Source organism: Giraffa tippelskirchi, chromosome 9, assembly GCF_054371585.1.
Source record: "Giraffa tippelskirchi isolate mGirTip1 chromosome 9, T2T-mGirTip1v1.2.pri, whole genome shotgun sequence".
NCBI lineage: Eukaryota > Metazoa > Chordata > Mammalia > Artiodactyla > Giraffidae > Giraffa > Giraffa tippelskirchi.
The window spans coordinates 153,635,802-153,696,749 of record NC_137283.1 but is presented as its reverse complement, the minus strand read 5'-3'; the positions used below and the strand labels follow the sequence as shown (position 1 = coordinate 153,696,749).

The window sequence follows — 60,948 nt, the reverse complement described above, 5'->3', positions numbered from 1 at the left end:
TATGACCTGTAGTGACAATTTTAGATCCAGCAAGAGTTATCACATGACAGTCCTCTGAACAGCCAGAGAAACTATGGGGACACCACATGCCAAGAACTTGGGAACTTTGGAAACTCTTTACAGGGTCAACCTCAACTGCTGTGTGCAATTTGACAGAGTCCAAAATGAAGTGGCTCAAATCCATGTGGGGGATAACGCTTGTTACTTTTGTAATACATTCTTGGTTCCACGTTACATTTTTTCCTTTGAAGAAGAAAGCAGTCAATTTGCATCTAGGTTGTTTTCTCCTAATAATTGATGTTCCTCAAAAGTGTGTTAGCAGAAAGGGTTTCTGATTTCCATTAATTTGGCACAGTGTTAATTCCACGTCATAGGAATCTTCCCCATCTAGACAGCTTGGGGAAAGCACGCAGGGCTTAAAGCAGGGAATGTCAATACTGTACTGTCCTGTGTTCCACGTACATGGGTATTGTATGTAGGATATTACCACTTCAAGTGATTCCGTTTCAGTCAGAGATCTGGACACTGATTTACATATTACAAGGGAGACAGGGATAGCAAAGAAGAGGAGGAATTCTAGATGCATCTGAAGAGTTCATCTATTGCTATGGAAACAGATACATCCTAGCAACAGCTGCTGTGTACGTAGCTGACATGCAGAGCTTAAACCCTTAAACAAGAGCAAAATGAACCATGAAGAAACCTCTAGCATCTATAGCATTTATGCTTTTAAAGGTTTGAAAGGGATAGTGGAAAATTCATACATAAATATGTCAAAAAATGTAAAATTACAGAAATCCAACTTTATTTCCCTTCCGTCATAGAATCCAGAATATTACTTAACACATTGTAATAGATACAATTATCCTGACTGCAAGACAGAATGCCACCTGTCAGATAACCAGTACTACTTGAACATCTTTTGGTAAGTTTGGAAGATTATATTCAACCATACTTTAATATGCATTCTTTATTCTCAACAATTCTTAGAATCTTATCAGTGTAAAATATTTTGAAACATCCCTCTGTAAAAGAAAATTCAGAAAATGACTTAGGGTTTTATTAAAGCTTGAAAAACATTATTGTATCTCTCTTATTTTAGTAACAGAATAGTTTTTTTTATGCTTTAAGCTTTCTGGGTAAGTGCTTCAATTGTTCATTTTACCTGTTTAAATAAACTTTTATGTGTATAAAATGAATAACCAAATATATTTCATATCACCTTGTAAAAGCAGTGTGTTTGTCTATGTGTATGTGTCTATAGTTAATAGTTTTTAGTAGAGAATATTTTTGTGTAACTTTGAATCATGATGTAAAAGGTAATGAAATTAGCATTAATTAAGGGATTTTTAAAGCTGTACTATCAAATTTGCTGGATCACAAGTTACATCTAGAGTAGATCAAATCCTTATTCTGAAGGAAATCAGTACTCAGGAGGGGAGTGGTGAACATGTTTAGTGCATAGCTGACACTTTCTGCTGTATTTTTTCTTTTCCAAAGAAAATATAATATTTTCTCCCTTCCTAGATGTTGGACTGTACTTTCAAAGATTTTTACGTCAAATTCTCATCAAGCGTAATTATAAAGCAAAGAATCTCCTTAGGATTAATCACTTGTTAAAGTCAACACCTCAAAAAGAGTGGGAGAAAGATACTTTACACATAAACTATAAGAAAAAGGAAGCTTTGAGGTCTTCCCATTAAGATAAGTTTATAGCTTTTAAGATAATTAAGGGTAACATAACTGGGATCATGAGTCATTTTAGGTATCTGGTCATGAGTTGTGAAGGTTTGTAAATGTCTTTGATTTGCATTGTGTCATTTAATCAAGAATATTTTCTGTTCTTTGTACTGTCTGTAACAGGGAACCAGAGAAGGTGTCAAATACTTTTTGCTCTCCGCAAAAATTCTCTTCCACATGATAAATACCAATGGAGAGAAATCGGAGCTTATTGCAGTGTTTATATTACATATGCCTCTAAGGAAAAAAAGAATATCAATTAGTTCACTAAACTAACTTTAAAGCTTCAGATTAATCCACAACTTTGAACTGCACTGACCCTCAGGGAGTGGATGCAGCTAACTCTGTCGGCCTCATCCCTTCAGGCTTGCAGTCATGAGCGTTGTGGTTGTGCACAGGCCGTGACACCTTGGTTGGAAACTGCCTGACAAGAGTGCCAGCTCTCTGCCTCCTTGGCTTTAATGAATTGAGGTAAATGGGATTCTTGAACTTGAAGACCTTCCCTGGTGACCAATGACAAAAGCAAATGTTAGCTGGGTTTTAAGTTCTCTCAGTTACCACCAGTTCCTAACACCACTGCAAATGAACATCTGTTCAAATACAAGCATCACACTTTATACCTGACTGCAACTTCCAGATATGTCCTCCTCTGGACTTCCTCTTCGCTGGTTTCTGGGGCCATCAATTTTAGAGACCCCCCTGGAGAATCAACCCCATTGCTACAGACTTTTTCAGAAACTTATGCTGCTTTACTGTCTCACTTATCTCTTGTAACTTCCAGAATCATAATTTTAATATTTAAAATATACTTTCATACTAATCTCAAAGGAACAGACCAGAAGGCAGCTATTTAAAACCTATCTTTTACAGGGAGCAACTCAGAAAATTATAGTAAATGGATGAAAAATTTTTAATACAAAAGAACCTAAACTTTTTTTTGTATGTCTTTGCTAGATGATTGGGAAGCAAATATTCTTTTTTTTCTAATTTATTTTTAATTGGAGGATAATTGCTTTACAATGTTGTTGATTTCTGCTCTAAGTATACATTTATTCACTCCCCGTTGAGTCTCCCTCCCTCCCACTGCATCTCACTCCTCTAGGTCATCACAGAGCACTGAGCTGAGTCTCCTGTGTTACACAGCAGCTTCCTGCTAGCTAGCTATTTTACACATGGAAGTGTATATATGTCAGTGCAAATCTCTAAATTCCCCCCCCCTTCTTCCCCTGCTGTGTCCACAAGTCTGTTCCCTTCATCGGCCTCTCTAGGGAAGCAAATATTCTTTAGCTGTACTGTGAAAATTGCCAGACTGTGGCTCAGAACACTTAAATGTCTATTTACCATTATGTAAAGGATCATTTGCATGATTCAAAGAACTGTGTTACGTACCTGTCAGTTTTCATATTCAGTGGACACTTGTGTCAGAATTGCCTCTTAGCTGTGATTTGCAGCTCTTACGTTGTAATACCCAGGCAACTCATTAGCTCAAGATACACTGAAAGTCTCCAGAACCCTGAAAAATTAGTTCTATTTTATTTTAATTTAATGATATCCACATCCATTACAGGTCACAAAACCAAATCTCTAGGACTCATCGTAGACATTTTATTTTTGATCTCTTATATCCAGTGACTAAGTCCTGTCAATTTTATCTCCATTAAAACATGTTTTCTCCTGAAGTCTTCTAATAACCTTCTCTGCTACTGTCTGCTCCCCCTTCATCACTTGTCACAGGTGCTACCTGCAGTTTCTAAATCCAATTCCAGGGATGCTCTATCTTGCTTAAAAATTCTTAATGGTCCCTTACGCCCCTCACCATACAGCACATAAGATAGAAAATACCTGACTTCTGCCTACCATTCCAACCTCCAATCTTATATTTCCTCTGCTTTTTAAATTCTAAGCATTCTTACAGATGAAGTCTGTTTCCTGAATGGTACTTGCTTACACCTCTACCGTTTGTTATTCTAGCTGAAATCCTCTTCTTAATCTCTAATTTGTTTCATTTGTACTTCAAATGCACCAGTCATATTGTTCTAACTTTTTTTTTAGGGGAGAATTGTAAACATATATAAAACTGGACAAAAGAGTACAATGAAATTCCATGTAACAATTACTCATGTTCAACTCTTAATTCATGGCCAATATTTTTCAGATATACTTTATCCTCCCTTCATTATTTTGAAGCAATTTAATTAGTCATATTATGTCTTCTATAAATGTTTAAGTATACAACTCTTAAAAATAACTCTTTTCAACCAGGTCACTACCTCATCATCTAGAATAGCTACTAATAATTCTTTAATATTACAAAATATCCAGTAAGAGTTCAGTTTCCAACTTTGCATGTGTTACCAGTTTTAGAAAATTTCTAATTTTTGTATGTTCTGTGGTTTGCTCTTTGGATCTGGACTGAAATAAGATTCAAACAGTGCAAATGTCTTATGTATCAATTATCTACAGATTGTCTCTCCAACCTTTTTCCTTTTACAACTTATTTGTGGAAGTAATTATACTATTTGTCCAGGCAAGTTTCCAACTGTCAGGGTTTTGGTGATTATATCAGTATTCTCCAATGTTCTGAAATCTCTTTTGTCTGTGTTGATAGTTGGATCTAGAAACTTAATCTTATTTAAGTTCAAATTTTTTGACAAGACTGCTTTAGAAGTTGTATGATTTTTATTCCATCAGAGCACTTACTGTTCCGATACCTCTTTTATGATGCAAGGCCCTGTTTACAATCTTGAGTCCTTAATCCATTAGGGTCTGCCAAATGGTGCTATCACAACTTTATCAATGCTTCCTTTTTAATAGATTACTTTGATAAATAGAAGTATCTCTTCATCTACAGTTTGGCTATCAGTGAGATACAGCTTATGTACCTTTACGACAAGTTTCAATTATTTACCATTTTTCAAAAAATAACTGAGCTTCCCTGATGGCTCAGTGATTAAAGAATCCCCCTGCAGTGCAGGAGACACAGGTTTGATCCCTGAGTCAGGAAGATCCCCTGAAGAAGGAAATGGCAACCCACTCCAGTACTCTTGCTTGAAAAATATATGGACTGAGGAGCCTGTTAGGCTACAGCCCTGGTGTTGCAAAGAGTCAGACATAACTGAGCGACTAAACACAAAGCAATAATTGACCAACAATTTAAAAACATTTTTGCTTGGAATCTTCATGAACTAATGACTGGACACATAGTTTATGCTTTTCAATCCACTTTAGTTATTTTTCTTATTGATGTTCACATTGGTCAATGGGCATTTCCTTAAGTTGGGTTATAAGCTCTTTTGATTAACATGCGAGTCTTTTCTCTTCTTTATATCTGGTATAACAAAATGTTTCAGGCTCAGCTTCATTCATTACCTGCCCAGAGCTGCTTAATGAGCTATTTTATTTCTCTGAATAAAAGATAAAGAGTATCATTTGCCATATTTATATCCCAAATCAAATTTATGACCACAGAGATTGTATTTAGTTTCTTCTCTCTGTACGTTATTATTCCTGCACTGACAATCCTGGTTCCAAAGGATATGACTATATTAGAATAACTGCTATTTATTTATCTCATAATATAGATGCAATTGTATTAGAATTACAATATAAACACTGCTACAAGCAATGTGATTTCTTGAAATAGCTTAGTTTATTTTTCTAGTTCTTTTATTTTTGTCCTTAGGGTACATGTATTGATGGTAAATTTCTAATATATTTTAAAGCCTCTTAGTTCAGTTTCTTTCTGTGTGACTATATCACCACCAACTGCATATATAGTTAGGGTTTATTTATTTCATTTTCTTAAGTTTTCTTAAGATATTTTGAGAATTCAAATTTTTAAAATTATAAAATGTTTTCACAATTTAATAATCAAAGCAAAATATATTTTAAAAATCTATCGTCCACCACTATGTGTTCATTTTCTTTCAGTTTTTACTATTAAACATGCACAAGCATATATAATTACACTAGTTTTTTTTCAAGATAAATTGTAGCATATTATGCCAACTTTTTTTCCCCTGGCTTTTTTCATTGAAAAATATTTCCCTGAAATCTATTCCTAGTATATGTATTTCACATTAATTTTTATAGCTTCATGGTAATCCATTGAGTGGTGGTATCATGCATTTCAGTCAGATCCCCAGTGATGTACACGTAGATTTCTCTACAGATACTCCTGCAATGCATCGTCTAATACAGAAGACTTTTTTTGTTTTTGCAGTATATCTATCTGTAAGACAGATTCAAGCAAGTGAGCAAGTGAGATATTGCTGGGTCAAAAGATAATTGCTATGTAATTTTGCCAGATATTTCCCCATTATTTTCCATAGAGATTGTTCCATGTTGCATTCTCTCTGAAGAGAAATGAAAGTGCCTCTTTTTCTACAGTCTTGCTAACAGTGTATGTATTTTGATTTTGAACTGAAGGAATAAGTGAAAAATGCTCTTTTGGTGTAGTTTTAACTTGCATATTTTCTTATTCTGAGCAAGATTGAATACTTATTCACATGGGTGAAGCCATTTGAATTTCTTATTTTTGTGAATTGACTGCTAATTTCTACAGCCCATTTTATAGGCTCATTGTCCATCTTTTCTTTTAGAAGCACATAATACATGAGTGATACTAATTATTTCTCTATGGTTTAAGTTGAAAACTAGTAACATTACTTTGCTTATGGTGTTTTTAACCATTCAAAAATTTTAAAATATCTGACCAAATTTTTGTGTACTTTTTCTTATCTCTAAATTTTGAATCTTAAAACTCACCCTGGTGGCTCAGATGGTGAAGAAACTGCCTGCAATGCTGGAGACTCAAGTTTGATCGCTGGATCAGGAAGAGCCTTTGGAGAAGGAAGTGGCAACCCACTCCAGTATTCTTGCCTGGAGAATTCCATGGTCGGAAGAGCCTGGAGGGCTACAGTCCATACGGTCGCAGAGTTGGACACAACCTCAGGAGTAACATTTTCTAACACTTTGAATCTTAAATGGGTAGGTTATTTTCATTGCAAATTATTGAGTACTTCATCCAATTTTCTTCTAATACTCGTATGATTTCACTTTTAATTTAAATCTCTGATCCATTTGAAACTTATCTTATTGTATGGTGTGAGTAATGGAAATTTTTACTTATATACTATCCAGCTATCCCAATATCACATATTAAAAAAGCAACATCCCCAAATCTAAAATAGTTGTTGTATCATATTCTATTTAGGTATATATTTCAGAGTATTTATCTTTTTTAATGGTTCTGTCTGAAAACGCATGAATCGCACAGAGTTTTAAAATAGGTGCTTTATAGATTGAATCATTTTAATATCTGGTGAGGTTAGTCCTTTCCCTCCCTCTTCTTAAGTTCTTCAGGCTTCTCTTGGGTTTTACAGTTCACCGGTGGTTGTCTTTAACCTGACTGGCTAGACAGGCATCAGTCATTAACTTTCTGCCAGTTCTAAACACGGAGCTATGACGATGCCAATCTATCTTGAAATTCTGAGTCTTTTTGTTTTATTTTTTAATTAAATTCTGAAAAATAAATTTGTAAATCAAGAATTCTGCTAATTTCTAATTTCATTAATTGACCATTGAAGTAGAGGGCATGTTCTTGCAAATTTCTTATTTCCTGGATCGTTAACCTGATACAGAGAAATAGGCTTTATCTTTATCATTTTACATTATTAAAACATATCTACAATTTATTTTTGTTCTTAATACATTTTTATAGTGATCAAGTATATTTCTGCTTAGAATTTATGCCATTGCTTAACATGAGAATTTTTTTGCTGTCAGCTTTCAAATATACATCTAGATATCAGAACCTTGACTGATAAAATATAACATATGGGTATTTCATGGAAGCAGTCGTCAAGTTCTTTAATAGACAATGACAGACCATATTCCAGATAGATAATTTGGATAATCAGAATTCCTCCAGATTAAAAAAAAAATTCTGGAAAAGCACTAATAATCAGAAAAGTGTTAAAAAAAATTAAATTCTTAAAATTTTCAAAAGTCATTGTGCAGACATTATCTCTACCATCAGTTCAGTTCAGTTCAGTCACTCAGTCGTGTCTGACTGCGACCCCATGGACTGCAGCACACCAGTCTTCCCTGTTTATCACCAACTCTCAGAGCCTGCTCAAACTCATGTCCATAGAGTTGATGATGCCATTAAACATTCTCATCCTCTGTCATCCCGTTTTATACCTGCCTTCAATCTTTCTCAGCATCAGGATCTTTTCCAGTAAGTCAGTTCTTTGCATCAGGTGGCCAAAGGATTAGAGCTTCAGCTTCAGCATCAGTCCTTCCAATGAATATTCAGGACCAATTTCCTTTAGGACTGACTGGTTTGATCTGCTTGCAGTCTAAGGGACTCTCAAGAGTCTTCTCCAACACCACAGTTCAAAAGCATCAATTGTTTGGTGCTCAGCTTTCCTTATGGTCCAATTCCAACATCCATACATGACTACTGGAAAAACCATAGCTTTGACTAGATGGACCTTTTTTGGCAAAGTAATTTCTCTCTTTTTAATATGCTGTCTAGATTGGTCATAGCTTTTCTTCCAAGGAGAAATGTCTTTGAATTTCATGGCTGCAATCACCATCTGCAGTGATTTTGGAGCCCAAGAAAATAAAGTCTGTCACTGTTTCCATTGTTTCCCCATCTATTTGCCATGAAGTGATGGGACGAGATGCCATGATCTTAGTTTTCTGAATGTTGAGTTTTAAGCCTACTTTTTCACTCTCCTCTTTCACTTTCATCAAGAGACCCTTTAGTTCTTCTTCACTTTCTGCCATAAGGGTGCTGTCATCTGCATATCTGAGGTAATTGATATTTCTCCTGGCAGTTTTGATTCCAGCTTGTGGCTTCATCCAGCCCAGCGTTTCTTATGATGTATTCTGCATATAAGTTAAATAAGCAGGGTGACAATATACAGCCTTGATGATTATTTAACTTAGAAATTATTTGATAACTATTTGGAATGTCTGTATACCAACTCAACTTATGTTAGCATAGCTCTGACTTTGCATTTTATAGCTATAGAAAAAGTAAATATCATGGCTATATCCAGTTGACTAACCTTTTTTGAAGCTAAAACAACAATGCAAAAAGATAAACTTTTATAATATAGATTGAACAATTCTACAATCTTTTCTAGCCCCCAAATATTTTCCTTTACCACCTGAAATGGGGGTAAATGGTTTCAGAAGACATAGTTCTTTACATGAGACCATAAAAGACTTAGTTAAAGTTTCATAGCTTTTTAAATGGCAAAATATAGTGATTCATTATATTGAATAATAACAGCTTAGCTTGGAAATCAAGCTATCCTATGCAGTCAGATCCTGAAGATAAAGATATTGAGATAAGCAAGATATAATCAGTCAGAAAAGCAATCAAAATGAAGTACCTGTCTTTAAAATGTTTAGTCATGGTTTACCCACACAAGAGAAAAGAAAAAAGAAGAGGAGTATGGAGAAAGGCGAAAAATAGAAAGATGGGGAGAAAGAAGTTGAAAAAGACTGAACGTGATGTTGGACAAAATTAAAATGAACGTCTGAAACACACAAAATGAAACCTTGATGCAATTATTTCCATAACTGCGTATTTACTGAAGCCCTGCAAAGTGAATATACTTAAAATATCCCAATGATTGAGGATATTTTCTAGGGATATAAAAACAAAACATATTGCAAGGTTTCACCTTGTACTGAATGCAGCCTAGCCCCCAACTCATTGAATTGGTTCTTAGTTAAAACTTTCCACTTTGTTAGGTTATCAACTAATTAGCTGGGCTTTGGATACTCTAAGATTAGACAGTGTGGCAGCAAGCCATTGCCAGGTTCTTCAGCAGATATGGGGATAAAAATACAGCCCAGAACGCATTAGACAGCACTGCTGGACTTAAGAATGACATCGAAATTTTTTCTGGCTTGCAGTTCCAGATCATGACCAGAGATGGCGCTGAGTGTACAGGGAACGAAAGGCCAACCCCAATCGGAAATTGGAAACGCGACTGAAGTCCGTGAGCAGGAATCCTTATTTAACCTAGACAGCACATCCAAGATAGTGACTCTGCAGGAAGGCACAGAAAAGCATGAAGAACAAATAAAGAACTTGTGTTAGGGGAGTCACATCTTAGAAAGGAGCTAGGAATGAAAATCCTGACAGGTTAATGTGGGAAGAACCTTACGATGCGGGAATACAGATCAAAACACTCAGAGAGCTGAGATATGAGCTCTATTTTCTTAGGTTGAATAACCCGTTAGATAAGTTTTTCTAAAGTTTAATAAATTTTTATTTGGTAGAAAGACTATAGAAGTGTTCACGCTTTTATATTCTAAGGGCATGTGGACAGGTTGTACTTTTTCTGTTTTTAACAAAGGAATTCAAAAGCAGTTTGATGTAGTCATAAAGTCATCCCCCAGAGTCTAGCTTAATGTATTTTAAATTTCCTTCTGGTTAACAAATATTTGGTAAACAAAGATATCCATCTTAAGTGAGAAAGGCTTAAACTACTTACTTTCAGCACCAGGGTGAATTGCTCTTTATGTCCCTTCACTTGTATTTGAAAAAATAGAATTAAAGATTCCAAATAAGGTGAAGAGAAAAAGTTACTCAGGGGTCTACCAATAAGTGCAGCAACCTTCTAAAGCTGTTTTTGTTTTTAAGTTTTTGTATTGCTTTGTTGTTGTTCAATCACTAAATTGTGTCCAACTCTTCATGACCCCGTGGACTGAAGCATGCCAGCTTACCTGTCCTTCACTATCCCCCAGAGTTTGTTCAAACTCATGTCCATTGAGTTGATGATGCCTTCCAACCATCTCATCCATTGTCACCTCCTTCTCCTCCTGCCCTCAATCTTTCCCAGCATCAGAGTCTTTGCTAATCAGTCGGCTCTTCACATCAGGTGGCCAAAGTATTGGAGCTTCAGCTTCAGCATCAGTCCTTCCAATGAACATTCAGGGTTGATTTCCTTTAGGATTGATTGGTTTGATCTCCTTACAGTCTAAGAGACTCTCAAGAGTATTCTCCAGCACCACAATTCAAAAGCATCAATTCTTTGGCATTCACCCTTCTATTGCTTAACCCTGTGCTTTCTAAAATTTTTTTTTAAAGAAAGTGAAAAAAATTGCTTTTAGTTCATACTATAACTTAGGAAGTATTCACAACCTAAAAGTTGGGAGTTATGTTTTATTCAGTGGTAATTTTTAGAGCTTCAAGTCCAAGAGGCAGCATCTCAATAGCCCTGAGAGAACTGCTCTGAAGAAGCAAGGGAATATATTGCTGTTGTATATTATAGAACTCTTACAACAAAGGGCTGGTAGTTAGAACATCAAAAGATTATTATTAATTAAAGAAGCCAGATTTCTCAAGCTAAGGAATTTAGTGCTTTTCTATGTATGGGAAGATACAAAAGTGTGGGCTCACTAAAATCATTCCTTCCATCTCAGCTATCTGGTGCCAGTATCCTGTGTTTTGCCCATCCTGAACTTCCCTGGGGCTCACCATAAGGAGTGGCTGCAGTCCTGATGCTGCCAATCACAGATATTCTTCTCCTTCCTGAGTGTCCCTAGGACTTACCCTTAGCTCACACTGGAGGGCCGCACTCACTGATAACTGTGACATCCTTGTTTACTGATCAGTTCAGTTTAGTTCAGTCGTTCAGTCATGGCTGACTCTTTGCGACCCCATAAACTGTAGCACACCAGGCTTCCTGGCCATCACCAACTCCTGGAGTTTGCTCAAACTCATGTCCATTGAGTTGGTGATTCCATCCAACCATCTCATCCTCTGTCATCCCCTTCTTCTCCTGCCTTCAATCTTTCTCAGCATGAGGGTCTTTTCAAATGAGTCAGTTCTTCACATCAGGTGGCCAAAGTATTGGAGTTTCAGCTTCAGCATTAGTCCTTCCAATGAATATTCAGGACTGATTTCCTTCAGGATTGACTGGTTGGATCTCCTTGCAGTCCAAGGGATTCTCGAGAGTCTTCTCTAACACCACAGTTCAAAAGCATCAATTCTTCGGCCTTCAGCTTTCTTTATAGTCCAACTCTCACATCCATACATGACTACTGGAAAAACCATAGCTTTGACTAGATGGACCTTTGTTGGCAAAATAACATCTCTGCTTTTCAATATGCTGTCTAGGTTGGTCATAACTTTTCTTCCAAGGAGCAAGCGTCTTTTAATTTCATGGTTACAGTCACCATGTACAGTAATTTTGGAGCCCCCCCAAATAAAGTCTGTCACTGTTTCCATTGCTTCCCCATCTATTTCCCATGAAGTGATGGGACCAGATGCCATGATCTTAGTTTTCTGAATAGTGAGTTTTAGGCCTACTTTTTCACTCTCCTCTTTCACTTTCACTCTCCTCTTTCTCTTTCATCAAGTGTTTACTGATATGGGAGGAAATACTCTATTTCTCAATATAAAAGGATTTTAAATGGAAAAGTATCCTTTCCTGCCTTGTCTGTGTACATCCTTCTCCCATCTTTTCTTAAAATTAATAGCTAAGAGCATGAAGAATCATGGTCAAAAAGTTGCTAAGCAGTCTATCTCTGCTGTGTAATGTGTGGCCTGTCAATCAACTGCATCATCACCACCTGGGAGCTTGTTAGAAATGCAGAATCTCATGCCTCATCACAGACTTAATGGATCAAGATCTGTAATTTAACAGCATCCTCAAGTAATATACGTGCACCGTGAAGTCTGAAAAACTCTGCTCCAGATTCCAAAGATAGAACTACTAAGGGCAAGTCCTTTCTCTTGCGGCTTCACAAGAGGGCTGCTGAAATGGTCTAACTATATTCAATGCCCTTACCCTTAGATCATATAAAGAGAGAATAAGCGAGGAGGGTGGGTCTAAATAGGTCATCATGAGAGACATTGAGAAGTGTTTACAGTGACTTTCTCCTTTCTAAGGAAGTGAGAGGAGCTCCAAGGGAATCTGTAGTAGATATGTATGTCTACAATCAAGGAACACCCTCAGCTCAATCCAAGGCTGGATATTTGTTGATTTCCATGCTCTACACAGCCACACTGGTCCTGCCCTTGGAGTGCAAGGGAGCATGTAAGTTCTTGGACGAGTTTGTCAATTTCTCCCCAGCGTTTAGGGACATATGTAACACGTAGAGATTGTGCCCATTTATGGCCTTCTGACTTTGTACTGTGGGAGGCTTCTTCAAGTAGTCTGTGATAATAGTGTGAGACAAGATTGTGGTGAATTATGGGAAGAAGGTGGGAGAAACAGTTTCCCAAACCATCTCAGTTCTCTGTAACCTTGGGAGGGCTACAAAGCAGGATGTGTGCAATTTCTGTGGCTCCATGGGGAGGGGACAGAGGTCTGATGAGGGAGTGTAAGCTCAGGTGACTGATAAGCCTAGCAAGGTTTTGTTGCTTCCAGAGAAGGGATTCTGGGCACGAACCACTGTCATAGCAAACAGGAGACATACTGCTATCTGTGAATGTAGTATTGCTGACAGAGAGAACTATGTATTAGGTGAACACTGTTTTATGAAAAACACTCATACCACCCCCTTGTGGACTGTTTCCACAGTGGCGGTCAGCTGAAGCAAGGACAATGAACTCAAGGCAAGTCTGATGGTCGCCATCAGCATTCGGCTAACTGTCTTAGATGAACTTCATCACTACATTGTCTGCTTTTGTAAGCCTTCCTCTAAAAAGATCTAAACAGAGAAAATGGAGAGAAGAAGGTCCAGGAGGATTCCATTTTCCTCCATCACGATGAGCAACTGAGTGTGCAGCTCAAATCTGTATTAGAAAATGGACATGGAATAGGAAAAGAAGAGCTAAGGTTTAAATTGAGTTTGGGATTGCTGCTTTAAATTAGATTGGAGTTTAGTAACTCAAAGTGGCCAGAAAGTTGCAGAATCCTCCCAAGATATAATTAAGGGACAAGAAAGAAGGATTGAGTTTAGCAGAGCTGCGAGTGACGGTAGGAAACATAAAACCACCTACTGACATCCACCTACTCTTCTTTAAAGAAAGCTCAAATGCAAATCATAAACATCTTTATATTTCACGGTAAGTCATCTTCTTCTGTTTTCTCCATGGTAAGCAAGATGAGGAAAGTACAATTTTATCACCTCCCATCTCTCCTACACTCATAGCTCTTGATTTAGGGCAGTTACATTATTGCTTTCTTTTTTCAACTTGTGTGTGTGTGTGTGCTTGGTTGTTCAATCATGTCCGACTCTTTGTGACCCCATGGACTGTAGCCCGCCAGGATCGTCTGTCTGTGGGGATTCTCCAGGCAAGAATACTGGAGGGGGTTGCCATGCCTTCCTCCAGGGGATCTTCCTACCCTAGGGATCGAACTGGGGTCTCCTGCAATGCAGGCAGATTCTTTACCATCTAGCCACCAGGGAAGCCCATTGTTTTCAACTTAGGGGATACATTTTTAACTTTCCTAAAAGCGATGTAACATTTACTTTTTGTTTAGGAAAAAAAATGTCTGACTGCAAACAAATTGCAAAAAAAAAAAAAAAATGAGTGCCTTTAATCTCTGTCCATGTTTTCTCTTAGCATCCATTCATTTTGATTCTTTAGTATGAGGCTTTATGCCTTGTCCCGATCACCCAAGAGCTCACTTTCCAGAACCTGATGATGAAGTACTGCTGCAAGCATCTGACTCTGCCTCTGGGAAAGGCTAGAAGAGCTGGGGAGATGACGCTTCCAGGACAGTCCTCAGCCAATGACTGACAACAGCCAGAGGATAAATTCCCAGCTTCCCTTATTTCTCAAGGAAGAGTCAAATCTGAAGTATATTTGACACCATTTCCCAGAAGTTTCCAATGAGAAAATTGGAAATTTCAAAAAAGTAAAACTACCATGAAAATATATATCTAAACCACTCATTCCTACATGAATCTGAGTCTAAAAGTCAGAAAAGTTAATTTGCATAATGGAAAGAAGACTTTTTCTTTGACTTGCAAAATAAGATAAACAAAAAGTATAAAAGAATTTGGGGAAGTTCACAGTGATCATGAAATTGTGTTGTGAGTTACTATGAATAGACTCATTCCAAGTAGAGGAATTTTTTAAGTCTACTTAGAGCATTTTGTGGGAATTGCTTTTCCAGTTTATGTTTTTAGTATCTTTTATTTTTCCTCTTCTTTCCTGAAAGCTGGATTTTAAGACATGTTATTGCATTTGTTTTAAGTTTTAAACAAGCAACACAGGAGACATAAGAGATACAGTGCAAATGGAGTTTGTTTTACTCTTCCTAAAGCAATTTTTAAGAAAGACAAGAAGGAAGGATTTGGAAACACTTATCTAAAACAGCAAGCTTCCCAGGCATTTCTAGTTGTAAAGAACTCCCCTGCCAATGCAGGAGACATAAGGGATGTGGGTTCGATTCCTGGGTTGGGAAGATCCCTTGGAAGAGGGCACGGCAACCCACTCCAGTATTCTTGCCTGGAGAATCCCATGGAAAGAGAAGCGTAGCAGGCGACAACCCACAGGGTCGCAGAGTTGGACACGACTGAAGTGACTTAGCAGGCATGCATGCAAAGCATCTCTTGGATCACTTATGGATTTTAATTTTTTTCAGATAGTTTTAGTGTGTCAGGTGTGCCACAGATTAGTAGGAAGAGACCTCCCACACATACACAAACACTCCCATTTTCCCATCCATTGTTTAGATTATGTTCGCAATTTCACTCACCAGGCTACAGAAATGTTACTGAGAGGAATGTGATCATGAAGAAAATAAAAGCACATTGGCCTAGAAATCCAAAAAGTACACGCAGTTGCAAGTGAAACTGCCAGCAATTTCAGTAAAAGGTCAATTCTTTGTGTTCTGCAGAGCTTTGATTTGGGGCCATAAATTACCACTCAGGTAGAGTTTATACTAGTTATCTGTGTGCTTCCACTGAAGGCAGTATTTCTCAACCTCTGAACTCCTGACTTGGACCAGATAATTCTTTGCTGTCAGGGGCTGCCCTGTGAATTGCAGGATGTTGTGACAACCAAAAATGCCTACAGACATTGCTGAATATACCTGGGGAATACATAGTTGAATTAAGGTGGTGGTGTTCTTTGGTCTCCCAGTTGTGTCTGACTCTTCGTGACTCCATGAACTGCAGCACACTAGCTTCCCTGTCCCTCACCATCTTCCAGAGTTTGCCCAAGTTCATATCCATTGCATCAGTGATGCCATCCCGTCATCTCATCCTCTGACTCCCTCTTCTTCTGCCCTTAATCTTTCCCAGCATCAGGGTCTTTTCCAATGAGTCAGCCATTTGCATCAGGTAAACAAAATATTGGAGCTTCAGCTTCAGCATCAGTCCTTCCAATGAGTATTCAGGGTTGAGTTCCTTTAATGTATTTAAGGTATTGTTACAAATATCAATAGTTGCCTCTCCTGGTTCTTGCTCTAGAGTGAGCATCATTAAGATGACATCATCCTGCCAGGGGACAAATGGAATCACTGCCCAGGAACTTCTGAGTTATAGCTGTCTATAGCTCCTTAGAAGAAAAGTTATGACCAACCTAGACAGCATATTAAAAAGCAGAGAAATTACTTTGCCAACAAATGTCCATCTAGGCAAAGCTATGGTTTTTCCAGTAGTCATGTATGGATGTGAGAGTTGAACTATAAAGAAAGCTGAGGGCAGAATAGAGGTTTTTGAACTGTGGTGTTGGAGAAGACTCTTGAGAGTCCCTTGGACTGCAAGGAGATCCAACCAGTCCACCTGGGTGTTCTTTGGAAGGACTGATGCTGAAGCTGAAACTCAAACAATTTGGCCACCTGCTGAGAAGAACTGACTCATTTGAAAAGACTCTGATGCTGGGAAAGATTGAAGGCAGGAAGAAAAGGGGATGATAGAGGATGAGATGGTTGGATGGCATCACTGACTCAATGGACATGAGTTTGAGTAAACTCCAGGAGTTGGTTATGGACAGGAAGGCCTGGTGTGCTGCAGTCCATGGGGTTGCAAAGAGTTGGACATGACTGAGCAACTGAATTGAACTGAACTGAACTGAACAGCTCCTTATGGGGCTTCTCTGGTATCTCAGCTGGTAAAGAATCCACCTGCAATGCAGGAGACCCCGGTTTGATTTCTGGGTTGGGAAGATCCCCTGGAGAAGGGACAGGCTACCCTCTCTAGTATTCTTGGGCTTCCCTGATGGCTTGGATGGTAAAGAATTCACCTGCAATGCGGGAGACATGGGTTCGATACCTGGGTTAGGAACATCTTCTAGAGGATAGCATGGCAACCCACTCCACTATTCTTGCCTGGAGAATCCCCATGTGGGCTACAGTCCATGGGGTCTCAAATAGTCAGACATGACTGAGCAACTAAGCACTCCTTGTACCCCTGGAAAGGTCATTCCTGCGATACCTCTCCCTTACTACCAAAACTAATCACCTTGATAGTGCTTTGCAGCATGAGCTGTATGAAATTAAATACTTAAGTGCTTGTTTATACCATTTTTAAATCACACAATATAATCCTCTTATCTCTTTTCTATCTTCCTTTTCTGCATACTTTTTCTGCTTCCCATGTTTTTCTCACTTCCCACTTTCCCATTTATTGTGCATGGTCATTTTTGTAAATGGGAAGATATTCCTAGTATACATTTAAGTTTAATCTATAGGTCAACTAGTCAATCAAATTATTATGTTTACAGTGTTTTGCAATATACAATAAAATCTTCTATCATTTTTCTGAATGCAGTATGTATTTCTAATTTATATCCCTTTGCTATAATTTCTGCTCATATTTTACCCACTCCACTTTGGCTACAGTTTCTTTTAGTAAATATGTGCAATTTTACAGAAAAATAGCATTATGCCTGCCACTGGAGAGAGAAATAGATGTGACAGTAATTTGAAGGGCAATAGTAGTGCATTTGGTATTCTCCAGTGATAATTGCAAGTAACAGGTCTAAGCTATAAAAGTTTCAAAACAAAATAATAATCACAGTAAGATCTTTCCTCTAGAGTAAAGGCAGGGACAGAGCAACTCTTACTGAATTTATATTCCTTGTATATTTCTTGTATCACCTTAATAGTAATAGCCCTTTATCAGTGCAGTATGGTCTCCAAAATCACTGCAGATGGTGACTGCAGCCATGAAATTAAAAGACACTTACTCCTTGGAAGGAAAGTTATGACCAACCTAGATAGCATATTAAAAAGGAGAGACATTACTTTGTCAACAAAGGTCCATCTAGTCAAGGCTATGGTTTTTCCAGTAGTCATGTATGGATGTGAGAGTTGGACTGTAAAGAAAGCTAAGCGCTGAAGAATTGATGCTTTTGAACTGTGGTGTTGGAGAAGACTCTTGAGAGTCCCTTGGACTGCAAGGAGATCCAACCAGTCCATCCTAAAGGAGATCAGTCCTGGGTGTTCATTGGAAGGACTGATGTTGAAGCTGAAACTCCAATACTTTGGCCACCTGATGCAAAGAGCTGACTCATTTGAAAAGACCCTGATGTTGGGAAAAATTGAAGGCAGGAGGAGAAGGGGATGACAGAGGATGAGATGGTTGGATGGTATCACCAACTCAATGGACATGAGTTTGGGTAAACTCCGGGAGTTGATGATGGACAGGGAGGCCTGGTGTGCTGTGGTTCACGGGGTCGCAAAGAGTGAGACACAACTGAGCTACTGAACTGAACTGATAGTTACATTTGGATAATAAATAAGAAGTCACTTCATATCCACTAAAATGGGTATAGTAAAAACTGCAAATAATAACAAAAGTTGACAAAGGCATGTAGCAACTGGGATCCTCACACTTTGTTAGGAGGAAGTTAACTGTAAAATGTTACAGCCACTTGAAAAATAGCTTTACAGTTTCTTAAACAGTTAAATTTATCATGAAACCTGATAATTCCACTCCTTGATATCTACCCAAGAAAAATATAAACAAATCAAAGATTTGTTCATAGTAGCAACATTTTACATAATTATAAGAAATGAAAGCAATCCAAAGAGCCATAAGCCAATGGACAAGTAACAAAATCTGGTATATCCTTACAATGGAATACAATGATATCTCAATCATCTCAGAAAAAAAAAAAAAGACTAAATCACTGATTCATGCTACAACCTAAATTCATCTCAAAAGTATTATGCTAAGAAGTCCAATGCAAAAGACACTGTGTGTCTCCAATTTATGCAATATTCTGTAAAGTCAAGTCTATAGAGAAAGAAAGCATGTCAGAGATTCCTAAGGTTGGGAGTGAAAGTAGAGATTGATTATAAACTTACACAGGGCATCTTTCTGGGCTGATGGAAATATTCTAGAATGGGTTCTGTGATAGTTTCACAGCTCTGAAAGCTTCATAAAGGTTATTGAGTTGTACAATTAAAATAGGCCAATTTTATGGTACGTAAATTATACCTCAATAAAACTATCTAAACAAATTAGTGAGAGGACAGACTGCAAACAGAACGACTTGGCTGTGTTTTTCTTAGATTATCTTGTTTCATTTTTGTACCTCTGTATACATCAATGGCACCCCACTCCAGTACTCTTGCCTGGAAACTCCCATGGACGGAGAAGCCTGGTAGGCTGCAATCCATGGGTTCGCGAAGAGTCGGACATGACTGAGCGACTTCACTTTCACTTTTCCCTTTCGTGCACTGGAGAAGGAAATGGCAACCCACTCCAGTGTTCTTGCCTGGAGAATCCCAGGGACGGTGGAGCCTGGTATACTGCCGTCTATGGGATCGCACAGAGTCGGACACGACTGAAGCGACTTAGCAGCAGCAGCAGCATACATCATATGGAATGAATCAGGCTGTTTTTTTGAGGGAATCTTTACCAGGCCCCTTATTTTTGTACTTGTATTTTGTTTTTCTGAATCATGAACATATGATAACACATTTACAAGAGACTTGGAAAATACAGAACAAACTTGCATACAGTTCTACTATATATTACAATTATTTTGTTAAGCAGATAAATTAAGATTTTTAGTTGGAATTTTAATAACAAACTCTGAAAAATTAATGGAATGAATATGTAGAAAAGCAGAAGTATATAGTAGACCTGACAAGCACCATGAGCCAATTCAACATAATTAAGATTTATACAAATTTCACACAGCAGTAGGATATAATTTCTATTCAACTTCCCATAGTCTATACACTAGGAGATACTGGAACATATCCAGGGACATAAAACAAGGTGCAAATAATCTATGGTCTAAAGGTATTGAAATCATGCAGAGACTGTTCTCTTATCACTATGGAATTATGTTAGAAATCAATATCAAAAGATATTCAAAAATAACCCACATATTTTCAAGTCCAAGCACCTTATTTTTCATGACTGACCGCAAGTTATTCAGAGTCAATCATTACATACACAGAACTAAATAACTGAAAAGTTAAATTTATGCATATTTATATCACATATATTGTTTTACTGTAGAGATTTCAGAAAGCTTTTACATAAATGATCTCAGATCATGATCACAAAAAACTTGTGAGGTTGGCATGGAAAGCTTAAAGATATTAAGTGATCTGTGCAGATTTCCGTAATCACTGAGAGAGATCTCATTAGGTATCAGTCATAGTCCTTGTAAATAAAAGTTCCTTATCCAAATTCCTTGCTATGAAGACTATATGACTTTCCTGTTAGCAACTGATTAGGTCAAAAGTGGGCAACTGGCCCAAAGGACAGCTAGAAATTTGTGCCATGGACGGATATGAAAAGATGAGCAGGACCGATCAGATTATCTCTCCTAGGGATGTGAATTGTGAAATAGAGTTGCTGGCACAGAAGTTGAATATGAAAGGAGGCTATGTGATGGAGCAGGGTCTTGTGGATTCCTGGCAAGTCAAAATCATAGGAAAGACAAAGCTATAGGTGAACCAGAAATCAAGAGGAAAAACAGAGAATGTCACTTGAGGTCATTTGACAAAGGTTAGAAATAAGCAGATATACAGAGGTTAGTGTACCATTCCAGTGATGGACATGGGCATGAAATATGCACCTGTGTGCTGAGGGCTCTAGATGGCCTTCTGGGTGCCTGGATGTTGGACTAAGCCTGGGTACTTATTCATTTGTATCCTTACCTTAACCTCACTATATCATCACCATCATCATTAATATAAAGTCTAGCTTTAGCTTTATTTTTTCAAACTATACATCTTTTTACACTCAAACATACAGAGCTGAATTATTCATAACTCGAATCAGATGTGGCTTATTGCTTCCATTCTTCTCAGAAAAAAATTACAAGTTAAAATGAAATATTTCCTACAGCTATGCATCTCACATATTACTCAGCTTTGTTTTGAAATTCTTGCCGCATAAATATTTTAACATAGCTATTGGAGATAGCACTTTAGTGATTTAGCTGCATGTTGCTTTAATTTTGGAAGTTTTACCTGTGCTACTTCTGTGTGCTACTACAGAATCTAAATCTTAAAAAATGATAAATTCAACTTACCTGAGTTTTCAGAAAAGGTCCCTGGAAACTTATTGTGCAAAGAAGGTATACGAGCTTGTGAACATGCTCCAATAACTTGTTTATACTTGATCTTCCTAGGTGTTAGGCTGAGAAATAGCTCACACACAAAGTTTTCATCGTTTATTTCTGAATATGAAAAAAATATCTTGACCCATTTTGATGTCCTTGAAAAGTGTCACTGGTTTTTACTGGTTTAGATTTCTAAAGTTGACTTTATAACCTGTCTAGCTAGTTTTTATAGAAATCTTTGTTGTTGTTCTTTACAAATGGTAGCCACTGTTAGCCTTTCTGTAGAGTTTATTTTTACCTTTTAAATTTTCTCATTTCTTTCTGCATCTGAAGCTGCCTTATTTTTTCCATTCTTTTTATTTTTGCACACCAGAAGTTTAATTTTGGTGTTGTTGGAGAACATTATTCTCATTTTATAAGAGAAAACTGAGTCTTAAAGAGAAGGCACTTGTCTAATAACACGTTATTAGGTTGCATAGTCTATACTTGAAGCTGTGACTGTTTGACAATAAACTTGTGCTAATGCCGCTGCTGCTGCTAAGTCGCTTCAGTCGTGTCTGACTCTGTGCGACCCCATAGACGACAGCCCACCAGGCTCCTCTGTCCATGGGATTTTCCAGGCAAGCACACTGCAGTGGGTTGCCAGGGCCTTCTCCATGTGCTAATGATTTCTCTACTATTTATCGCAAGTTCTTGTAGCCCAAACTGTCAAAATAAATACCAAGCGATTAAGTACAGAATCTTAAATTGAACCCAAATCTCTTAACTGCGATGTCTGTGTTATTTGCACTACACCCAGCTACTTCCTAGAAATAATTCCATTTTACTTCACTTTGGCTTCACCTAGTGTTTTCATTATTTTAACTTGACCTCTGAGATGGCCAGATTTCTCGCTCCTCCCCCATTCCTCTTTGCTGGTCTCCATTGCAAACAATAACATAGAAATCAGAGAGGAGTCTGTCAGTGGGGATGTACCCCCAGGGCCTGGGGCAGCTCTTTGACAGTGGTTGTCAGCAAAGCTACATTCTGGGCCTGGGCTTCTCTTCATTTCTTGAGTGTGAGCAAAAAGGGCTTCTTCCAAGAAAATCGTAAGTATAATATTCACAGTTCAGTTCAGTTCAGTCGCTTAGTCTTGGCTGACTCTTTGAGACCCCATGGACTGCAACACGCCAGGCCTCCCTGTCCATCACCAACTCCCAGAGTTTACCCAAACTCCTGTCCATCGAATCAGTGATGCCATCCAACCATTTCATCCTCTGTTGTCCCCTTCTCCTCCTGCCTTCAATCTTTCCCAGCATCAGGGCATTTCAAATGAATCAGCTCTTCACATCAGGCGGCCAAAGTATTGGAGTTTCAGCTTCAACATCAGTCCTTCCAATGAACACCCAGGACTGATCTCCTTTAGGATGGATTGGTTGGATCTCCTTGCAGTCCAAGGGACTCTTAAGAGTTGTTTCCAACACCATAGCTCAAAAGCATCAATTCTTCAGTAATATTCACAAGGATGCCTATAAGCTGAGTGTCTCACGGGGCAGCTCTCCCAGTGGGTCAGGTGGGTGCTCAGTTTACCAGTGGATAAGACCATGCAACATCTACCAAAATGTTCTGCGTCCCATGGCCACGTTTTAGTCCTATTTTTTTTTTTTTGGTTTAAATTAGTTCCCTTTTTTATTTATTTTATTTTTTTTTAATAAATTTTTTAAATTGTGAAAGTATGATACACATTTAAAGGAAACTTGGAAAATACAGAACGGGGTTACATATGGTTCCACTATATATTACAATTATTTAAGTAGATAAATCAAGATTTTTAGTTGGAGTTTCAGTATCAAACTCTCAAAAATTAATAGAATGAATATACAGAGAAATAGAAAGATACAGAAGACCTGAAAAACAGCGTTAACCAATTCAGCATAATTAAGATTTGTGCATGGGCTTCCCTTGTGGCTCAAGCAGTAGGAGAATCTGCCTGCAATGCTGGATGCTGGGGTTCAATCCCTGGATCGGGAAGGTCCCCTAGAGAAGGGAATGGCTACCCACTCCAGTAGTCTTGTCTGGGAAATCCCATGCAGAGTGGAGCCTGGAGAGCTACAGTCCATGGGGTCAGAAAGAGTCAGACACAACTGAGTGACAAACACTTTCGCTTTTTTTCACATAACATTAGGATACAAATTCTATTCAAGTTCCCATAGACTATAAACTAGGAGACACTGGATTGTATCCAGGGACATAAAATGAGGAGCAAAAATTTCATGGTCTAAAGATATTGAGATCATACAGAATCTGTTCTCTTATCACTATACAATTCTGTTAGAATCAATTTCAAAAAATATTTCTAGTGCTATTTTTAAAAAGTAATAAAAATTAAATGGGAATTAAATCCTTAAGAAACCATGGGAATAAGTCAAACCTGGTTTATACTCTTCAGTCCTTATAATCAAATTTCAGGTTATTGAAGCAAAGTAGTTATTTGTGTGTGGATACTTTGGGGTCACAGTTTGCACAAATGTCCTTTGCAGCCTCCACATCTTTTCTCACTGAGATGGCAGAATAGTGCCAGGCCTCTGCAAGCACATTTCTTTCCAGCATGACAGCTCCTTAATTCTGGAATGGGAGTCTGCCACAATAAGACAGAGCTCCTTCTATGAGGGATTTTCTACTTAGCATGACTATGGTAACTTTCTTTCTTTGAAAATAACTCGCTATCTTGTTCTGTTTTGCATATCCTGCTCTATCCATTGGAAACTCTAGATAATAAATTACCAAGATTACTTTCCCCTGGGGAAAATATGTGCTCTTTTTTTTTTTTTTTTTAAACAAACTACAATTTCTTTGAGTCATTTATAAAAAAATGTATGTATATGTCTTAGATTGTTTGTTTGCAGAGAAACAAGGAAAGATGTCGGGGAAGTAAAAAGAATCAATGTTCTCTAACAAATCCAAACAATAAAGTACTCTTTCAGATGATAAAGATGATTTTTCAGGCAGCCTTGATTTCTCCTGTTTTGTTAGGTTGACAGCAGGCAGCTCTGCATGAGCAAGGCTTAGAGGGTGACAATCTCTGTTATCAGTGGGTTCTGTTGATAATCACGAGATGTGTTGTTTTCACTAGTCCAGATTTTTTTCCTTTTTTTCCTGGTACCTATGGTCTGAGTCCCTTCGAAGAAAGGAACTTCCTCTTTCACTGTGAGCAGCTTCTTCCAGCACTTCCAGATTGCTGAGAGTTTTTGTTTATAAATAGATACTAGTTTTCATTAAAAGCATTTTGACTCCTAGTAAGATGATTATTTTAATGTTTTTCTTTTTCAACTTTGAAGAGGAATATCACATTGCTAGATATTTAAATGTGGAATTAATCTTGCATTTCTGGAATCTACTCTGATTATATTGCTTTTATAATGTAGTCAGGATTTTTGAAACTAAATTTATAAGTAAAATTAATCTATTTTTCTTTGCACTTGCTTATGAGATCTTGATACTGAGTTGGATTTTGCAGAGTTGGAGCTTGTGGACAGAGAATAGGCAAGGGGAAGGGAGAATTCTGAGTTCATTCATGCAATGAATGTGATCTACCTTCGATGCTTGCCAAACACATTGTTGTTGTTCAGTCATGTCTAACTCTTTGTGACTCCATGAACTGCAGCACTCTAGGTTTTCCTGTCCTTCACTATCTCCTGGAGTTTACTCAGACTCATGTCCATTGAGTCGGTGATGCCATCCAACCATCTCATCCTCTGTTGCCCCCTTCTCCTCTAGCTGTCATTCTTTCCCAGCATCAGGGTCTTTTCCAGTGAGTCAGTTCATGATACATGCCAAACGTGTAGTTGAAACTGGTTCTCACAGAGGGCTTTAGTGGTACCTTCAGAGTCCATCCTGATATCAGGTATCACTCACCGTGCAATTCCTTTGACAAGGCTGAACGTCCTTCTCTTCCTGCTGACCATTATCTCCTTCTCAGTTTCTGTTCATCTAGTGTTACCTCTAGATACTGGACTCTGTTTATTCCCCCAGATGATCTCAATGAAAAAGACTAAAGACAAGCCCTCTTTTGCACGTTTGATTGTAGGAAATACTTATTTCATTGTCTCAACAGATATAAAAAAAGTTCAGGATGCTCCCTGCAGCAACTTCTATTTATTCTAAAATTAAAACAGCTAACCACCCTCTTAGATTTGCCAGCTAAATCAGAACGAGGCTTCTTCCACGTTACCTCCAAAGGATTAAGCTGCACAGGAGTGAAATCAAGCTCCAAGCTTGGTAAAGTCTTAATAAATATCTTAATAGAGTCTCTCAACTATGTTAAGGAAGGAAGTATCCCATGCCTACAGCTGTTTAAACAGAAATGCTCTTCAAAAATCCCCCTCTGAACTCCCATCTTTGACTATGCTATACCTTCAAGAAGTGAGGGAGGTTTAAGTATCTCAAAGTGTTAGTCACTCAGTCTTGTCTGACTCTTTGCAACCCCATGGGCTGTATCCTCTGTCTGTGGGATTCTCCAGGCAAGAAAATTGGAGTGGGTAATCATTTCCTTCTCTAGGGGATCTTGCCAACCCAGGGATCCAATCCGAGTCTCTTGCATTGCGGGCAGATTCTTTACTATCCAAGCCACCAAGAAGCCCAATTGTCTCAAAACCAGATGTCTAATCATTTATCATACATTCTGCATCTTGCTTTAGAATATATTGTCTATTTTCTTGAACTGTCAATTTAAAAGTCCTCTTAAATATTTTTACATCCATCCTCATAATTGTTTTGCAATCCCTCCACCCTCATAATGGTTTTTAAATATCAGCACACTACTATCAGAAAGTATCATTTTTTAATGACAAGATCGAAAAAGCAAGAGAATTCCAGAAAAACATATATTTCTGCTTTATTGACTATGCCAAAGCCTTTGACTATGTGGATTACAATAAACCGTGGAAAATTCTGAAAGAGATGGGAATGCCAGACCACCTGACCTGCCTCTTGAGAAACCTGTATGCAGGTCAGGAAGCAACAGTTAGAACTGGACATGGAACAACAGACTGGTTCCAAATAGGAAAAGGAGTATGTCAAGGCTGTATATTGTCACCCTGCTTATTTAACTTATATACAGAGTACATCATGAGAAATCCTGGGCTGGAGGAAGCACAAGCTGGAATCAAGATTGCTGGGAGAAATACCAACAACCTCAGATATGCAGGTGACACCACCCTTATGGCAGAAAGTGAAGAGGAACTAAAGAGGCTCTTGATGAAAGTGAAAGAGGAGAGTGAAAAGGTTGGCTTAAAGCTCAACATTCAGAAAACTAAGATCATGGCATCCAGTCCCATCACTTCATGGCAAATAGATGGGGAAAGAGTGGAAACAGTGGCTGACTTTATTCTGGGGGGGCTCCAAAATCACTGCAGATGGTGATTGCAGCCATGAAATTAAAAGACGCTTATTCCTTGAAAGAAAAGTTATGACCAACCTAGACAGCATATTAAAAAGCAGAGACATTACTTTGCCAACAAAGGTCCATCTAGTCAAGGCTGTGGTTTTTCCAGTGGTCTTGTATGGATGTGAGAGTTGGACTATAAAGAAAGCTGAGTGCAGAAGAATTGATGCTTTTGAGCTGTGGTGTTGGCGGAGACTCTTGAGAGTCCCTTGGACTGCAAGGAGATCCAATCAGTCCATCAGAAAAGTATCATTCAGTCCTGAATATTCAATGGAAGGAATGATGCTGAAACTCCAATACTTTGGCCACCTGATGTGAAGAGCTGACTCCTTGGAAAAGACCCTGATGCTGGGAAAGATTGAGGGCAGGAGGAGAAGGGGACAACAGAGGATGAGATGGTTGGATGGCATCACCGATTCAATGGACATGGGTTTGGGTGGACTCCGGGAGTTGGTGATGGACAGGGAGGTCTGGCGTGCTGCTGTTCATAGGGTCGCAAAGAGTTGGACACGACTGAGTGACTGAACTGATCTGAACTGAGAAACAGGTGGTTGATCCTGGGGAATTTGCCTCCCCTGAGTGGACTGTGGCTCATGACGTCAGGAGAGACTGTCTAGGACTGAAGTTTGGAAGATATTTAATGGTTGTGTGAATTATTTGAAATTGTAGAATATAGTATGTGTGTGATTAAAATATTGATTTGTATGCACACATAGTTTCTGAGGGTGCATAAAGGATATCTAAGTTTTAAACACAATAAATAGACCCAGAAACGACCAGGAGTGAGGCCAATTCCAGAAACTTCTGGTGAGAATTTTTACAATATTTAATAGGGAACTGACTGTGGTCTTTTATGAATATGTCCTAAGATTTTCTTTGTACCCACATAGGGAGCTTAGTGACACAAATATAAATGTCATAATAATGACATTTTAAAATGTTTCTTGTTTATTCATTTGTTTACTTTTGGTTGTTGCTCAATAGAGGAATTTGATACATATCAGTTAAAAAATTTAAGATAACTAAATGTAATATTAAATAATTATACAATAAAATAATAATAAAGATAATAATAAAAAATAATAATAAAAATGACTAAGCACTTTCTAGGCTACAGGAGTCAACACTGTTGTGCTCTGCATGTACCCCCTTGTACTCACTGTTCTTGTATGCAAAGATGGTGTCTCATTACAGGCACACCCAACCCTCTGCTTTGGGCTCCTTCCAATGGTTGTAATCAGCTGACCCCACTCTAGGGTGAAAAGAGACCTGAAGTGCCAGAAGTTGATAACCCTAGAAACAGCCTTCAGTTGATGACAAGTGGGAGTTGTTGGATAAATGATAGTGTCTTCGCTCTGAGGGGAGACATCTCTATATGTTCTGCCATAGAACCCCAATGAGATGGAGCCCCCTTTGCCCTAGAACCCTAATCCGTTAAATAACACATCTTATATTGACTTCCTGTCTCTGTCTCATTTTCCTGAAATCCATACTGGTGCTTCTCTGGGATCATCTCTCAAACCACCTGCACTAAAAAAGCAAAAACAAAAATAGCAACCCACCAACCAATGAAACCAAAACACTTGTTTACCAACATAGCAATTGGGATGTTTAAGAAAGCAAAATAGAAATTCCAAATCCTCTAATAAGTTCACAGCTAAAAACAAATGAGATTTAGAATCCTCAGCATATATTTAGCACATTACATGAACATGTAATCATTTGAACAGTATTTACCCTCTTAAGTAAATATGAATCTGCTGTTCTATCTCTGCATGGAAAAAAAATGAAGACACAAGGGTTTGGGTTTCTATGGAAACCTGTACTTTGATTACTGATGGATTTCAAGTGTATAATATCTAGTCCCACTGGTACAGTGTTTGGGGGAAAGAAGTGAAAGAAGACTGCAAAATTGTCAGGAATATTTCCTCAGATGCTAATATTTTCAGAACCATAGATTGAAAGATGCTGGAAGACACTTCAAATTAATTTTTAGCTTTAATCAATAAATAGTTATTGAGTTCCTACTAGGTGCCAAGAATTGTCCCAGTGGCTATAGCAGTTAATATAAAAGACAAAATTTAATAAAAAAAGCTTTAGATATAACTTTACCAAGAAATTTGAGCAATAATTGGATGTTTGAGTTTTGAGTTGTTTGAATTTTGTTATTTTTTCTTACCTGTATTCATAAACTGTTTTAATAAATGAATTCTTGAGATAGACTTTGAAAAGTATGTGTTTTCTTGGAAAATAACTTTTTAATTAAGCAAGTAGAGAGTTTGTTTCTGTTTTCATCCTTTGTTGAAGGGGATCCTTTGTTCTTTTTGTTGGTCTCCTGACTAAGGTTTTAGGACACAGTCCTCAGTGGTTTCAATAGCATCATTTGCAGTGTGACATGTTGAGCCAGTGTTTCTACGAAGGAATGACACCTTACAAAACAATATTTTTTTGGTTCATTTACCTAATTTCTAATTAGCATGTCTGATGGTTTCCATGGAAAAGACAAACAAAGACCAGTATTAACATAGGATCTGGTACAAATAACACACAATAGCTGAAACGACTACTTACTAGTAACATATAAATACGTGTTTGTTTAAATTTAAATCCAAATACTATTTTAAAGTTAGGTAATAAAATGTTTTAGACATCTAAAATAGCCAAAGGAATAATTTTATGGGTTTCTAGTATTTTTTTTACTGGTAGTTTTCAATTTGGTAATTTCAATTTAATTCTTATTCATTCTTTAGATTTCAGTTCAGTTGATACTTTATTGAGAAGTATTCCATAATTTTTATGAGTAGGTTAAATGTCCCTGTGTCTGCATACTGCAACTATCATAGGTAGCCATTTTACACTTACTTGTAAGCTTCATGTGTCTGATTTTTGCATAATACTGAATGAATTAATTGATGGATAAATGAATGAATGACCACCTGCTTAACTGAAAGTATTACTGTCTTCACTTCCCTTGTCCCAGCTTATTAAATAAAAGTCACAGTGATACTAGAGAATGTCTTCTACTTTTTTCTGCTCACTGATCCATTGTATGGTTGAAAAACTTCACTCATGAATTTTCTGAGATCAAAGGAATGTCAACAGGATTCTTAGGTGCATATCAGAAAGTGCTCTTACCTAAAAGATGGGCTCAATGACAATGAATTACTTTAGCATATGATTTTCTCTGGTAGTAGCTGAGCTTTTAAGTACACAAGATAAGCCTTCCCACCCTCAATCCTACCCTGTACTCCTAGCATATCTCTTAGTGCCTGGCTCTTAAATAGGTTACATCAGTTAGCACGTTTTCATTTGCAGTAATAGAAAATTAATGGTTCAAATACTTGGAACACGCGTAGGAATTTGTTGGATAATGTAATTATAAATATCCAGGTGTTGGGCAAGCTTGAATCTCAGTTTGAACAGGGCTCTGGCTCCATTTCTCAGTCATTCTCTGAGCTATAAGCTCCTCTGTTGTATTAGTATCATCCTTATCCTCTTTCGTGTTAGTGAAATGTCTACAGTGATTCCAGGCTTTACATCTGAACACTGTGTGATTTTAAAAGAACATAGAGCTTTTGAAAGAAAGTCTTAAACTCCTCTCTAATTGAGAAAAAGTAAAAAGATCAAGTGTGTACTTGATAAATGCTATGAGTTAGAAGAATTGTCATTCATCCACTAATTGGTGTAAGTTACTTGTTATGTGTCCTCTCCTTATCCAAGAACAATGGGGTAATTTTAGGTCAATCAGAGCCTTGTCCTAGAGCTGAAGAGGTAGCAAATTCTGCTCAAACTAAATGACAGTCAATAGCAGAAGTGTGAAATGCTGTTGAAAAGGCAATGAAAAATTCTCACTATTTATTTATAAAAGTAGGAGAGATAAGACGTTAAGTTGGTTCAAGATATCTTTTCTGACCTAGTGCTCACAATGAAACAAAGTTCTCAAGAAGTTGAATAGCAGGTAGAAGGTTAAATCTTGCTTAGGTACAGTTTTTATAATTCCCATGGATAATTGTAGATACTGAGTTTAGTAAAAGTTTCTATTTTCTTGCATGTTTCCTGCATCAGGTAAACATAGAAGATTATATAATCATCAGTACTTCAGAGATTCTAGCTCCATTGATGATTATTCTTTAACTAAGTGGAAGTAAATGCTACTACAGATGATTGTAGGTTATAGAAAAACTGAGTTGAAGCTAAGTATTCGTGTATAAATATAGGTAGCAAGTTAAAATATATACTTATATTTTATGTACATTTGTTAAATATGTACATTGCAACACATTGTAATAAATTGCTCTAAAAATGGCACTTTTAGAGAATACCTTTGGTAATACCTAGAAATACCTTTCACATATATATTAAATGACAAGAAAAGTACCAATAATTGATCACACTAACAACATACATTTTTTGGCTAAATCAGGAAGACATAAAGGAAAACACAATACTCAGAAATAGATCGGCAGGAAGTATTGTGGAGGGTCTGGGGTTGAGGAAGCGATCGGTGTTTCTGGCAGTGAAAATCTAGGATCTAGGAGGGCTGGTAGGATAAAGAATCAAAAAAATTGGAGAAGCTGTAGCTCATAAGTCAACATACTCACTTAGATCGCCGGGTTAGTGAAGTTGCACCTGGTCCAGCAATAGCAGAAGATTCAGTTCAGTTCAGTCGCTCAGTCGTGTCCGACTCTCTGCGACCCCATGAATTGCAGCACGCCAGGCCTCTCTGTCCATCACCAACTCCCGGAGTCTACCCAAACCCATGTTCATCGAGTCGGTGATGCCACCCAACCATCTCATCCTCTGTCGTCCCCTTCTCCTCCTGCCCCCAGTCCTTCCCAGCATTAGGGTCTTTTCCAATGAGTCAACCCTTCGCATGAGGTGGCCAAAGTATTGGAGCTTCAGCTTCAACATCAGACCTTCCAATGAACAGAAGATTAGAAACCAACAAATAATACTGTCTCTCTCTGATAGAGATCTGCAGAAGAAGCCTAAGTTGGAAGTAGACTGAAATCATGGCTATACCGAAGTATTCAAATGATGATCTTTCTGTGGTGGAAAAGTCCCAAACTGCTCTAAATCTACACGCCTGCACTCACCAATTGTATGTCTTGTGCATCCTTGTTTATACTCCCCATATTTAGTAAAGTGATTTTGTTTCATCAAGGATGCTGCAACCGCTCTGCATATAGAGATTTATATAGAGAGAAAGGGGACCATCTGTTCCTAAAATCTCAGGGTTGAGCCCCAATCCCTCGAATGTGGCAGCAAAAGCAGGGAGTCAGCCTATGAGACCACGACTTTAGTACAGGGAGATTAAAAAGGAAATGGGAATTCCTTCCCTCCAAATTGAAGAGTGTCTTAATGACTGTCAAAGAGACCACCAAATATAAAAGCACAGTACAAGATGAAATTCTGGCAAAACTTATTAACGCATAGTGGAGCAGACAAAGGTCAGCAGCTGCAGTGTTGGCTGTGGGTGAACTAGTTTTATATCTAAAGCATTCTGCACGAGATTCCCAAATTCCTTATGCTTCACTCCCCTCAGTGTAAATTGAGAATAAGAATACTTCCTTATAAAATCAGTCCTGAGGTTTGAGGTCAGGTTTACAGTATACCTAACATCAAGTAAGGGCTTCAAATTTAAAGTTATTTATTGTAATAGTACAAACATAAGACTTAAGAATTAATTACTAATCCATTCATGAGTTTGGAAAGTATTTAATGATAGCATCAAAACAATTTTGTCATTTTCTGTAGATTTCAGTGAACATTTTTTTCTTTTTTTTCCATTTTAAAAATTATTGTTTTAGTCATTTACTCTTCGGTTCTATGATTACATTTCATAATGTGGTTTTAAACATTAGTTGTGGAACGTAATTCCTGATCCTGCCATTGCTTTGCTGTGTGAACTAGAGAAAGTCATTTAAAACTTGTACATTTCTTTCCTCATTCATAACTAATGGATCAAGCTAAGTGATTGTCAAAATCCTTTCCAGCTGAAACATTCTGTGTGCCTGTTTTTTTTCCCCCTTAATATTTCCCTATTATCAAACTAAGAGAAATAACATAAGTATCTGAAGCAAACATACACTATTTTATTTCTGATGGATTCCCATTAAGAACAAGCTGATGGATTGATTAAAAATTGTGAGCATATGTTTTCATTCTTTTTAGATCTGAGCTACTTTTTCATGCCTTTGGGCAATTGATTGGAGATTATTTTCATGGCTGACTGAATGGTAATCAAGTTACCAGTGGTTCCTGGGATGAATGATTTCCATTCCTATGATTTTAAGATAGGCGCCTGTAGAGGAAATGGCAAGCTCTTCGGAGTTAGAGTATCAATTAAGTGAATGAATACTCGTAGCATTCTTAGCAAAAAGTGCCAGGAAGCCCACGACTTCAACACAAGACAAAAAATGATTTAGGAGGGCTAGAGCGAAGGGAAAACCTCAGAGAGCCATCTTAGAAAATGTTGTACTCTTTGGATAGTTTTTTTTTTCCCCCCTCCAAATGCCCAGAACTTACAAAACTGTTTCTTTTTACTGACGGCACAAGACATCTAAATACAGTAACACTGAAATTTCTGGAGAGGTTAAAAAACAAAAGAGAGACAGATTTGTTCCAGAAAGTACAAGTATTATAACTAAAGCCAGATATCAGGTTGAATGGATGGAGACATGTGCATATATGTATTTCTGACCTGGAAGTATACCCTGTAACAAAGCACATTTTTAAAATTTCAAAATCAAATTACCATCAGTAATATATGGGGAAGTAATTGTTTTTTGTATGCTCTCAAATTTACATGCTGTAATCCTGCCATACTCACTTGTTAGTTCTAGGAGGATTTTTTTTCTATTGTAATCTGATATGGGTAACTTTGAACTCTTTTTCGTGTACTGTTGCAATGATACGACTTATGTTACAATATTAAATAGAGGTAATGAGAGAGGAAATTCATACCTTGTTGTTGATCTCTCACCATTAAATGTGACGTTAGTTTTAGTTTTAAGTCGAGGAGTTCCTTTCTTTTCCTAGATTTTTTGGTTTTTTATCATAAATGAATAATGAGTTTTGTGAGCTTCTTTTCTATATTTATTGATATTACTACATAGTTTTCCTGTTCAGTCTATTACTATTGGCCAACCCAAGATGGTATGGAAAAACCTGAACGAACTTTTTGGCCAACCAAATATGATAAATTACACTGATTGACTGGTTTATAAGTGTAGAATGATTTTTGTGTTTCTAGAATGAACTTCATTTGGTCATAACATATTATCTGCTTTATATATTGCTTGATGAGATTGGCTGATATTTTGTTAAGGACTTTGCAAACATTTATAAAATATATTGGTTGTTGTTTTTCTTTTAACGTCCTTGTCTAGTTTTGGCGTCAGGTTTCTTATAGAGTGGTTAAGAAGTGTTCCCTCTTCTATGCTTTTTATTCTTTTTTTTTTAGAAGAGACTATGGAGAATTGGTATTGTTTCTTCCTTATATGTTGGGCAGAATTTGCCCTTGAAATCATCTGGGCCTGATGTTTTCTTTTGTGGAAAGTTCTTAATCATTGATTCAATTTCTATACTAGGTATTCAGGTTTCTATTTCTCCTTGGATAAATGGTGATAGTTTGTATCTTTTAAGGAGTTGACCTGTTTCATCGAAGTTATCAAATTCGCGGGCATCGAGTTGTTCTCTTACGCCCTCACTGTGGGTTTAATGTTCATGTGATCAGTTGTGACGTCCCCTTGAGACATCTAACATTTTGTTACTTTGTTGTGTTTAGCACCAATCTTTAAGTTCAAAAGTGTACATTTCACCTAAGACCTTGAATCAGGAAACAAGCCGCAAATATAAAATTTCATTCCTGATAAATGACTCTTCTTTTGTTTCTATCATTAAAATGATCAAAATTGTGCCAGTCTTTCTCCTTTAAAATGGTAATGTTCTCTTCTGCCCATTAGCTTCTACCTTCCTTTGTTTATCTGAATTGCAATATTTGCGTACTGCTTCCTGACATTCAGGTCCAATATGTTCAGCCATTTCAGCTATCTCAGTGTATCGAGATGTGATAGATCCAGATGCCAGCATTTCATTCCAGCAGCGTCTTTTGTGTCTCTATACATAAACATGTACATGCAAAGGTCTGTAAATCTCACCATTCTAAGCCACAGATTCAGCATCGTTGTTGATAGTCCTCAAGATAGAAATTTAACAACCCGTTTTATTCACAGTTGAAAATAATTTCTTTGCAAAAACTACACTTTGAGAAAGATAAATAGTATGACAAAATTGAATATAGCAGTATAGTTCTAAACACTCCATTCCCTTCTCTGATACTAACCTTGACAAACTCCATCTATTTTTAGCGCATATATTTTTTTCTTACCTGCTGATGATAAAATGTTAAAGTGTTTATGGAAATTGAATCTAGATGCTTAACTTCATGGCCCTTTCTGTGAAAAATCCATAAAAATCTATGGAGAAAACTCAATTGACATCTGTTCAGATGTTTTGCTGTTCTCTGTTTAACTTCTTAAAAAGGTTACCCTGTAAAACCACTTACCTAAAAATAATAGAAATATAGACAAATATGCTTCTAAACTAGGAGAGGACACTTAAAATTGCACCAAGTTGGTGGGTTCCTACTCTATGTTTAGAAAGGAACATAACAGAACACCTTAATTACCTTCTGACTTATTTTAAACTATAAAGGAAAAGATTGCTGAAGATGTCCACATTAAACTTAGAGCACTAACTTTAAGTATAGCAAAATAAACTATGATAAGGAGAAAGTATCTAATATAGACTGAGACTAAGTATTACAAAATTTAAATGACTAAGAGCTAGTATCCAGAATATATAAAGAATTTCCACAAATCAGTAAGAGACAGCCCAGTGGAATATAAGGGTAACACACTTCAGAGAGAACAAGAATGGGCAACAAACATACAAAATCATTCTTGACTTCACTAATTAGGTAAAGTAGAATTAAAATACCAATCAATCTTTTGCAGGAAATGAAATGTGACCAGAATGGTGAAACTTTTAAAAGCCTGATAATACCAAGTATTTGCCAGGATTTAAGGACCTGGATGGTTGGATGTCATCACTGACTCAATGGACATGAGTTTGAGCAAACTTCAGGAGATAGTGGAGGTCAGGGAAGCCTGGCATGCTGCATTCCTGGGATCACAGAGTCGGACATGGTTGAGTGATTGAACAACAAGGACCTGGAAACACAAATGAGTTGGTAGTGGATTCTAAACCAACACAGTTACTCTGGGGAGCAATTTCATGATACTCAATAAAACTGAAAAAGTTTGCGTTCAACAAAAGCACAACTCCATGTATAGGTCCTTCCTAGGGATATGCTCACACGAAAGACCAAGGATATAGAGAGAAAAATAATGAATGTTGCATTTTACAATTCAAATACACCAGAAACTACCAGTGAGAGAACTGGTAAGTAAACGACCTAAGTAAATTTATATGGTCTTATATTATTTATGTTTAATTAAACAAGTTCAGTTGTTCAGTCATGTCTGACTCTTTGCAACCCCATGGATTGCAGCACACCAGGCCTCCCTGTCCATCACCAACTCCGGAAGTTTACTCAAATTCATGTCCATCGAATCAGTGATGCCATCCAACCATCTCATCCTCTGTCATCCCCTTCTCCTCCCGCCTTCAATCTTTCCCAGCATCAAGGTCTTTTCCCAGCATCAGGGTCTTAAATAAAGAGGATATATAACTCAATTTTGAATTTGAATAAGCATATAAGTAACCCAAGGGTCTTGTTAAAATACACATTCTGATCCAAAAACTCTAGGGTGGAATCTGAGATACCATATTTCAAATAAGCTCTTAGAAGATGCTGGTGCCTCTATTCTATTATCTACACCTTGAGTGGTCAAAGGCTGGATTAATATATGTGAATGTAGATATATCTTGAAAATATTATTGATCAATACAGTTACTTTATATAGTAAATTATACTATACTATCTGGTATCGTTTATATAGACAAAAATATTACAAAAACTATATATTCAGAACACAAACAATACCAAATGCTGGTGAGGATGTGCAAAAGTAGGAACTTTCATTCATTGCTGAATGCAGAATAGTTCAGCTAATTTGGAAAACATTTTGGCAATTTCTTACAAAACTAAATACAATCTTACTATACCATGCATGGTATGGACTGGATGAAGCACAAGCTGGAATCAAGATTGCTGGGAGAAATATCAATAACCTCAGATATGCAGATGACATCACTCTTATGGCAGAAAGCAAAGAAGAACTAAAGAGCCTCTTGATGAAAGGGAAAGAGGAGAGTGAAAATGTCGGCTTAAAACTCAAAATTCAGGAAACTAAGATCATGGCTTCCAGTCCCATCACTTCATGGCTAATAGATGGGGAAAAAATGGAAACAATGAGATACTTTATTCTTTTGGGCTCCAAAATCACTGCTGATGGTGATTGCAGCCATGAAATTAAAAGACACTTGCTCCTTGGAAGAAAAGCTATGACCAACCTAGACGGCATATTAAAAAGCAGAGACATTACTTTGCTAACAAAGGTCCATCTAGTCAAGGCTATGGTTTTTCCAGTAGTCATGTATGGATGTGAGAGTTGGACTATAGTGAAAGCTGAGTGCCAAAGAATTGATGCTTTTGAACTATGGTATTGGAGAAGACTCTTGAGAGTCCCTTGGACTGCAAGGAGATCCAACCAGTTCATTTCCTAAAGGAAACCAGTCCTGAGTGTTCGTTGAAAGAACTGATGCTGAAGCTGAAACTCCAATACTTTGGCCACCTGATGCGAAGAACTGACTCATCGGAAAAGACCCTGATGCTGGGAAATATTGAAGGCAGAAGGGGACGACAGAGGATGAGATGGTTGGATAGCATGATCAACTCTGTGAACATGAGTGTAAGTAAGCTTCAGGAGTTGGTGATGGACAGGGAAGCCTGGTGTGCTGCAGTCCATGGGGTCACAAAGAGTCGGACATGACAGAGCAACTGAACTGATACCATGTGACAACTGTTCCTCATGATAATTTCCTAAAAGATATGAAAATTTATGTCTATACAAAACCTGAATATTTTCAGCAGTTTTATTCATAATCACCAAAATTTGGAAGCAACCAAGATGTTCTTCTAGACAAGTGAATATTATTCAGCACTAATAAGGCATGAGCTATCAAACCACAAGAAGACATAATTGAAATGCATATTACTAAATGAAAGAAATCAATTTGAAGAGACTATATACTGTGTGATTTCAACTATGTGACATTCTGGAAAAGACAAAACTATGTAAACAATTTGAAAAACAAAATCAGTGGTTGCCAGGGATTGGGTGGGAGTGGGAAAGGATGAATAAGTGGGAACACAGAGGATTTTTGGGACAGTAAATACTACCCATAAAATACTCTATGTAATACCATAGTATAGTATACATGTCATGATATGTGTGTCTAAGTCTATAGATTGTACATCACCAACACTGAACCATAATGGGAATAGGGACTTTGATTATGATGTGTCAACGTATAAGTTCATCAGCTGTAACAATGTACCACTCTGGTGGGCAATGTTGATAATGAGGAGGGCTACAGATTTTTTCTCAGTAGGATGTATCACTTTTGATAAAAAGGACAAAGAGGGAGAAAGATGAGAAGAGGTTAATATTAAAAAATAATTTATAAAACCTTGAGTGTGCTATCTGAATCCTCATCCCTAATTTGAGCTCACTCTTTCTGACCTGATCTGAGCACAGCAAGATGCACTTTAAAATATCCTTCTTGATGTTACAATATACAGACTTGAAGTGGGCTTGGCCAAAGGGGAGGGGTGTATTTTAATGAAATCTGATTCTGGAGAGCCCATAATTAATTGCTTTGCTCTTAAGCATACCACATGCTAACATTTCTCACTGTGGATGTGAGTTTAGGAACATGGACAAGCATTTTCTTTCCATTATTTTCATTTTGTAGTAAAGCATCACAGAAATAATCAATTCAAAGACAGCAGGACATAAAATTGTAAATGTTTTATGCAGATACAATAAAGATAACATAATAGTTAATTCAAATGCACAAGCATGACGAAATACAAGTATACCAGGATACAACCATTAGCACTGAAATCTCTATTAAATATTAACAGCATTTGGCCTATGGCTAGTATCAATTCAGTAAGCCATAGTATACCATAACAAGCCCTTCAGTAAATGCCATTTCATTTCTAGGAGAACAAGAGTCACTTTTTCCAGTCAAAATTACAGCAGCAACTTGCATATCTTTCAGTGAATGATGTTTTAATATACAAAGGGATTCCCAGGTGGCACTAGTAGTAAAGAACCTGCCTGCCAATGCAGGATATGTAAGAGACACGGGTTCGATCCCTGCGTGGGGAAGATCCCCTGGAGGAGGGCATGGCAAACCACTCCAGTATTCTTGCCTAAAGAATCCCATGGACAGAGGAGCCTGGTGGGCTGCAGTCCATGGGGTTGCACAGAGTCAGATGTGACTGAAACGACTCAGCACAAGCATGCACATGAAGCAAAAAGGAATGCCGCTTTAGAGGGCCCTTCCCAAATAAAGGTCAACCCACGTGCCTGCTTAGAATATTAGTAATAAATACTTTCATTGCCTGTTTTATTACTCGGGGTTTCTTTCAGTCTGAATAACAAATAAATAAAAATAAATATTAAATACCGTTACTGTTTGCCAAAATGGTCGTGTGTTTAATGTTTGGAAGGGTCCCAGTAACAGACACACTTTTATTAAAAATTTGTTTTTGATATTGTTTTACGTTTCTGAGAAGTTGCTTTAAGGGGTCTTTTTGGGGGTAAGTTTTATAGTATTTGAAGTCTTCAGCACAAGATCAGCTTGGAAGAATAATGCAAAACATTCTTAGTAGAAAAATTAGGATGCTCTTGGTTATTTTGAGAATGTAGAAATAATATTGTCAGTTTTGTAGCAGTTGAGAGAAACCCTTTGGTTATTGCCAACATTGACATGGAATTAGATCTCTAAATACCTTTAAAGGTCAGGAGTGTCTGGATATCTGTGGTAGATGTTGCTTTGTTTTACAGAATGTTGATGCCAACAGTATGGTTCCAAAGTTTGATTTACTGTTTCTTTAGCCATTGGCTTTCTTTTTTCTTTTATTCCAGTTTCATTAGCTAACATTGACATATAGCACGGGATAAGTTTAAAATGTACAATGTAATGATATATATATATCATTGACTTTGGGCATGGCAATCCACTCCAGTATTCTGGCCTGGAGAACCTCATGGACAGAGGAGCCTGGCCAACTATACAGTCCATGGGGTTGCATAGAGTCTGACACAACTGAAGCGACTTAACACAAGCCTGGACATGGTGCAAAAAGGAATGTCACTGAAGAGGGCTCTTTCCCAAAGAAAGATCACAATGACAACTGACTTTCTTTGAAAGATAAAGTAGATATAAGGAATGCATCATTTATAACTGTTTTATTATCTTAGTGCTACTAATTTTTTATAGTTTAATATAAGACAATAATTCAATATGACAAAATAATAAATGATAAATAAATTAAATAAGAAATGCTATTTATTTATAAAATAAACATCTATTTTATAAAAATAATAAAATAGCTCAGTATAAGACAAAATAATAATTCTTTACAAACTTATTATTTTGTCTTACAATGAACTATTGTCTGGATTGTGTCATGAAACATAGACCTTGAATTTTGGGAAAGAGGAAAAAAGAAAATAAATATTGGATATAGATTATTTAACCTAACTTTTCAACTAAAATTCATATCTTATATCCTCTGGTGCCATTTTTCTTGATAGGCTTAGTTGGTAGCTAATTGGAAACCTTTTAAGACAGAGGTAATGTGGAAATTAAGGATCCTTTCAGTCTAACTGTGTTATTTAAAGTGAAAAAACTCTTAAGTTGTCTTCTGCATAGTTTGAGAACAATGTTAGATTGCTCTGATCCTTTCTAAAGCTATCAGAAAGAAATGATAAATGATATGGGTGACTACTCATAAATGATATGGATTATAACCATTTTTTAGAAATTCAAAAAATTGGTAATATTTGGGCAAAGAAAATGAAAGCAATGATTTGCATTGTAGTAAATAATTTCTCTATTCTTTATTCAAGACTATTTAATTAGCTATACCTAACTTTTGTTATCCACATTCATAGATAGTGGTGTGTTCAAGGGAAGTGTAGTACCCATAGCACTGTCTGAGAGACATGCATGACATTTATGACAGCTGCCACCAGATTTCTTGGGAAGGTTTACACCATGCTGGGTCTGGCTTGCAACAAGGTTCCCAAGGACACAGTTATATCTCCAATGGAAGCCTGACAGTCTTTGCAAGGAACATTATGTGTAGCAGAACCAAGTGATCTCTGTGTTATGTGAAAATTTTGGTGGACTCGGGACCTGAGATGGTGAAGGTGTGAGAGCACTGAATCTCAGCAGTGACCTCAAGGTCCTTCGTTGTTAAATAGCTCCCACAAACATTTCCCAGTAGCTTCTTTTTGAAGTTGCATATATTGATAGTTTCATGATCTATGTATCAGAGTTTTAGCATACACACACACACACACACACACACACACACATATTTATATTGGTTTTTCTGGTGCACATTCTCAGTGTCCACTTGCCATTGCCAAAAATTCAACACTACCATAAATTCGAAATAGTAGCCTTAACTTCTCTTTAGTCTGGAAGGTGCCAGATGAAGAATTTCAATGGCTATGTGTCTCCAGAAGATTCATGTCTCAAAGTGGAAATAAAAGTAATTGGGATGGTTCTTCCAATTCCTCCAACCCCATCTTGCTGTAATGTCTTCATACTTCTGATGTTCTAGTTTAGGCAGGAGAGGAAACCCTGAGAAAAAGAAAATAGGAACATCTTTTCTTAACTGTTTCAGTAACGGAATTTGTTAAGGTGTTTCTGTGAAATCAAGTCTATGTCTCTGAAAATAGGGTCAGGATTAAAAACCAACTTGCAATCTAAAGATTCTTGATTCTGTTTTTGGAACCAGGTAAATTTTAGCAGAATCAATTTTTAGTAAAATAACCATATGAATTCTTCAATTATTGGCATTTATTCTTAATTAAAATCATGAGTGCATACATAAAGAAAACAGATTAGAGGCTAACTGAAATTTTTCAAAATTCAACAATTTTTGGTGTTTGAGAGCAGCTTGTATTTAAGTACAAGTCATTATCTTAAAACTGATTTAATTACATACAGAAACACTTCAACTGTACAGGCAACTCAAATGGATTTTAAATTCTGGAAACTTCATTTTATATTAGACAGCATAGAATGGTGTTTACTTAAGGTGCAGGCAGTTGCTGGCAACGTGAGTTCATGCTTTGACTGCTAATTGCTGAGTTGTCTGCTTCCAGAGTACAATCATTCTCCCAGTAGCTAAGAACAGACAAATTTATTAAAAAAAAGTTTGGTATAAATATTTGTTTATCCTGCTACATTCCCCACAGTGAGTGTTTCCACTTAATGAAGGGTGACCCTTGCTTTGCAATCTAGAAATCCTTGGGCCTCTGACTCTTGTATTCTTTGTTTCATGTCTATCATCAGCATAAGTAGAAAGCAAGACTACCCTCTAGGCTGGTGTGTGCGCATGTGTGTGCTAAGTCACTTCAGTTGTGCCTGACTCTTGAAGACCCCATGGACTGTAGCCTGCCAGGCTCCTCTGTCCATGGGGAGGGATTTTCCAGGCAAGAATACTAGAATGGATTGCCATGCCCACTTCCAAGGGATCTTCCCGACCCAGGGACTGAATCTGGGTCTCTCACATTGCGGGCCGATGCTTTACTGCTGAGCCACTAGTATCTTCTGCTAAATTGCTTTATTGTTGATAGCTTATTTACTTCTCCAAGTTGTTGGTGTTGACATTTTTAATTTGCTTTTGTTTCTGTACAATGGGTCTCCACTAAGAGTCAAGTTTCCAGAGTAATGCAGCAAGAGCTAACATTTGTTCAACAGTTTATGATTTACAGAGATTTCTGATATACATGATCCCATTTGGCACTCGCTAGAATGCTTTAAAATAGACAGTTATTTCTCATTATACATTAATTCTGTGTTGGGACCTTTATCTATTGTTTCAGTGTCCTCCTGATGCTGTTGCAAATTGTCACAAATGTAGTGGTTTCAAAAAACACAAATGTTATTTTACAGTTCTATGGATCAGAAGCCCTAAAGACACAGTGTTAATTGGTAGGGCTGAGATCCTTCTGGTGGAGAAGGCAATGGCACCCCACTCCAGTACCCTTGCCTGGGAAACCCCATGGACGGAGGAGGCTGGTGGGCTGCAGTCCATGGGGTAGCTAAGAATCGGACACGACTGAGAGACTTCACTTTCACTTATCACTTTCATGCACTGGGGGAGGAAATGGCAACCCACTCCAATATTCTTGCCTGGAGAATCCCAGGGACGGAGGAGCCTGGTGGGCTACCGTCTGTGGGGTCGCACAGAGTCAGACACAACTGACGCGACTTAGCAGCAGCAGCAGCAGCAGATCCTTCTGGAGGATGCACTGGAGAATTTATTTCCTAACCTTGTCCAGCTCTAGAGATCACCTGGATACACTGATTCATGGCCCCTTACTGCATTCAAAGATAACACTGTAGCATCTTCCAACTTTTCTCTCTAGCTTCCATTTTCACTTTGCTTTTTTCTCTCTGATTCTCCTACTTCCTCTTTGTGACTTTGTGATTACATTGGCTCCACTCTAATAATCCATCTCCAACCTTAGCTTAGTCTATTTTGCAAAGTCCCTTTTTCTGTGCAAGGTAACATATTCACAGGTTCTGAAGACTAGGATGTGGACCTCCTGGGGGTGGGGTGTGGTTGGCCATATTCAGCCTGCCATACCCATATTATCTCACTTAGTCTCACACCATCACTATGGGGTTTAAATCATTATTTTTTGATTTATAATCAAGGAAATAGACTAAAAACATTGAATAAACTAGTGAAGTTTTAGTACAGGCAGACAAATCATCAAATCAGATCTGTTTATAAATTATTTACTTTTTCCTTAAATTTTTGTTGTTCATTCTGTCAGTCATGTCCAACTCTTTGTGACCCCATGGACTGCAGCTTGCCAGGCTTCCCTGTCCTTCACTATCTCCCGGAGCTTGCTCAAATTCATGTCCATTGAGTCAGTGATGCCATTCACCCATCTCATCCTCTGTTGTCCCCTTCTCCTCCTGCCCTCGATCTTTCCCAGAATCAGGGTCTTTTTCAATGAGTCAGCTCTTCACATCAGGTGGCCAAAGTATTTCCTAAAATAGTAATTTCTAAATCTTGTGTGCTTGGAGACTCTCTTCCAGATGATAGTATCACATACTTCAGAAAAAACAAAAGGCTCAAGGTTCTCAGGAAAACAACTTGGAAAATATTTCTTACTGTAAACCTATTAGAGTAAGTTCATAGTGTACAAGATGATTTTGTAAGCTCCAGAATATTAAAAAAAAAAATCCCTATTAAACCTTGCTTAATTAACAAAAGCTAAGACCATAGTATCTAGTCCCATCACTTCATAGCACATAGATGGGGAAGAAAATGGAAATAGTGGCAGATCTTATTTTCTTTGTCTCCAAAATCACTGTGGACAGTGACTGCAGCCATGAAATTAAAGAACACTTGCTTCTTGGAAGAAAAGCTATGACAAAATCTAGACAACATATTAAAAAGCAGGGATATCACTTTGCTGACAAAGGTCCATATAATCAAAGCTATGGTTTTTCCAGTAGTCATGTAGGGATGTGAGAGCTGGACCGTACAAAAAGGCTGAGAGCCAAATAATTAATGCTTTCAAACTATAGTGCTGGAGGACTGTTGAGAGTTCCTTGGGCAGCAAGGCAATCAAACCAGTCAATCCTAAAGGAAATCAACACTGAATACTCATTGAAAAGACTGATGCTGAAGCTAAAGCTCCAATATTTTGGTCACCTGGTGCAAAGAGCTGACTCATTGAAAAAGACCCTGATGCTGAGAAAGATTGAGGGCAGGAGGAAAAGAGGGTGACAGAGGATGAGATGGTTGGATGGCATCATTGACTCAATGGACACGAGTTTGAGCAAACTGTGGGAGATGGTGAAGGACAGAGAAGCCTGGCATGCTGTAGTCCATGTGGCTGCAAAGAGTCAGAGACTGGCTTAGTGACTGAAAATCAACAACAGCAACCCATCACTTTACAAATTATCCGTACAAGAACACTTGTTGCATTGTTTTTTGGGGGGGAGTGGGAGAAAGGAGTCACATCTAAAAGCCCCTTCCAAAACAGAGACAGTTAATTTTTGAGAAACAGTAGGCAGACTCTGCATTCTCCTATGTAAAATTTGTCTCGTGGCTCAGTTGTAAACAATTTGCCTGCGATGCTGGAGGCCTGGGTTTGATCCCTGGGTTTGGCAGATCCCCTGGAGAAGGAAATGGCACCCACTCCAGTATCTGGCCTGGGAAAACCCACAAACAGAGAAGCCTAGTGAGCTACAGTCCACGGGGTCGCAGGAGTTAGAAACAACTTAGCAACTAAATCAGCTCTTTTAGAAATAACATTCAGTTTTCTCACTTACTACGTTTCAGGCCAGAACCTCAGAGTTAGGTTTTTGATCTTAAATTATCTCCATTGTGTTGCTTTTGTGGAGGTTCGCAAATATTAAAAAACAAACAAACAAATGTAAAAAACCCACATATATCTTAAGCGTTTATCCTAACAAAATGCCTATTGCCAGTATTTTTTCTCTATCTTGGAGGCAATAGCAGACTAGTTAGTAATAGCTGTGGAAGAAAAGATGGGCTTAAATATATACTTATTTATCTGAAAGTAAATATATACTGAAAGTAAATACATACTTATTTATCTGAAAGTAATTGTTTTCTTATCTATTCAAAACCTTAAACAGGCTGTCTGAATCTGCTTTCTGTCTGTGAAATGGAGTTATTACAAACCACATAGAATTTAGATGCTAGCTAAATGGGTGCTAATGTTTGGTGCTTATCTTGTGCCTGGGAAATCCCATGGACAAGGAAGGGCAAACTACAGCCCATGTAGTCACAAATAGTCGGACAAGACTGAACGATTTCACTTTGGGGTTTTTTTGTCTTGTGTCAGAAGCTTTGCCATTGAGATTGGAACTTGGAATTTCGAACTTAGAATGCAGTCACTTTCTATGGTTTCTTTATCCATTGAAATGATTTTGAAGTAAATTACTAAAATATAGTTTTTCTTTATGTTCATCCAATGGAAAATCATTAAGTAGGTTTACTAGAAAAATTCTTCACTGTCAAAAGGACATGACAGCTCTTTCTTTTTAGATCATTATCAAATGAACTTGTAAAACTCCAAAGGTTTCATGTTCCTTTTTCCACTTGCTGATTTCATGAATGTAATTTTCTTTATCTTCTGATGAGCAGGCTCTAGCTTCATTGGCTGTTTCTGAATTGTGAACTTGATGTAAACCATTCTCTATTTCATTATTTTGATTAGCAATTAAATCCTCATTTAGGAAGGAATTTGGCATTTCAGAGATTTCTTTGACCTGGTTGAGTTGTGAATTTGATGAAAATAATTTCTTGTTTGCTTTCATTGTGTGATCAGTAATTAAATCTTCATTAGATAAACAATTAGTAAACCCTGCCCTTAAATTTTATGCAGTCAGCCTTCTGTATCCATGAGTTCTGCATCTTCAGGTTCACTCAACCACAAAACAAAAATTCTTTTAAAAAATTCCAGAAAGTTCCAAAAAGCAAAACTTATTTACTGCATGCTGGCAACTATTTACATAGCATTTACATTGTCTTAGGCTTTGTAAGCAATGTGTATTAAGTTGCTTCAGTTGTGTGCGACTCTGCGACTCTATAGACTGTGGCCTGCCAGAGTCCTCTCTCCAAGGGATTCTCCAGGCAAGAATACTGGAGTGGATTGTCATTTCCTCCTCCAGGGGATCTTCCCCACACAGGGACAGAACATGAGTCTCCTGTGTCTCATGCACTGCAGGCAGATTCTTTACCCTCTGAGCCATGAAGCATCATTATAAGCAATGTAGAGAATATTTCAATTATACAGAGGGCTGTCCACAGGTTATGTGCTATTTTGTGTAAAGGACTTGAGCATCCCCAGCTTTTGATATTCTCTGCGGGGGTACTGGAACCAATCTCCCATGGATACTGAGAGACAACTGTGTTGACCATACTTGTCACAAACTTGCTAACTTTAATTGGTTCCAGTTTTTAAAAGTTAAACCAACTGCCTCTTTGAAAATTGTGCTTTTAACTTCTTTTCCCTTTGTTTCCTTAGCTTCATTCTTGTATTTTTTATTTCTATTTCTTTACTAACTTGCAATAATTTTCAATGATCTAAAAGACTGAAAAATGTTTAGTCAAAGGATACAAAATTTAAATGTTTATCAAATATGTAAATAAAAAACAATAATTGTAATATCAAAATTATTGTCATAGGTTAGTTTTTTTTCTCATGTTCAAAATTACCTTAGAATTTGAGTAAAAAGTTTGATCTTTACTATTGACTTTCTGAAAATGTGTTTTTTGAATATCTCTAAAAAAATAAAAATATTGGCAATTCCAATATTCATTGTCTATCTAGTTGGTAATGTAAAAGAAAAAAAAAATAGTTTCATTCATGTTATATCTGGACACACAGACCCAAACATACACATCCCCAAAACATAATAGCAAGATGATTGTTTACTTTTACAAAATGTCCCTTTGCTGTCATGTTCAAATGTTTTAGTACTGTTCTGATTAGTTAAAACCTCTGCAGTTACAAATTAGCATAGAAAGAAAGAAGAAAATAGATACTTGGCACTAATTGGAAATAATACTTATAAAGCAAGAATCTTTCACAGTTATGCTCTCTGAGAGGAAGAATTTGATAAGTAAGATCGTTTGCCTTGCCTCTTAACTAAATGATTCCTTTGCTCAAATTTACTTCATCCTATAAAGCAGTGTCTGTTGGCAAGGTTGGCATAATTAACCTAAAATCTTTGAAGACACATCGGAGGAGTTATAGAGAAGCGTTTGGGGGCGTGACCTGAACTGTGTATACATCTTTCTTGCTGTTCCTCTCTGATCATCACAGTGTTGGTTCTTTTTCCACTTGAGTATTCAGGAAATATATTTTTTTATCTGTTCAAATGCATATGTATTAAATATATAATAATTTTCTCTTATATACAAGACAACACAGGGTGAGGTGTATGGGATTTGAAGTTTAGAAAGACAGAATCCCTACCTTGTAAAGCTTACATTCTAATTTTATACATGTATAAAAAATCATTAGAAGTTAGGTGAAAAGTTCCCAAAATATGTTAAGCCCCAGTGACAAGCTATAGCATGACAAGGAGATCTGGAGTTTCATCACAAGAATAATTAGACTAAAAAGGCTCAAAAAGGAACTCTTAAATTACAACTCTAGATCCATCTTTTAACTGATGCTCTTTATCCTCTTTTCCTTCCAGTTTACTTGTAGCAATTTTGATTTATTTCCTTGAAAAATGAAAAATTACAAAAAATGTATGTAGGATATGCTTCATGTTCTTAGTAGAGAGATTCCAATCCAGAGATTTCAGTATCTCTCTAAGCTTGCAAATATTCTTTAAAGATCTTCCTTTTCATTTTGGAATAAATTTATCAAAACTGTATAACCCTTTATCTTAGCCAATTCAGTCTAGAAAATCCTTCATTTATATGCAACAGGATATAGAACAATGACCAAAGATGTTAAAATTTTAGACATCTTTTTATTTATAAAAAGGGTTGCACCATGTAATATTTCAAAATAAAGAATAACCATTTATATAAATATATATACATTTATCTATTTATTTATATGTTCTGCTATATATTGATGTCAAAAATTGTATTGAAGAGATTAAACAGGCATGGGACACTTTATTCAACACTATTGCAATAGGTTAAATTCACCCATTCCAGTCCATCTTAGTTTGCTGATTCCTAGAATGTCGACGTTCACTCTTGCCATCTCCTGTTTGACCACTTCCAATTTGCCTTGATTCATGGATCTAACATTCCAGGTTCCTATGCAATATTGTTCTTTACAGCATCGGACTTTGCTTCTATCACCAGTCACATCCACAGCTGGGTATTGTTTTTGCTTTGGCTCCATCCCATCATTCTTTCTGGAGTTATTTCTCCATTGATCTCCAGTAGCATATTGGGCACCTACCGACCTGGGGAGTTCGTCTTTCAGTGTCCTATCTTTTTGCCTTTTCATACTGTTCATGGGGTTCTCAAGGCAAGAATACTGAAGTGGTTTGCCATGCCCTTCTCCAGTGGACCACATTCTGTCAGACCTCTCCACCATGACCCATCCGTCTTGGGTGGCCACACATGGCATGGCTTAGTTTCACTGTGGAGGTGATGGAATTCCAGTTGAGCTATTTCAAATCCTCAAAGATGATGCTGTGAAAGTGCTGCACTCAATATGCCAGCAAATTTGGAAAACTCAGCAGTGGCCACAGGACTGGAAAATGTCAGTTTTCATTCCAATCCCAAAGAAAGGCAATGCCAAAGAATGCTCAAACTACCGCACAGTTGCACTCATCTCACACCCTAGTAAAGTAATGCTCAAAATTCTCCAAGCCAGGCTTCAGCAATACGTGAACCGTGAACTTCCAGATGTTCAAGCTGGTTTTAGAAAAGGCAGAGGAACCAGAGATCAAATTGCCAACATCTGCTGGATCATCGAAAAAGCAGGAGAGTTCCAGAAAAACATCTACTTCTGCTTTATTGACTATGCCAAAGCCTTTGACTGTGTGGATCACAATAAACTGTGGAAAATTCTGAAAGAGATGGGCATACCAGACCATCTGACCTGTCTCTTGAGAAATCTGTATGCAGGTCAGGAAGCAACAGTTAGAACTGGACATGAAACAACAGACTGGTTCCAAATAGGAAAAGGAGTACGTCAAGGCTGTATATTGTCACCCTGCTTATTTAACTTATATGCAGAGTACATCATGAGAAATGCTGGGCTGGAAGAAACACAAGCTGAAATCAAGATTGCTGGGGGAAATATCAATAACCTCAGATATGCAGGTGACACCACCCTTATGGCAGAAAGTGAAGAAGAACTAAAGAGCCTCTTGATGAAAGTGAAAGAGGAGAGTGAAAAAGTTGGCTTAAAGCTCAACATTCAGAAAACTAAGATCATGGCATCTGGTCCCATCACTTCATGGAAAATAGATGGGGAAACAGTGGAAACAGTGCCAGACTATTTTTTTGGGCTCCAAAATCACTGCTAATGGTGACTGCAGCCATGAAATTAAAAGACGCTTACTCCTTGGAAGAAGGGTTATGACCAACCTAGATAGCATATTTAAAAGCAGAGACATTACTTTGCCAACAAAGGTCCATCTAATCAAGGCTATGATTTTTCCAGTGGTCATGTACGGATGTAAGAGTTGGACGGTGAAGAAAGCTGAGTGCGGACGAATTGATACTTTTGAACTGTGGTGTTGGAGAAGACTCTTGAGAGTCCCTTGGACTGCAAGGAGATCCAACCAGTCCATCCTAAAGGAGATCAGTCCTGGGTGTTCATTGGAAGGACTGATTTTGAAGCTGAAACTCCAATACTTTGGCCACCTCATGCCAAGAGTTGATTCATTGGAAAAGACCCTGATGCTGGGAAGGATTGGGGACAGGAGGAGAGGGGACGACAGAGGATGAGATGGCTGGATGGCGTCACCGACTCGATGGGCATGGATTTGGGTAAACTCTGGGAATTGGTAATGGACGGGGAGGCCTAGCATGCTGCGATTCATGGTGTCACAAAGAGTCAGACACGACTTAGCAACTGAACTGAACTGAACTGATTGCAATAGGCGAGAGAGAGAGAGTCCTGCTGAAGTGAGCTAATGGAAAAAGTGCTAGGTAATATTAGGGGGAGTAACTGATCAACGTGTTAGGCCATCTGTGGTGGCTAGCTGTTGCTTATTGAAGTTAGGTTTCTCCTCTTGCTGCTGCTGCTAAGTCGCTTCAGTCGTGTCCAACTCTGTGAAACCCCATAGACAGCAGCCCACCAGACTCCTCCATCCCTGGGATTCTCCAGGCGAGAACACTGGAATGGGTTGCCATTTCCTTCTCCAATGCATTTATGCATGCTAAGTCGCTTCAGTCATGTCTGACTCTGTGCGACCCCATGGACAGCAGCCCACCAGACTCCTCTGTCTATGGAATTCTCCAGGCAAGAATACTGGATTGGGTTGCCATTTCCTTCTCCCTTAGGTTCCTACCCTCTCACAGAGACTGGGAGATAGGGATTCTATCTCCTTCAATGATTACACATCAAAGGAATGATTCCTGGGTCCTTGAGAAAGATATTCCTGGGTTGTCGAACTGTCTAGACACTGGGAGAAGATTTGTGTGTGCATTTAGTCGTTCAATCCTGTCCAGCTTCTTTGTCACCCCATGGACTCTAGCCCGCCAGGCTCCTCTGTCCATGGGATTCTCCAAGCAAGAATACTGGAGTGGGTTGCCATGCCCTTCTCCAGGGAATCTTCCAGACCCAGAGACTGAACCCAGGTCTCCTTCATTGCAGGCAGATTCTCTACCGTCTGAGCTACCAGGGAAGCCTAGGCGTGAGAAATAATTTACAGTGGAAAGTAGTCTCAAGTAAATGCTCTAAAGAGAGGAAAGGAAAATTAGGAGGAGACCTGTCTAAGGTTTAGTCAAGTTGAAGAAAATGCTAAGGCTCTCTTTGTTACTAGGGATTGAGTTTGTCTGGCAAATTACCTATTTAAGAAATTGAGGGACCACAGGATCAGGCAAATTGCCTAAGCCATAGAGCTTTTACGTGGCACAAATGATAGAAGAACCTAGGCTGTCTGATAGAGCATATGTGGCTTACTCACTGTTTAGTATGACTTTAGAACAGCGCATAGAGCTTATCAACTATCTCTTTCAAATTGAGTCCCAAAAAGACTCTATGAAATGATCACATTTTACAAAAAGGGAACCTCAGACTCACAGAGGGTGATGACCAATGAACACAACTGGTGAGTGAATGTTGCATCTCATTGTGCCAAAGCTGCTTTAGTGAAGTATTCAATGCAGTAAATACTTTTGACTTCCTAGAGGGTTAGTGAGCTCTGCAAACAATGGCTAGAGATGATGCCTTGCAAAAAGCCTTGTGTATTTTTCTTAGTGAGAAAGGACTAGAGGTAGAATTCTTTTTTCCTTTTCTTAAAAAAACTGCAAGCCGACAAAAAGTTATGGAAAACAAAACTGAACACCCATGTTCTCACCATGTGTGCATGCTAAGTCGCTTCAGTCATGTCCGACTTTTTGTGACCCTATGGCTTGTGGCCCTCCAGGCTTCTCTGTCCATGGGATTCTCCAGGCAAGCATGCTGGAGTGGGTTGCCATGCCCTCCTCCAAGGGATCTTCCTGATCCAGAGACTGAACCCTTGTCTCTTACATCTCCTGCACTGGCAGGCAAGTTCTTTACCACTAGTGCCATCTGGAAAGCCCATACAGGCTAATCAAATCTTGTTATTTTCACATACTTTACTTTTTGTTCAGCTTATTACTTTTTTAAAGAAATAAAACATGAACTTGAAATTCAATTCTAAATGAGACTTTATGTTTTAATCAATTCATAAAAAATTTCCAATCAATTTGCAATTTTGATCTTTCATTTATTTCATGGAAATTGGCACTTTATGGAGGTCTCAATCATTATGGTCTGCTCCTATGGTGGCTCAGTGCTAAAGAAACCACTTGCAATGCAGGAGATGCTTGTTTGATTCCTGAGTCAGGAAGATCCCCTGAAGAAGGAAAGGACAACCCCAGTTCAGTATTCTTGCTGAGAAATACCATGGACAGAGGAGCCAGGCAGAAATAATCCATGGGGTCACAGGGGTCCGACAAGACTTACTGGCTAAACCACCAGCACCACAATCATTATTACTCACATACATGGTGAAGCCTCATCTTTTTTTCTTGAATGGGCATTAAAACTGGTGTCATTGGTTACTTACTACAACATACTTCAAACACTACTGGAGTAGTGTTTTGCTCATTGCTACACTGCTGAGGCTTTTAGGCTATGCTTTTGTTCCTGGAATTATTTCTGATTTTCTTGTAACTCACTTATAAATTGTAGAGTTTCTTGTTATATTTTTGTAGAACTTTAGCTAGACTACACATTTTTAAACAGACATTAATGTACTCTGATTAAACACAAATATTTAAACCTACTTGAAAGCTTCAGATTATAAAGCATTGTGTGTACTTTATTGGCATTTTATCAGTAGAATGTTTTTATACCCTTTAGTCATGCCTTGAAAGAAAATTACACTCTTGGTTTCCCATCTGAAAATTTTTATAGGATGTGTGCTAGCCTAAACTCTTCCTCAGTACAGACTGTTGAATTTTATTTTTATAAAGCTGTATGGAAATACAGTACCACTTATAGAAATGAAGAAGGGCTGATGGATGGTATGGAGACAGAGTTCAAGTTATATATCATTGTTGATCCTATATTCTTCATTCAAGTGTGGTTTTGGAGGGAAGTGACAAGCTTCACCAGCATGTGTAAATAAGTTTTATTTAAAAAGCCCCTTTCTGTTCATAACACATTTGTTTCAGAGAAATTTTACAGAATTTAATTTTTTAACTGAAATTTTTTTTTAACTTCTGAGCCAATTGATACAATTGGAACAATAGCTAATGAAGGAGAGTTTTGCTGAGTGGCCATAAACATTATTTCAAATTAGATTCTTCTTATCTATAATTTTCCCTAATTTCTTTTCCTCTAATTTTATTCTGTTAGAAGTCCCTCATATTGCTAAGAGGCATAAGATCAAGTCTAATGAATCCTCCTATTATCATTTTACTGTAACTTAATTACATGCTCTTGAAAAATGTTTTTTCAACAATTAGAATGTTTTCAAAATACAAGAACTACTACCATGCTAAGATTTGACATTAAGTGTTTTGGCAGATCTTTTATCATTATTATAAATGTTTCAGATCAGTTCAGTTCAGTCACTCAGGTGTGTCCAACTCTTTGCAAACCCATGGATTGCAGCACACCAGCCTTCCCTGTCCGTCACCAACTTCTGGAGCTTGCTCAAGCTCATGTCCATTGAGTTGCTGATGCCATCCAACCATCTCATCCTCTATCTCCTTTTCCTCCCACCTTCAATCTTTCCCAGCATGAGGGTCTTTCCCAGTGAATCAGTTCTTCGCATCAGGTGGTCAAAGTACTAGAGTTTCAGCTTCAGCATCAGTCCTTCCAAAGAATATTCAGGACTGATTTCCTTTAGAATTGACTGATTTGATCTCCTTGCCATCCAAGGGACTCTCAAGAGTCTTCTCCAACACCACAGTTCAAAAACATCAATTCTTCGGCTCTCAGCTTTCTTTATAGTCCAACTCTCACATCCATACATGACTACTGGAAAAATCATAGCTTTGACTAGACAGACCTTTGTTGGCAAAGTAACGTCTCTGCTTTTTAACATGCTGTCTAGGTTGGTCATAGCTTTTCTTCCAAGGAGCAAGCGTCTTTTCATTTCATGGCTGCAGTCACCATCTTCAGTGCTTTTGGAGCCTAAGAAAATTTGTCACTGTTTCCATTGTTTCCCCATCTATTTGCCATGAAGTGATAGGACTGGATGCTATGATCTTAGTTTTTTGAATGTTGAGTTTTAAGCCAGCTTTTCATTGTAAATAATATACAATAGACAATATGAAAAAACAATCATCCCAAAACTCAATGTCTAGAGGTATGATTTTTATGTACTTTTCAGTTTGAAATCCTTGTTTCTTCTGAGACTGTGTGTGCACACATTCTACTTTTCACCCCACATACATTCACACATACAAAATGAAATCTAAGTTATTTTATTCAAATATTTTATGCGTAACGATGGAGAGGTAAATAATGTATAAGAAATATGAAAGTGAAAGTGTTAGTTGCTCAATCATGTCCGACTCTGCAACTCCAAGGACTGCAGCCCACCAGGTTTTTCTGTCCGTGGGATTCTCCAGGCAAGAACACTGGAGTGGATTGCCGTTCCCTTCTCCAGGGGATCTTCCAGACCCAAGGATCAAACCCAGTTCTCCTGCATTGTAGGTAGATTCTTCACTGTCTGAGATGCTAGGGAAGCTATATATAAGAAATATGATATACAAAGGATAATAAAGCATTCACTGGTGGATCTACTACTTTATTGAAAAAAATAAAACTACCCATATTGTTGAAGTCCTCTCTGTGAGTCTTTACAGTTTAATTTCTGTCTCTAATCCCAGTGTTAAGAACTATTAAGATTTTTTGGATATCATTGTCTTGGCTTATATTCTTAAGCAAGATACTGTCTAGAACCTGTAGTTAAACTCATTTATTTTCCATGCCCTTGGATGCTGTTGTATAACCACTCCATGGCCTATTTATCCATTCTCCCATTTTCTTGCTGATTTCGTCTGTAGGACAGTGGATTTTTTAGTTTATTCTTTCCGTGACTATGTAGCTTTATCCAGTCTGCTTTCATATAGAATCTCAGGCTCAGCCGCTTACATTGTAGGAATTCTAGGCCTGATGATCATTTCTGCACCTGGTCATGAGTAGTTGGAGCTCCAGGGTCTTTGGTTTACATCTCACCTGAGAGACGCCCTTCTCTCTATGGTTATGACCAGTGCCACGGTGAATGGCCACGCAGACTGCAGGTACCATACAGCTGCATAAGGTGTCATCCACAAAAGTGCTTGAAAGTGAAAGTCGCTAAGTCATGTCCAATTCTTTGTAAAGTCCATGGAATTCTCCAGGCCAGAATAGTGGAGTGGGTAGCCTTTCCCTTCTCCAGGGGATCGTCCCAACCCAGGAATCAAACCCAGGTCTCCCGCATTGCAGGCAGATTCTTTACCATCTGAACCACAAGGGAAGCCCAGGAATACTGGAGTGGGTAGCCTATCTCTTCTCCAGAGGATCTTCTAACTCAGGAATTGAACCGGGGTCTCTTGCATTGCAGGTGGATTATTTACCAATTGAGCTATCAGGGAAGCACAAACAGGCTTATCACTTACTAAACTTTAGTAATCTCTTTTTTGGTCCTTGACATCCTTGGGACTTCAGCAATGCACTTAAAATATCACTTTGTGGTTATCTGGTTAAAAATCAATTCACAGCAAGAAATTCAAGAGTATCTAATCTTCTTTATGGCCTAATGTGATGTTATTCTGTTCATTTGATTTCCAACTCACAAATTTTTTGAACATCCTTTTGTGACATGTCTGTTTCTGCTGTTTTATCTTCAATTGTTGAAGTGCATTGTACAGATAAAGTCTTTTAATTTAACTAATGTCATACTCTTAAATCACACACATGGGATTTCTAAATTTTGTTTATAGTCATCATTTTACAAACATTCATAATTACTTAGGGTAAATTGCCAGATTATCTTCTGGAAACTTTTAAACATTTAAACAAAATTTTAACATTAAATTAATTAAACATTAGAATGAAATTTAAATATTTTAAACTCTGATCAACTATATATGAAAGATTTTCCCCTAACTTTCCCACACTTGGTCCTTTCAGTTATCTCTTTAAATGTGCCTTCTGATTCTTGTCAGGACCCTGCTTGATACCTCATTCAAAATCAGATGTTTTTCCATTTTCATTTCATTTTTAAATTGTGTTCCTCAGTAGAATTATAGTTTTTATTGATAAATTTCTGCACACTTTTTTCTCAAGTCTAATATTTCTTTTAAAATGGAAGCTACTGCATGAATACAGCTGGAAAGTCACTGTTTCCTATGACTTCCTGTTTTGAAAGGTGGTCAGCTATGTATTTGGGAATATTCACATGTGGTTCTCAAAACCATGATGGTATACCAGATAGAAAAAATAGATAAGGAGAAAGATATTCTAATAACAATGAAAAGAAGGAAAATCTAACATTTTGGGTGTGGCTTAGATATTACATTTTGCATTACTTCACCTAAAGAGATGATTAATTGAACACTCCTCTTTTTTTGAATATTATAATGGTGATAATCAAATGCCCAAAATTCTAAATTAAAAAACGGAAGCTTCCTCATTGACCTGGCCTGGCACATGTTAGGAAATCATTTTCCTTCTGCAACTCTGGCTGTTCCTCTGTCACCTGTACTGTGTTCTTTATCTCCTCAACATCCAGTCATTAAAGTGCTTCAGAGTTAGTTCTCACCTCTCTTACTTAGTGACTTTACTGGTGGTTCAGATGGTGAAGAATCTGCCTGCAATGCAGGAGATCTGGGTTCGATCCCTGGGTGAGAAAGATTCCCTAGATAAGGAAATGGCAACTCACTCCAGTATTCTTGCCTGGAGAACTCCATGGACAGAGGAGACTGGTGGGCTACAGTTCATGGGGTCACAAAGAGTTGGACATGACTGAGCGAATAACACACACTCTCTTAGTAGCATTCTCTTATGACCTGCCTTACTTCCTTACTTCTGATTTCAGCTATGATCATGCCACAGCAACAATCTTTACTTTCTTCCCTGAGACTTCTCCTGACCTTATTGTGGGGACCTGCCCATTAAGCACTGAAGCTCAACCTGGATATTTCTGTGAGTTAACATTTCATCCTTTCCATGAAGCCTCAGCTTCTGGGGGACAGGAGCTGATGGATAAATTTTTCTCCTAGTCAATCAGTCCTCAGCTGGGACAACACTGTGAAGCATTTGAAATGATTTTCAGAAGGCTCCAGTGGATCATCTGATTGCATAAATTCTCCTTGCCTAAGCCAGGCACTAACTCTATAAAATATGGCTGTACTGGCTTTTCTTCCTTCCTTTTGTTCACCATGAGCTTCCATCCTACTCATGGAGACCACCTCTTGAATAAACCATTTGCCCATAAATCCTAGTTTCACGCTCTTTTCAGGGGAACCCAGACTCAGACAGTGATTTCATGCAATTGCATGAATTCAGTATTATTTAAAAGGTGACAAATTCCAAATGTGTGAATGCTCATTGCATGCTCGGTTGTGGCTGACTCTTTGAGACCCCATGGAATGTGGCCCTCCAGACTCCTCTGTCCATGGAATTCTCCAGGCAAGAATACTGGAGTGGGTTGCCATTTCCTACTCCAGGGGATCTTTCTGACCCAGGGATTGAACCCAAGTCTCTTGTGTCTCCTGCATCGGTAGGCAGATTGCTTACCATTGCATCACCTGGGTATTTCTACTCAAAACCTTCCCCTTAGATGCACATTTGTGTATTGAACTTCCTACTGGACATTTCCACTTGGATATCTAGTTGTTTCACTCAGGCCTATGAGTACCAGGGAAAAAAATACTTTTGCATGCACAGTACACACCAGTGAAAAATAATAAGAAAAGTTACTGAAACCACTGTGAGAGCAGGAGGGCTGATAGCATGATAAAAATCTTCGTAACATCAAAAGGAATTTTTCACTTGGGACAGACTTGGGCAAAGACTTTGCCTTTTATGAATTTTCCAGATGAAGTTAAAGAGAACAGATGCCCCCAAACAAATGGTCCTCTTTTTCCTAGCAGCCAGCTTTGATAGAAAGATTTTCTTCATAATAAAACCAAATATCATTCCAACTTTCCGCCTTGGTGGAAATTTGGTGTGTATCAGAGGCTTAACGAATGTTTGTCACCACTCACAAGAGTTGACCTTGACAATATAGGTATCAGTTTAGCATACCAATATGCAATTCATAATTATGGCTATAATAACATCATTAAAGTGTTGCTTTATATCTTAGTATCTAATTAAGGAATGTGACAAAGTAAGTTTTGCATTATTCAAAAACAGATAGTGGTTAATTAGCAACACAAGTGCCTGGACTTCAGAGGGTGTAGTGAAGATTTAATGAAACGTAGGTCATTAAATAGTTGGAGAGGTTCTACCTTACAAAAATGTTGTAATGCAACAATTATAAGAAAATTTAACTGGGAGCATATCAATAGATGTATGTTATCACAGAACAAAGTTTAAATCTCTAGCTTTCTATATTCATGTGAGTGAATATAAATTTTTTTTCACAATACAGTTAAATTTTCCTTAATATGTAAGAATAACAAAAAAATGTAATATTAAAATTTTAACAGTAGGAGAGCTTTGTCTGATTTATAATTTCAGTCACCTACATAAAAGCAATAATGAAAATTTAAAAATCAAGGCTATTTTTCATTTTGTGTTATGAATCTATTGATCTTGATGTTCCCAACTATTAACTGTGCATGCTTTTATATACACACATCCGCACACACTAGCAGTATAATTTTGTCTTTCCTGTGTTAGAAAATGCAATGAAAGGAACTGCTACTATAATGATGAACTAGTTAGTGAGGTGAAAGTATTGGAAAATGTAAGAAAAGTCATGTTGCCATGGTAGACTTTTTGAAATAATAAATAAGATTTTACACATTCAGGCAGATATTCTAGTTTTAGATGAAAATCTCTTAGAAATTTTATAGAAAAAAAGAGATATGGTTACAGACTGTAAAGTAAAACATGGCACAAGAATTAAGGGACATTTAATAAAACACTTCAGTAACAGATGATTCCAATAAGAATGAAAATGAGGGAATTACAAACATGTATGTTTTAACGACAATTCATAAAAGTAGAAATAATAACAAAAGAAAATGAGCCAAAATAGTCTATACAAGTCAAACAAATGAAAACTTGTGAAAATTTTTAGGAAAATAAAATAGTTTGAAAATATCTATATGCAGCAAGACTAAACTTGCTAGGAGTTGGTGGCAGTAGTATCAATTAGGCAATTCTATTGAATTTAAGCTTTTCTTAATAGAAAATTATCCTCAACTAGAAGACTACGATTTAAAAAAGCACGTAAATCCAAGTTGTTTTAAATTACTCCAGGTCTGCGTTAAATTCATCAGTGGAAACCAAAGAGTTTGCTGATTCAATTATTTGACAAATGACAGATCCTGGTTGGTGGACATTGTGACACGGAAGCCAGGTGACACTTGACATTTGCCACAGAGTCTTGACCTCTGGGACAACATAAGCAGAACCTAATGCTTTCGGGACCTGGGCTAAACACAATGTTCCAACAGGCTGATTTGACTAAAAATTTATCGTGTTCTGCAGGAAGCCTTTTTTTCTTTTCTTTCTGGCAGGAAAATCTTGACTTGCTGAACTCTGTCTCAAACCTATTGAAATGTGGGAGAATCAGAAGGATCATTCATGAACGTTTCTGAACTACTTCTGAAAGTTCAGAAAAATCTTTTAATAGAATGAAATGTTTAAAAAAAAAAAAGACCAACAGCAGTCATCTCTTCATCCCTCTTCAATGTCTATAAATAACACTACTTGATTTGAAAATTAGCTTCATTGCAGTGAGCTAGAGAACATGCTCTACCTTTATAACACTGTATCTTTGGAAAGCTTGAAATATTCTTTCCAAATAAAGGGACTAATTGAATGTAAAGTGAGAATATAGAAAAATGAGAGTTTTTTTCTTAAAAAAGACTGAAGGTTTAAAAACATTTTTTTCTTACTTAAAAGTTTGGAGCTCTAGTGGGATGAAAAGTCTAAGAATGGATTTCAAAAATAAACATTAATAATGGCCAACAACTATCTCAGAAGACTGTGACCTGACAGAGACGTGTGTGTGTGTGTGTGTGTGTGTGTGTGTGTGTGTGCATGTTCGTGCATTCAGTCATGTCCGACACTTTGGGACCCCTTGGACTGTAGTCCACCAGGCTCCTCTGTCCATAGAATTTTCTAGGCAAGAATACTGGAGTGGGTTGCCATTTCCCTCTACAGGGGATCTTCCAGATCCAGGAATCAAACCCATATCTCTTGTGTCCCCTGCATTGGCAGGCAGATTCTTTCCCACTGCACCACCTGAGAAGCCCTGACAGGTACATATATCTAAACAAATACCCCACGTAAGGTTTAAAAAAGGACAGGTAAAACAAGTAAGACTGACTGCTAGAGAAGGAAGGACATTTTATTTTTCAATGAGCTCCAGCTTTTCTTCAAGACGTTCCTCTTTTGTGCCACTCCTTCCCATCATAGGTGGAGAATAGAGATGAATTTATTTCTCTTTCTTTTTCGAACCCCTCTCTCATCCCTCCCACTTCCCCTCGCCTCTCTCCCTTCCTCTGCCTCTTTCTCCTCTCCTGCTCCTCTCCCTGGCGCTTCTCCCTTCCCCCTTTCCTTCCCCTCCTCCTCTTCTGTGTCTGCCTTTCCTCTCCCTTTCTCTTCTCTTTTTAATC

At 37.7% G+C, this 60,948-nt stretch overlaps 1 long non-coding RNA gene across 1 annotated transcript; it reads left to right on the top strand.

Moving 5' to 3' along the window:
* Window positions 1-615: 615 nt before the first annotated feature.
* LOC145521595 (uncharacterized) lies at window positions 616-10,053 on the top strand. Its single transcript, XR_014065520.1, has 5 exons — window positions 616-735; window positions 825-925; window positions 1,528-2,211; window positions 6,521-6,729; window positions 9,679-10,053. It is a non-coding gene; the product is annotated as an uncharacterized LOC145521595 (long non-coding RNA).
* The last annotated feature ends 50,895 nt before the right edge of the window (window positions 10,054-60,948 follow it).